General features: G+C 34.7%; 1 long non-coding RNA gene across 1 annotated transcript; it reads right to left on the bottom strand.

Annotated features, from left to right (window-relative positions):
• Positions 1 to 13423: 13423 nt before the first annotated feature.
• On the bottom strand, positions 13424 to 50098 carry LOC130683374 (uncharacterized). The gene is made up of 3 exons (XR_008997046.1): positions 50014 to 50098; positions 21179 to 21261; positions 13424 to 13654 (listed from the first exon to the last, which is right to left on the bottom strand). It is a non-coding gene; the product is annotated as an uncharacterized LOC130683374 (long non-coding RNA).
• Between the last annotated feature and the right edge of the window lie 21991 nt (positions 50099 to 72089).

The raw sequence follows: 72089 nt of genomic DNA, 5'->3' as shown, positions 1-72089 counted from the left end.
GCCAACAGGGAGCTCTCCTCCTGAAGCCACAGAATTAATTTTTTTCTATTAATTTGGAGCTATTTTCTGAGATTCTACAATTTGTTTCTGATGTATTAGGTGCTCGTAAACAGTGAGTAAACAGGTATAGCCCTTCCCTAGGGAACTGAAAGATAATAAACATGAGGGAAGTTAACCAAACCTATTGTGGGAATCATGTCACAATACATGTAAGTCAAGTCATCATCCTGTACACCTTAAACTGATACAGCGCTCTATGGAATTATTTTTCAATAAAAGTGAAGGAAAAAAGACAAAAAACAGGTGAAAATAACAAATAAACATATGACTGAAGAAAAAGACAATGAATATACATAATGACAGGCAGAGCCCTCACTTTACAGTTTCAGAATATACAAGTTTAAGTTATTGTATTTATTTTCATAAAGCCAGATCCTCTACAACATAGGTCAAATTTCAGTCACCATAGTATGTGAATAATTGCATAAAATACAGAATGGACTGCCAGCTCTTTTGTCCCCAAATTGCTGCACAAGTAAGAGAAGCACAATATGATTATTGATCATTCATGTCACTTATTTCAAAGTCTGTGATTGATCACAGCTCCTCTGTTACCAAATCATGTACATACAGTAGTGTCTTAGGTGTACTGCTTCTTTGTCTCCCAGTGGTAAATCCACATGACATTATACAAATGTGAATAACTGAAAGAAGGAATTGGACAACAAAGAAGAAGATGCAGCAAAGCACCAAAAAGTGGTAATGCTGACAGTGAAATTAAAATGAAATGTAAGTGGAGTTGTAGAAGAAATAGCTGATCATGTTGACAGTGCTGCCATTTCAGAGACTCTGGATATGCATCAGGGGAACTTAGTGAAGGTGAATTTATTGACATAAATGAGAAAAATGATTTTGACAGAAAGGACAAAGATGTCTCAGAATAAGTGACATGAGCAAAAGACTTCACATTACAGAATTCTCAAAGATATTCATGACATTGAAAGAGCATAGGATAAAATGTTGAGAATGAATTCTAACTTAGAAAGGAAGATGGCAATTTGCCAAGACATAGAAAAGGGGCTTTGGCTTTGTTACAGGATGAGAAGGAGGCAAGAACTGAGCAAAAAATTGTAATAACTTTCCTACAAATAAATAAAAGATTTTAATTGTCAATGCTTCTGATGTGGTAAATTACAATATGCTAAGTAATATGTTTAACTATATTTTTCATTTTCCTATCCATTAATAACTGATATTACAGTTTTCATGTTTGACAAATACTTTAAAAGGTCATGGAACAGTTGTAACTTTTCCCATCTATCATTAGAAAAGCTTTGCATGATTTCAGTTTGAATAGTTATTTTTAGAATTTCACACTATTGTGTAAACAAAAGTTGTCTGAACAAAAGAAAAAGTCTAGAATCTCTACTTCTCTACCAATGTCTATTTCCTTATTATTAGTCCATTGGGGAAACAATTAAAATATTATTTTTATAGTTCTTTTCCTAGATTAGCAATTGTAGATATTTTGATGTTCTGCTATAATTGAAGATAATTGTGCTTATGTTAACTCTTCTCTCCTTCCTTATCCCAATATAGTTATGCCACCGTTTTTAGTTCAGCTAAAATTAAATTAGTTTAACTTTGCACCTATACATAATACAGCCCTACTTATATTTTCTCTTTCCTAAGCTTATACAGAATAGCTTTTTACTATGCACATTGAAAAATATGATTAGGGTCCTATCCATTCTTCTGACACATCTTAACTGCCACCTCTGAAATTCTGACATTTGTACTTTTATTTTTATATCATCAAAGTTAGAGTTACTTGTGTATATGTAGTTATATATGTTATTATGGTAGGGATCTGCTGGTGAAGACTTTCATATGTCTAAAAAATTGCCTTTATCTTAATTTTCTGGAAGAGTTTTGCTAAATAAAGAATTCTAAGTTGACAGTTAAAAAAATACTTTAAATACTTTAAAGATATTGCTCCACTGTCTTTTAGCTTGCATTGTTTCTGACAGGAAATCTGCTGTAATCCTTACTTTGTCTCTGTCTTCTTTTAAGACTTTTTTTAATCCCAGATTTTAATTAATTAGTTTACTATGTGTCTCGATGTAGGTTTTTCTCCATATTTTGGGGTTTGAGCTTTGTTAACTTTTTAGCTCTGTGAGCTTATAATTTCCTCCAGTTTGGAAATGTGTTAGCCATTATTTCTTCAAATGTGTTTTGTTTCCCACTGCCTTTGATGACTCTAAGACACAGAGTTGCCCCACATTTCACTGAGGCTCTGTTAATTTTTTGTCTTATTCTGTGGTTCATTTTGGATTACTCCTATTGCTATGTCTTCAAGTCAGTAATCTGCCATGAATCCCATACAGTGCAGTTTTGTCTCAGACATTAAAGTTTTCATCTCTAGAAGTTCGTTTTGTTGTTAATATTTTTCAGGTCTTAACTTTTTGAACTTATGCAAAATAGTTATAATATCTCTTTTAATGTCATTGTCTACTAATTCTAACATCATTGTCTCTTTTGGTTTTAATTTATCAATTATTTTCCATACTATGAATAATGCTTTTCTGCTTCTTCGTATTCCTTATAATCTTTGAACACCAGTCATTGTGAATTTTACATTGTGTATATATAAATATTCTTGATCTTTGTTTAGGATATGATTGAGTTCCTCGGAGTAGGAGTTTTCCTTTCAAGTATTGTTTTCAGGTGTGACCAGTGCTGAGTTTAACCTAGGGTTAATACCCAGTTTCAATACTAAGAAAGAAAGACCTTTTTTAGTATTCTTATCAATATCTCCTGGATTGTGAGATTTTCCATACTGACTTTGGAAACAGATACTATTCCTACCCCTGTGTCACTTCTGGGCACTCTTCTTTTAACCTTTTTGAGTGTTTCTTCCATTTTAGGATAGTTGTTTCACACAGTTGTAAAGATCAGTTTTCAACTGTGTCCTTCAGAAGAATCCTCTGCACATCTTCAGAGTTCTGTCTCTATGAAGCTATCTTATCTCTGATACGCTATTCTCTAACTTCACTACTTTGTCTCCTCTAGCTCCCAGCTCTGTCTCTTCAATTAAATAAGACCACAGAGCTTGCCTCTCTTTGCACAACAGTCTGGAAACTTTCTCCAGGCAACAAGCTGGGGCATTCATAAGACTCACCTTTTTTGTTTCAAAATTTCTCAGGAATCATTGTTGTTCATTCTTGATGCTGATAACTTGAGTCCTGTTGCTCTCTGTATTTCTGTCCTGTTTTTCTGGTTGTTTCAGGGTGGTATAGAGATAACTTCTATTTCTGTTACTTCTGGTCATTATTTAAACTAGTATTTATTGAGCACTGAATATAATATTAGCAGTGAAATTCAATAGGATATTAACAAAGAGAACAGAAAACTCTTAGTATAGAAATTTTTAAATGCCTAGGGACATAAACATGTTTCAAGGCATAATTATGCAAATAGCTGGCAAAGTTTAAGACAAAGGTGTCAACTCTTCAACCTCAGTTAGTATGAAGGAGCATAATTTGAACAAAAAATATCTAATTCATTAGGATGTCCTGAAAGCCCTTATCAAAAAGGCAGTGTAGACTTTACTAGTTTGGATCATTAAATTGAAAATGGACTTGGAAAAGGTCATAGAGAATTAGAGGTTAGATAAGTCATAATCAAAGCAATTAACAATGGATTGTCTCATGAACTCCCTAGAAAAGGAAATCTTAGTTGAAATTGTTGAACCCACAATGGTATTCAATTTGCCTACCTGGAATATAATCCAACAACCAGCTACTTTGTTCAGTACATAAATACAAATAGTACTCAAACTCTCATTTATCCAAACTTACAGATTTCAAAGGATAGTAATTGATTTTCCAGTATACAAATGTTATAAAAGTCACACATTTAGATTTACAGATACCTGAAACTTTCATTTTATAGAAATTTTAACTCTAAATGCAGCTCCTTTGCTGGTTTTAATCAAACTTAGATATTTAATATTATTGGACTCTAAGAAGTATTTTGGACTTCTGAGTACAGCTCAATTAAATCATATCTAAATCTTAGCTGCCAATTTCTTTCCTTCTTTGAATTGTATTTTGATGTTTCTATCATCAGTTAACATTTTTTATTTGATTTATGTTTTAAGAATATTCTTTAAAATACTCCACCCATTCTCAGTACTCTTGGATACTGTCTCTTAAGAGCTTAGTCAGTCTCTTTAACCTTCTGAACCTCAGTTTCTATGAAATGTGGCTAAAATCTATAAAATGTGGCTGTGCAATGTAGCTAATAACACTTGTCTTTTTGACTTCCTTACAAATATGTCATGTCTTAAAGCACTAAGTGGGCATGAGGGTTTCCTGTTTTTCATCGTTGGTCTTTTAGAACATGCTGCTATTTGTGAATGTGTAAATTTGTATATACACCAAAATTTGAGGACATGAATTTTCAAAATGCTTGTCTGTTTTGTGTACAAGTACACCAGACACTTACCTATTTTATTAAGTATATAAGGATAAAGAGGCCTAATAGTGATCTAAATCTGAAAGAAAAATGAAATACTGAAGTGACATGCTCAAGATCAGTAACTAGGAAACAACATGAAATCCCAAAAGGCAGACAACAAAGAGACTTGAAAGAGATCACTTAGAAAAAGAAATAATTACAGATGAAACTATCTGAATCTAACTAGGAAAAAATAATTATAAATTGAACAGCATAGGAAATAAAAAATCAGAGCAGAATTAGATTTAAATTCATCATTATACCCAGGCTTATCAATAACATGGCATTATTTTTGTGTAAGGCAATTCTTTGCTATTTTATTTTGCTATTCTGTCATAAGATCCACCATTAATTTTTCTTTATAGCCCTAGGTGGCTATAAGGCATTAGATCTGTATGTCAGTCAGAGAAGACTTGTTGATTAAAATATTCTGGAGTCATATCGCCTGGGTTAAAACATCTGTTCATAATATTATATAATAAGGAATTATTGTTTATTTTTATAGGTGTGGTAAAGGCATTGGAGTTATGTTTTTTGAAAGGTTCCTTATCTCTTAGAGTTAGATTCTAAAATATTTACAGTTAAGCTATATGATACAGTGGTTTGCTTAGAAGTAAGCCAGAAGATGGTTGAGAGTAAGGATTTGGACAAAAGAAAACTGGTCATGAGTTGATTGTGATTGAAACCAGATGGTGAGTTCATACTATTATTCTATTTTTTAATTTCTTCGAAATTAAAGAGAAACAAAGAAAACTTATTTCATCATATAAATGTTCTATGAGTTTACACAAGTTACTTAATACTCAGTTTATCATTTGTACAAGAGAGAGAATAAGAGTTACCTGCCTTACAGGATTGTTTAGAGAACTAAATGAGTTAACTGATTTAACACACAATATTGCGTATCTCATAAAATGTGCTCTGTAAATACTGTCTTTTAAAAAATTTTCTCCACTCCAGGTCTATATTTTAAAAATTAAACCTTTTATTTTGAGATAATTGTAGATTTACATACAGTTGTAAGAAATAACAGAAAAATTTGTAACATTTACCCAGTTCCTCCCAGCCATAACATATTGCACAAATATTAATATCACAGCCAAGATATTAATATTGCTACAACAAAGATACAGAATATTTCCATGATCACAAGTTTCCTTATGTTGCCCTTTTCTAGCTATACCTTCTATTCCCCTTCTTAACCTCTGAATACCAACAATCTGTTCTCCATTACTATAATTCAATCATTTTTGAGAATGTTATATAAATGAAATCATACTGTATGTAACATTTTGAGATTGACTTTTTGTACTCAACATATTTCTCTGAAGATTCATCCAGATGTTGTAAGTATCAATAATTTATTAATCTTTGGTGATTAGTAGTGTTAGTGATATGAATATTCCAGTTTGTTTAACCATTCACTGTTTACTAAAGAATATCTGGGTTATTTCCAGAATTTGGTTACAATGAACTAAACTCTTTAAAACATTTGTGTACACATTTTTTGTGTGAATATAAGTTTTCATATCTTTGGGGTAAATGCCCAGGAGTACAAATTGTTAATCATATTATAGTTTTATATATTAGATTTTTAGATACTGCCAAAATGTTTCCAGAGTGGCTTTAACACTTGAAATTCTCATCAGCAATGGATGAGTGATCCAGTTTCTCCATGTTCTTTCCAGCAACATATGAATAGTGTTCCCATATTTTTTATTTTAGCCATTGTGGTAGGTATGTAGTGACATCTCATTGTAGATTTATTTTTGTTGGAGATTCTTCCATATGTTTATTTGCCATCCATATATTCTCTGCTGTGGAATGTCTGCCCATGTCTTTTGCCCATTTTATCATTGGATCATCTTTTAATGTGAGTTTAAAAAATATTTTATCTTTATTGTCCATTTAACATTCAACAAATATTTAATGTACAATTATTTATTGTACACTGAGTGCCAGGCCTTATTCTAGATACATCAGTGAATGAAACATTGATCTCAGCCCTTAGAAAACTTACATTAGCAGGAGAAGAATGACAATGACATACATGGAGCATGTTAGAAAGTTACAAGTAGCACAGGAAAAAATAGAGCAGGTAAGAGGGATCAGAGAAGCAGGTTGAAATTTCAAATATTTATTCATGCTTAAATATGTATGCTTATGCAGACACATTTGTCTTTTGAACAGTAGTAAGGGAAATGTAAACTCTAAGAACAAGATTATTAATGTACTACAATGTTAACCCCATTTGAAAAGGGGTTTTGTGGATATATAGCATGTATGGGAAATACGGGTACTCAAATAGCAAAGATTTATTGAATGCTAAGTACTAATCACTCTATTTTACACTATCCCTTGACTACTCACCTGAAGGGCATTTTATATCTTTAAATGTGTTTTTTAGGTTAATGTACATGTCCAAGGCCCTATAACTTCTCCCATAGAATTTGGTAATATCAAGATACTCAATTATTTATGTAATCTATTATTAATTATATATATATATATATATATATATATATATATATATATTTATCTTCTGCCACATTAGCCTTTTCCATTGCTAGATTTCAAAGAGCCTTATGACATCTTCATTAACTGCTCCCACCCTTTGCCTGGATCTCTTACCTCTTTTGGGGAGCTGGTTTCCTCCTATTCATGTCTTAGCTTAATGGAGGCATCTTCATACTTCCAGTCAATAGTCCATGCAGGCCCTCTCTATTATCCTTTTTAATTTCTTACAGAATATTTGCAGAGATTTCCTTGGTTGGTCATTGCCCTGGAACTCTCCTTGACCATGCAAGTTTAGTTCACTATGGTATCCCCAGGACTCACTTTCTGAATGAAAAATAATAGGTTATATGTCCAAAATATTAACAGTGGCTTAAATTGGTGTGGTGGCATTAAGAATACTTCATACTTGAATCACTAAAATGTCTCAATATTACTTGTTTGATCATGTTTAATTCTATTCATCAAGTTAAATCTTTTCTTAAAATACTGAAATATCTCCAACTTCTCCTTCCACTTCATTTATGATCTCTTCCTCAGCCTATACTCAGAAAAAAAGATTGACCTTGGACAATCCTTTCCCAGCTTTTCCTTTTTACCAGATGATCCATGACTTTTATTTAACATTGGTCAGACACTGTCTGCAAGAGGAAACATTTCCAGAGACCTTGCATTTGCACATTGTCTTGACTGGCCAATTCACTGCATGCCTGGCCACTAAACTACAAGCTCAGGAGTCCCAGGATCTTGTCCTGAGCTCCAGGCTGATATTCAACACCATGACATGGGTTCCATGTACCCAAAATCAAAGTATTTTCATTAAGGCATAGACACTAAAACATTTTGTGATTTGAGGGAGAGATAATAGGATTCATTTTGACCAAAGCCATGAAAATGTTGATTATCTAGACCATGACTTATCTAAATGTGGACTTGGGAACCATTTGTGCAGCTATTTAGAAAAAATATTCATGTATGAAGCCTAATTATTTAGGTTTGATTGAATGATATTGCTTTGTGCACTAAGTCCTTTTGTGTAATGTTTGACCAGTGTTATTAACACAGATTTTGGTTCATCAGTGACCTTCTTTCCCCATAAACTTGCTGAGTCACTCATTTTACTTACTCTTTTATGCTAAGCTCACCTTTTTCCTCCACCATTCAGTATGATATTCTCCATTTCTCACCTTGAGAAAATAGGACTTCAAAATTACATTTACCCCAAGATTAAATATTCTGTGATTTGATTTGTAACCAGACTATCATTTTCATGCCTGGAATTTTTTTTTTCTAGGAACTCCTGTATCTCCATCTTGCTTTATCTTCCTTAATCTAGAAATACTTAGTTTCCTGTACAAAGGCAAGGTGAGCCATACCTCTCCTTATTCTTGTCATCAGTTGCCAAATTGAATCATTTCTCCATAAAACCTTACTGAGGATTTCTTTATAGGTGGCAATATAGGTTATAAAAGTTTAGAAATTTTCTAAAATTAATCATTTGTCATACGGCAGAACATGTTTTCAACCAAAATATCTAATTCGAAACCACATGTTCTCTCCAGTTGTTACACTGCCGAGGATAATCAAAAGACAAGAGATTTGGCCAACTGCTTCTATGGGCTAATCTACAATGGGTTTAAAATATTAATTTGGTGCTAAAATAACACTGAGAACACACTAACATTGAGAAAATTTTGTTTCAAAGAGCTCCTGTCAAGGGTTGCACTGTATGTTTTTGGAAGAAACATTTGCTAAACCATTTGCAGTGCCTTCAAGAGCAGGATTGTGCAAATATGGAACTGTGGTTAAATTATTCAGGACAAGGGAGCCTGTTCCACCTCTAATCCTCCTCCACCATTTATCCCGCAATCAGAATTCAGCCACTGTTCTAGATCAATGGTAAACTAAAATTAAGGATTATCAGTTGGAAAGGATAAAAAGTGATTAGTTTATTTGGACTGACATCTATCTTAGAGCGCCCTGGACTAAGCTCTGTCCTTTGTGGCTTGTGAGAAATTCTCATCTGAAGAAATGTCTCCATGTCTTCACCCCAGCACAAAGCATTTTTTCCCACAAGGTATACATTTAAAAAAATATGTTTAAAGTTTCAAAGAAATGGGAGTCATGATATAAGTGTGCAGTTAATTTGTTAACAGACACAGAAGAAAACTTAAAGACTGTTTCTCAATCCCAAGAACAAAAGGCAAGCAGATCAAAAGTCAAAACTTCTTAGCTAAACTGAAAGGTTAAAATAAAATTGAAAACAAACAGATCACCAGTAATATGGTAGGTGATGTGTTTAATGTTCACCATGAGATGGATTCTTGTAAGCTTTGTTAAGAGTGCTATAGTGTTAAAGATCACATTTACAAGATTGGAGATTGGATGGTGGCACTGAGAGAGTGTTTCAACAACCTTCCATGTTGCTAGAGCATAAACATTAGGGTAGAACCCTCTTTGGAAGATTTATAAAAATAGTAAGAACATGATCAGACACTAAAAAAAAAAAAAATCTGCCAGGTCAGACTTTCTTCTCCAATATGTTTTCCACAAGAAATCAGGGTAGAATAAAAATGTAGTCTTCCTGCCTTGGAAGACTAGTCTGAGGAGAGAGAAAAGCAAAAATATTGCAATGCTCATTGTGGGAAAAAAAGTCAAGATTTATTTTTGGTATTAGTAATAGGTCACCCTAAACATAGACGGATGCATTTAAATTCACTGATAGATATTCAAATACAGGAATATTAAAGAAATCTCATAAGCACATTTGCAAGAGTAGAAGGAAATTCTGAGCACATATGTAACTATATATAATATAGTTAGGGGAGCTTGAATATTCTGTGAATAAGCAAAAGGCTACTTTTGAAATTTTAGCCTGAAGTCTTTTATAGGTAAAATATTGAATTTATTCACTCCTAGAAACCTGCAATGAGAACCACCACAGATCCTAACACTGCCCTATGTTCTCATTTTCTATTTTAATAATAATATTTTCAGTCACAGAAGTCAGGTTGATGCCCTGAAGTAAAATCTAGAATTGAAGTAATTGCATAGATAATTTAGACCAAAAATACCTTTCTTTATCCGAGACTTCCACATCACTGAGATTTATTTTGATTGGAATCAGGAGAATGATATCCACATTGTCAAAAAAACATAAGCATTGCTTTGCACATTTTAGTGACTACTAATAGCATCTTGAAAAGTCTGCTTTGTGTATTTATTTATTTACTTTCATATTTTAAAGGGGTCCTGAGAAAAAAGGAATTCTGGATTTCATGCTACATTACCAAAGGCATATTGTGACATGAAACTCAAAGCTAACAGTTTTGTTACACACCTCTGCCCAGTGACATTTAACCTGAAATAAGTGAAAACATCTTTATGGCGAAATCATCATGTAAATGATGATGGAAATTCTGGTAAATATGGTAATTCTATTTCTTGAGATGTGGTTTCACAATTTCACACGAGATAATAAACATAAGCATAATTAGTTGATTACTTATTTTATCAGTTAGAATTTTCCTTAGGTCCATTTCTAAAGGATTTGGGTTACTCTCACTCTGTTGCTGTGCAACTCTTCACTCTCAGCAACTTTTCCAGTTTTGTAATGAAAGTATATGGGAACTCACACTTGCCCATTCCTTGAAATCTTGCCCATTAGTTTGCTAGAACCTCATAAAAGATTAACTTGTGTTGTGTCCCGCAAGGAGACCAATAAAACACCATATGTTTGGTGACTAAACCATCAAAAAATGTCCTAGCACCTCTTCCTTAATAATCTGTGACATATAGGAATTTCAGATGTGACTGTTTTTAATGGTAAGTATGAAATATTCTTTGTTCTTATTTTACCTTCTTCATACTCTTTGAGAAACTTCCTACACATGCAAGAAAAAAAAACACTGGATTATGGTTTATCAATTTAAGAAATAAATTTGGAAAAAAATTCTGCTTCCTTCATGCCCTCACCTTATTGATCTTTTTGGTAATGAAGAGGTTATTACTATAAGCAGCCAGGGAACAAAAACAGTGTTCCATTCATCTTCAGTGACTAGTAAATAAGCGACTCTCCATAAAAGTACATAAACAAAAAAAACCATTGCATGCTAAACTAACTTTATAAGGTATAGTGTCTCTTATAAACTACATCTGGATAAGGGAAAATAGAATATTCCTTGAATAACATGAAAAACTCAAAAAATATGAGAATTGAAAGATTTAGATTTAAAACTTAAATTAATCTACTAACCAAGGCAACATTATCAAACTAAGCTGAATCCAGAGAAGGGAGGAATCTATTTATACCAAAACCAAATGAAAACAATTACAAATAACCCTAGAATTGGCAGGCAAAACTTCAGCAGTTTTCTACTTCGACTGAGTATCTTCTGTGCCAGAAATTGTTAGGACTCCTTTCCTGAGAAAGTCAAAGCAAAAGACAAAAACAGGGAAAAGATATGCCAAAATATGTGATTTTGGAATGGTAAGCAAGTTTCTAGGAAAATCTAGTCAATACCACATGGCCATTACAAACTTTCTCTCTATGAAAGCACTCAACTGCAGTTTCATTTTATAAATACAATATAATAGCAGTTTGAAACAGGTATATATCTAACTGGGCACTTTCTGATGATTAAATGAATCTAAACTTCCAGTCTCACTGAAAAGAGGAAGTTAAATACAGTAAACATTGCCATTGTCACTGGGTATGCCTGTGTGTCTGTGTTATCTTGTACCCATGTTTCAGATGGTGGGGCATAGAAAGTGTGAAGAACATAGGAGAGAGAGGAAGGAATGGGGTAGTTTTAATTTTAAAAATGCAAAGCATGTCACTTTCAAATTCCTTAGCACCTCCTGCCCCGTCATTACAGCCTCAACTCGGAAAACACATACACATTCTAGTTAGAATGTCATCCATGCTCCTCTTGCCCAGCTGCCTTGGGCAGGTAAATTTTCCAGGGCCCATTAGATCTCCTTACTTTACAGAAGAATAAAGAGAAAAACAACTAAAAATAAGCAACCACTCCTTTAAAACTCATTTCTCTGTAACAAAATATCCTTTTAACTTCACAGTGAATGTATGAATTATTTTAGGTTTAAGTATTGAGTCTTCTTTTATTCTGGTGCAGTCATCAAATCACTGTTGATGTTAATATTGAAACAATGCCTTAATTTTACTATGTGTTTGCAAACATTGAAGTCATTGGACAGGGAGTGAGACATGGGAATAAATATTTATAAAGAGCTCCGAGACCTCCTGGTGAAAACAGACATGGTTGTATAAAGTATTAATGCAGATACTGGGAAAAAGCAGTGCAAATGTCCCATTTCTGTAATAATTGACAGTTTCAGAGGCTCGATCATAACTTTTTAACCACATTCAAATCTGCAATAAAAATGAACTCCAATCTAAATGCTCTTAAATAGAATATATACAGCTGTGGTGGTAATGATGATCTTATATTTTCCTTTTTATATAATATGTGAGAGATCACATAACATACTTAATGGCATTGATTTTGGGATGAACTCAATTTCCACATATCATTCAACTGTTCAAAAGGTTACAAGAACGGTGGAAAAATAGATCAAAAGAGACAGAAAGAGGCCAATAACTTGGCATAAAATGTCATCCAACTATCCACTTAGAACATGAGCCAATGTAGTTGTGCAGTGTTTATTCTTTGGTTAGGCAAGAAAAAAGAGAAATGCCAAGTTATGAGATATCAGGGTATTCATATATTTTACAACTTTTTGTACACCTCTATGGAAATAAATATGAGTTTTCATTAAAATATGAATATTTTAATTTCAAATGTACAAATTATCTCTTTAAACAAAATGATCCTCAAATGTTGCTCTGATCCTGCTCACCAGAACATACCCTGAGTTAATTAAGAGTTCAGGGCAAAACATGTGTACTTGTCCCAACGTTAGTGGAATACAAAGAATGGGGCCCAGGCACACTGAGGTCTCCCCTGCAGACCAAAAGTTGCTTTGGCAAAGATTCATTGCTTTTGGCCCCAGCTTGTCAGAATTTCCTGTAAAAACCTGGAATACAGTAGGAAGGTAAGAAGGTAAAAGCTCATATTCCTTTATGTTATCTAAGCTGTCTTGATAGTATTTTTTTTTTTGGTCCTACTTACACTAACAGATTTGTAAGTTACACCTGTAGCAACAGTAATCACACTGCTTTTTCACTTCTGTATCATTTTGAAATTAGGTTTCAAATGAATATTCCTCAGTTCATAAGAGAATTAAATCTGAGGTGAACATAATAAATTAGTGTGCCTGTCGTGTTGATAAAATGGGGTTTTGTAGTAAGTATTAGTTTTCCATTGCTGCTATGACAAATCACCACAAATACATGACTTAACACAACACAAATTTATTATCTTCCAGTTCTGTAAGTCAGAAGTCTGACATAGCTTTTACTGAACTAAGATGCAGGTATCAGCAGAGCTGTGTTCCTTTCTGAATCCCTAGGAGAATACCTTTTTCCTTGTCTTCACCAGCTTCTAGAGACTACCTGCAGTTTTTGGCTTGTGGCCTCTTCCTCCATCTTCAAAGCCAGCAGCATCATTTCTTCTCATGCTGCCATATTTCTGGTTCTCTGCAATCAGGAAAGGGTTTTGCTTTTAGAGACTCATGTAATTAGATTGGACCTACTTGGATAATCCAGGATAATATACCCATCTCAAGTTTCTTAACTCTAATTACATTGGCAAAGTGCCTTTTGCTATGTAAAGTGACATATTTACAGGTTCCAGAAATTAATGTGCAGATATTATTCTGCCAAAAACATGGTAATATTTGAAGATTCTTTGGACATAATTTTAATCTTAAATTATCAGCAGCATCACACAGCCTAATTTTGTCCCTGACTATTTGAAAAGTTCTTTGACCACAATTATATAAAGAGCTTTCCAACATTTCCAAGCCAATTCTAGGTCTCTTAGAGGAAAGAGAACCACTATTATTTAAATAATTCAGCTTTAAGTTTTTCCAATTTCAAAAAAACAAGTGACTAAATATTATTACTTTGGAAAACAAGCCCATTATGAAGATGTATTTGAGCATTATAGGAAGAGGAGAACTGGGTTTTAGCCTGGATATGACAAGCAATGTATAATCTTGGGCATGTCTCTTAAATTCTGCAGGTGGAAGTGCCTCATACATGAAATGAGTAAATTGAATTATGTGATCCCTAAAAACTCTTGAATTATAAAATTGTGTAATTTTATCACTTCATTAATATGATTTGTTCTTAGAGTCTATGGGAACTTAAAGCAATTGCCAAATGTTTTGAAAATCATTAGTGATGAAATCTGAAATAAAGAAAAGAAATCCAGAACCAAAGAATCAATATACTATCAATTTTAGCAAAATGATTGTATACATCATCCACATATGATAAAGACTAGTTACTTGGTTACTATCAATTTTTATTAATTGTAATTAGGAACTGTTTTGAATGAAATTTAGGATTTATATCTGACATTCAGCTCTTTAAAATACGAGAATTTAGACAAGTTTTTGCCTGTTTGTTGACCAAAAGCCTAAAAGAAGTCACTTTATTTAAGAAGTACTTTCATCAAGGAATTGGTTGTAGGTGGAAAAGAAAGTTTTTAACAAACATAAATAGCTGGGTCATTCCAAGAATAGAGCACATTCGGCTGTAGCAAAATTCATATTAGATGAAATGATTAAAATTATTTTGATGTAACTAATACCTGTGACTTGACTACTTCTCCTGAAAAAATAGTCCAGTGTTAAATCTAAGATTGATAGCATTAGACTAGAATTCTATCCTACTTAGTGAAACCTCATTTTATGTCCTGAAATGAGATTCCTTTGATTTCCATTAAGCATTGCTTCTTTATTTCCTGATGTTTCCTGGGTTGCCCAGTGGCAGTTATGTTACAAACCAGGAAGAACAAACTAGGTGAGGTGATATTGTATGAGTGTATGAATTCAGGTATACTTATTCAGAATGCCTGTCATTACAAATTCCACATAGAGCCAGCTCTATTCTTAATACTTTGTAGGGCCGTGATATCTTAACGCTATCAACAAGGTGATCAGCTCTTTCTGGTGTTTCATGGCACTAATTATTCTTTTAAATTTTTCTTAGATCTTGATTGGTTTTGCCCTAAAGAACACTGGTGTAACTGTAATGTCAGTAGCCCATGTTAGTTCAGCTTAAGCCTTCAAGACTTGTACTGTTTTAACCTGTTATATATTGCCTTATATTAGTACTTAACTATTTGTAGTTGTATTATATGAGTTAAAGGTAACTTTGCTAAAGACCATAACTATGCTCTTATATGTATTGTTAGTCTTTGAACAAATGCTTTTTCATTTACTCAGTTCCCAATATGGACAGTTTAGTTAAACAAACATTTTAGTGCTATTAAAACCATAGAGTTGGAGACAGCACTTTTGGAATGTTGGAGTGAGGTCCTCCTTAAGTCCATCCCTCCATAAAAGCAACAGAAACTGGGGCAAGAAAAATTGTTAGAATCAACTTTTTAAAACTCTGGAAATTAGCCAAAGACTTGTAAAAATACAAGTAGCATTTATTCAAGAAAAACTGCTGACCTTTGTTAAGAATAGCAGGATTTTTGCCATTGTAACTTTACCCTTTCATACCCCCACACTCCAGCTCTGCAGTACTCTTGAAAACCAGTAGCCTTACAACTATATAGTAGCTAAGAAAACCAGAAGCTATGCTACTATTGGAAGAGGAAGGACAGATTTGGAACCCAAAAAGGTCCATCCCTAGATTATTATTACTATTTGACCTATTGGACAGGTTTCTGGAAAAGCACCACATGTAATGTATTGTCATTATGTGACCTCGTTGGGTACTTCTTCTATAAGAAAGACTTATCTCCAGAGTTTGTGGAAAACACTGAGTAAAAATTGTTTAACATGGCAGCAACCCAAGGCTGCAATACTGGTTCAGGTGAACAAGAGCTTGGCTAGAACTTTAAAAGAAAGGTCTGGGAAATAAGATTTCTATGGGGGCTTTGAAAAGCTCTGACATATTTCTGGGGTCCTAAAAGGCCACGTACGTATGGATACATGTCCAGGAAAAGATGGAGGCCTCATTCTCCCACCACCGGCTGATTTTGAGGCCTTCCCCAAGAAAGAAGTAAAGAATAAGTGAGACTATAAAATTCCTGAATGTTGATGTAGGCCCCAACAAATAGAACCTCTCAATAAAGGGTGAAAGACTCACTGATTCAAGACAATTAAGGAAATTTCTGACTAATCATTAGTTGATCACTGAGCTAAATAAGGAGAAACTTCAGTGGCTGCACAGTACAGGGAATACAAGCTTCAAAAATTAGTTCAAGAAAGTCATTAACTAAATAAACAACAAGGTTGAAATGAAAGATTGTGAAAAAAATATACCATGTAAACACTAACCAAAGAGAGCTGAATTGACTAAACTAATAAAAGACAAAATAGACAAAAATATTTAGTAGCAACAAAGAGGGACATATTTTAATAATAAAAGGACCAATCCATAAAAGCACTTAACAATAGTATCCCAAAATACTTGAAGTAAAAACTGACTTGAAGGGATAAACAGAAAATTCAACAATAATTCTTGGACACTCAAATAACCCACTTTCAGTAATGGATAGTACAACAAACCATTGGATTAATAAGAATGCTATACACTAACTATACGAAAAGACATCCATAGAAGAATCCACCCAAAGAAAGAACACACTCTTCTTAAATGCACACAGAGCATTCTCTAAGATTGATCATATGCAAGGCCACAAAACAAGCCTCTGTGAAGTTAAAAGGATTGAAATTATACAAAGTGTATATTCTTTAAACACATGGAACTCAAATATAAATCAAAAACAGAAGGAAATTTTGGGAATGCACATGTATGTGGAAATTAAATAACATTCCTTGAAAATAACCAATCAGTTAATGGAAAAATCACAAGAGAAATTTGAAAATGCTCTTATTTAAAAAAAACAAAAACAAAACATGTCAAAAAATATGGGTTGCTGCCACATCAGTGTTCAGAGGGAAAATTAGTGCAGTGAATGCCTACATTACAAAAGAAGAAAGATTTTAAGTTACATAAGATTCCATCTTAATAAACTGGGTGGAAAAAAGAACAAACAAAATGTAAATAAATAAGGATGAAAGAAATAATAAATATTAGAGCAAGAATTAGCACAGAGAACAGAAAAACAATAGTTAACATAGGTGAATCTAAATCATTCTTTATAGCATCAACAAATTGATAAAACTTTAATTAGAATAAGTAGAAGAATGAACATTCAAATTACTAAAATCAGAATTAAAAGGGGGGAATTCACTAATTTTCTTTTTAAAATATTTTGAAATAAATACTATGAACAATAATATGCTAACTAATTATGTAACCTACAAAATGGAGAAAATCCAAAAAACACAACCAAATGTGACTCCAGAATAAATAAGAAATCTGAATAGACTTATATCAAGTAAAGAGATTGAATAGGTAATTTAAAAACCTCTCACAAGAAAAGCCTAATCCCAGAATGCATCATTAACAAATTCTATGAAACATTTAAAGAACAATTAAACTAATCTTCCACAAACTCAGAAGATGATAAAGAAGAAGGAAAGCTGAAAGAGGCAAGGAAGCATTTCTTCCCAGAGCCTTTGGAAAGAGTGTGGCACTGCTGACACTTTAATTTTTGACTTCTGTGCTCTAGAATTATGGAATAATATATTCCTGTTGCATTAAGCCAAAGAATTTATGACAAATTGTTACAACAATCCTGGGAAAGTAATACAACTTATTAACAGACTAAAGGATAAAACCCAAATGACCATCTCAATAGACATTGAAAAAGCATTCAGCAATATGTAACAAACACCCTTCTATTATAAAAACACTCAGTAATCAAGTAAGAGAAGGGAACTTCAACCTGAGAGGAAACATCATGGAAATTTTACAACTAACATTATGCTTAATGGTGAAAGACTGAATGCTTTCTCTCTAAGTTCAGGAACAAGACAAAGATGTCTGCTCTCATCACTTCTGTTCAACAATGTATTGAGGTTCTAGTCTGGGAAATTAGAAAAAAAAAAGAGATAAAATGCATTCATATTGTAAAGGAAGAGGGAAAGTTATCTTTACTTCCAGATGACATGATAGAATGTATGAAAATATCTTAAGAAATTTATTAAAGAGCTCTTAGAACTAATAAACAAACTCAGAAAAATTGTAGGGTATAATATCATTACACAAAAATCTACTGTATTTATATATACTAGCAAAACACAGTACAAAAATGAAAGTAAGAGGACATACAATGGGGAAATGACAGTCTCTTCAACAGATGGTGCTGGCAAAACTGGACAGCTTCATGTAAGAGAATGAAACTGGATCACTGTCTAACCTCGCACACAAAAGTAAATTCGAAATGGATCAAAGACTTGAATGTAAGTCATGAAACCATAAAACTCTTAGAAAAAAACATAGGCAAAAATCTTAGACATAAACATGAGTGACTTCTTCATGAACATATCTCCCCAGGCAAGGGAAACAAAAGCAAAAATGAACAAGTGGGACTATATCAAGCTAAAAAGCTTCTGTACAGCAAAGGACACCATCAATAGAACAAAAAGGTATCCTAAAGTATAGGAGAATATATTCATAAATGACAGATCCGATAAAGGGTTGACATCCAAAATATATAAAGAGCTCACACACCTCAACAAACAAAAAGCAAATAATCCAATTAAAAAATGGGCAGAGGAGCTGAATAGACAGTTCTCTGAAGAAGAAATTCAGATGGCCAACAGACACATGAAAAGATGCTCCACATTGCTAATCATCAGAGAAATGCAAATTAAAACCACAATGAGATATCACCTCACATCAGTAAGGATCACCACCATCCAAAAGACAAACAGCAACAAATGTGGGCGAGGTTGTGGAGAAAGGGGAACCCTCTTACACTGCGGGTGGGAATGTAAATTAATTCAACTATTGTGGAAAGCTGTATGGAAGATCCTCAAAATGCTCAAAATAGAAATACCATTTGACCCAAGAATTCCACTTCTAGGAATTTACCCTAAGAATGCAGCAGCCCAGTTTGAAAAAGAGAGATGCACCTCTATGTTTATTGCTGCACTATTTACAATAGCCAAGAAATGGAAGCAACCTAAGTGTCCATCAGTAGATGAATGGATAAGAAGCTGTGGTACATATACACAATGGAATATTATTCAGCCATAAGAAGAAAACAAATCCTACCATTTGCAACAACATGGATGGAGCTAGAGGGTATTATGCTCAGTAAAATAAGCCTGGCAGAGAAAGACAAGTACCAAATGATTTCACTCATATGTGGAGTATAAGAACAAAGGAAAACTGAAGGAACAAAACAGCAGCAGAATCACAGAACCCAAGAATGGACTAATAGTTACCAAAGGGAAAGGGACTGGGGAGGATGGGAGGGAAGGGAGGGAAGGGAGGGATAAGGGCGGGGAAAAAGAAAGAGGGCATTACGATTAGCATGTGTAGTGTGTGGGAGGCAGGGGAGGGCTGTGCAACACAGAGAAGACAAGTAGTGATTCTACAACATCTTACTATGCTGATGGACAGTGACTATAATGGGATTTGTAGGGGGGATTTTCTGAAAGGGGGAGCCTAGTAAACATAATGTTCTACATGTAATTGTAGATTAACGATAACAAAATAAAAAAATAAATAAAGAGATTGAAGAGAAAAAAATTGCATTAAAAATAATAAAATACTTAGTAATTAGTTCATTGAAAGAAGTGTGAGACTTATACACTATAAACTGTAAAAACTTGTTGAAAAAAATTGGAGAAGATCTAAATAAATGGAAGGTTATTCATTGATCAGAAGATTTAATATTTAGGTGGCAATATTCCCCAAATTTATCTCCAGTTTCAACATAATTCGTATCAAAATTCCAGCTGACTTTTTTTTCTTAAGCTGATCTTAAAATTCACTTGGAAATGCAAGGAACCCAATAGAGTTAAAACATTCTTGAACAAGAACAAAATTGCTGGACTCACACTTGCTAGTTTCACAACTTACTACAAAGCTGCAATAATTAAAACAGTGTGGTATTGGCCTAGAGATATAGAGATCAATGCAATCAAATTGAGATATAGAAAAAAATTCTTCCAGTCATAGTCAACTGCTTTTTGAGGATGATGCCAAAATATTTCAATGTGAAAGAAATAGTCTTATCAACAATTGGTGCTGGGACACTTGAATTTCCACAGAATATGAAATTGGACTCCTATCTTATATCATACATAACAATAAACTCAAAATGGTTCATAGACATGTATGTAAGAGCTAAAACTATAAGTAATCTTGTAGGAAAATATAGTAAACCTTTAAAACCAAATATAATAAAGATTTTGGACTTCATCAGAATTAAATCTGTGCTTTAGAGGTTACAATAAATAAGTTAAAAAATCGACGGGATGAGAGAAAATATTTGAAAATTATATATTTAATAAGGGACATATAATAAGAATATACAAAGAACACCTAGTCAGTAATAAAAATTCAATAATAGAATCCTCAATAATAAAAAGACATATAGCCTAGTTAATAAAAGGGCAAATAGATAAATAGACATTTTTTTCAAAGAAGGTATAAAAATTGTCAGTAACCACATGAAAAAAGGGTTCAACATCATTACTCATTACTGATATGCAAATTAAAGCAATGAGGTACTGTTTCATATCCACTAGGAAGACTACCATAAAAAAAAAATGGTAGTAACAAATGTTGGTGAAAATGTGGGAAAATTGGAGGCCTAATACATTGTGTAAGATTATAAAACTGTGCAGCCACTTTGGAAAACTGTCTAGAAGTTCCTCAGAATATTAAACACAGAGTTACCATATGACCTAGAAATTCCATTCCTAGGTATATACTCAAGAGGAATGAAAGTGTTTGTCTAGACAAAAACTTGTACACAAAATTCATAGTGGCAATTCACAAGAAGCAAAAGGTAGAAATAGCCCAAATTTATATTGATGGTGAATGGATAAACGAATTGTAATATTTCCACACAATGGAATATTATTTGGTAATATAAAGGAATTAAATACTCACATATGCTATAAAAAGAGACATAAGATATGTGGTTGTCTTCTTTCACTTAGGTTGTCTTCAAGGTTCATCTATGTTGCATGACTCTAGGGAATATGCATTAAAAAGATTCACTGAATTATTCACTCTAAATAGTAAATTTTATGGTATGTGAATTAGCTAAACAAAACAAAACAAAACAAAAAAACCTTGGTGTAGCTATTCTGTCCTATGTAAGTTGAATTATTCTACACATTATCAAAGGTGGATAAGTACACCTACTGATAAACATCAGTTAAAATTGATTAGAACTTTAGTTGAAATATAAAGTACTAATTGGGGTGAGGATTTTTTTATGAGGCAAGTCCTGTGAAAAACAGACATTTTCATTAAGGATTAGTATTTCACTGGATCTTGTAAGATTCCTGTAGAATTTGTAAATTTTGATATTCAGAAAAGGAAGGTAAAAACATTCCATGAGGGTGGAGCAATAGAATGGCAAGATATTGGACATTGCTACATATAGGGATTTTTTTAAAATACAGAAGTGAGTAGTGAATGTGGAAGATATGTTGAATGTGATAGAAGTACTAACTCTTGAATGAAATATGGAAAAATATCTTGAAAACCATAGGTAGAAAGACTAGACTCAAAGAGAAAGAAATACATTTTTTAGTTCAATAAACTATATGAATACCTAAACACAAAGAGCTACAGATAATCCATTCTCTTTTAGTCCCTAAATCCTATAGAATGAGGAAATGGGGAAAGAGGAAAGCAACAAAAAATACTGGGTTTCTTTAATATTATAAATCATGGCTATCAGTTGATCGTTCAAAAGAATAGTACTTATACACTATTTGTTTTGTGAAGCATGGTTTTGTTCTATGCTGTAACAAGGTCTGAGGTCTAAATTCATCACATAATATTTGTATATACACAGTCATGTCACTTACCTTTGTAACATCGATTATTACACATGCAAAATTTCATATCAACTATTGTTCCCCCTGCCCCAAGAGGCATAAGAGTTTAACACAATTCCATGCTTTTTGTATAATTTCAAACAATTGCACACATTTCCAAATGCCCTTCATAACATCACCATTCCCAGTCACCCTACAACAAAGATCTCACACTACAACCTGCATGAGAACAATCTCAAAAAAAGAGGCTATTATCAGAAATGATTTTATCTAACTTCCCAGGATGATCGTCTCCAAAATCCCCTTTTACCTATTAAAATACTAGCAAGATTTGGAGATTCATATTACCACTACGGTGAACTTGTATCACTGTTCTGGCACATGAAATAATAAATGAGAAGGAAAAAAAATAATGTGATGATTGGAAACAAAGACACACTCCACCTACCTTTTTATGACCGATATGATTTTACTAATAAAATTTAAGAGAATCAATAGACAAATAAATTAATCTGACAAGTGAGTTTGGCAAAATTTGCAGACATAAATCAATAGCATCCCTATACTGTCAATAAATATATCACAACTGTAAGAGAAAAAATAACATTCAGAATGGCAACAGAACTTATGAGATATCTAGGAATACTTCTTAAAATAAATTTCCCTTTTTAAAATATAACATTAAGGGGAGAAATAACATCAAATCTAAATATATGAAGAGATATGTCAAGTTAGTGGATGAAAAGGTGAGATTTTCTAAAGATTTTGCATATGCTCAAGTTAGTCCATAAATTTAATACGATCCCAATCAAAATCCCTACAGCTGTTTCATTAACTTTTATAAGCCAACCTTTAGATTCAAATACCAAGAACACAAATAAAGAGTAACAAGAAAGATTTTCAATAATAATGATGTGAAGGGAATTCGTTACAAGGAGTTAAAAAAATTTAAGGCCTTGTAAATTAAGACAGTGTAGTTATTGAGTTAGATGAATAGATTGGTAGAACTTTTTTTAAAAGCCTAGAATTAAGCATTTATGAAAGCTAGATATACTGTGGAAATGTCAGAGAAGAAGCAAGCATCAACTATTTAGTAAAAGGTTCCATATCAACTGATTAACTGTATCACATACCCTAGGGGGAAAATCAATTTCATTATATTTATTTGTAAAAGTGCAAAGAAAAATTTTAAACTTTAAGAATAATCTAGAGGGATGTCTTTTTAAACTGGCAATAAAGAAAGATTTTAAAACACAACTCAGAAACGACAGCCATAAAGGAAAATACGGATACATATGACAACATTTTTTTTAAAGTACCAAGAAGTAAAGGGGTGTTAATCCATCAAAGCAAAGATGTAACCTGGGAGAAAATACTTGCAAATCACATAATAAAAAAAAAGAAATAATATTCAGAATATAGAAAGCACTTCTACAAGTCAAAAGCAAAAGATAACTGAATCAGAAAATGGTCAAAGGATTTTTTACATTGATATGGTCAATTTTTTTGTAATTAATTAGAGAAATGCAAATTTAAAAATACAAAATTGTATTAATCAGTGGAAAAGAACAAAGATTACATGGAGAGGATACAAAAAAATGACAGACTTATTCACAGGAATTAGATATAAATGGACTCAGCCATGCCAGTAAAGAGTTCAGCAATCTATAGGAAAACCATAATATACTCTTTGACTCAATACCCCCACTCTTAGAAAAATTCAGTGTAACATCCCTACAAGGAAACACAAACAATATCATTCATTACAATGTCATGTGCAAAGGCCAAAATTGGGAACAACTATTCCTCAATGGAAAACTGAATAAGTGAATTGTGGTAAATGCATTGATTGAATATCATAAAGCTATTAAACTGAACAAATTAGAACTGTGCATATTCACATAGATAAATCTTGCATGTATAAAGTTGAATAAAAATTCAATTTAATTTATAAAATAATGCATTTTGTATGACATAATTTATCTGAATTTGAGAACATGCAAATTAATAATATGCATTCTTATGGTCATAGAAATATATGTTAAAGGTGGAAACATGCACATGGGAATAGTATACACCAAACTCAGAATGATAGGCATGTTGTAAGAAGGAAGAAGGGCAAAATGAGATTGCAAAGAGATGCATGTAGTGTCCAAATATATCTATAATATTTTATCTTTTAAAAAAAAGATCTAGAAAAATATGGCAAATATAAGCTTTATTAAAATTTTATAAAGCTTAGTATTGGGACACCAATATTTAATATATTATTCCCTAAACGTTTGGGATTGTGAAGTTTTCTATAATAAAAGTAGAAAAGAAATCAGGTGCAATTTGAAACCTTGAGGTGAAGAGAAAAGCAGCAATAAGGAAATACAAAGAATTTAAAAATACCAAGAAAGGGTGCTGCAAGATCAAACACTCAAAAAGAAGGCTAAAAGAATGATAAATTGAGGTATCTTTAACTGTCCTAACAGTTATGATCTCTAGTTCTAACCCAAATTTCTCAGTTTTATTTTACTTTTTCAGAATGTGATCCAAACTCTAGCATCTTCACTGGATTCTACACTTCCACACATTTTAAAAAACAAAACAAACAAAACTGTGCAAAATCCGATTTTATAAACACCCACTGTGGCATGCCTCAAACACCTGGAATGTGGAAATAACATGCCCATTTATAGCTTATAGGGATTAATGATGTTTGAAACGTTTAAATATAGATAAAAATGTGTAATATACTTGAGGTGAACATATAAAGGATTTGCCTTTGAAAAACATTGACCCAGACAACTAGGGGAATATTTCAGTCTCTGACTAAATGAAGACATGCTAAACAAATTGGCTCAGTAGAAAAGCATCACCATAAGTGATAAGAAAAATGGTCTCTGGCACACTGAACTGGATAAGCACACATTTATGCACCTGTCACGAGTCATTTGTTTGAGACTGCTCTGTGGATGCTGTTTGGGATAAGATTTAACTCTGAAGTTTTCCAAATTAAAAAATATATATGTCTGAAATCTATGACTTGGAAGGGGAAACTATCAATTCTGATTATCTAAGCATAGTGCATAGGATGTTGTTTAAAGTGACATATTACTTGAAGAGTCAATGAATGGAGTGAATGAGGTGGAAGCCAAATTTAATAAGAAGTAAATTAAGTCCAAAGAATACAATGAGTAGTATGAGTAGTAGGAAATAGTGCTGTGTCGTCTCTAGGATGGATTAAATTCAAACGAAAAGGACAGTCAATACCAGTGACGCCAAAATCAAAATGCTAACAAGACAAGAGGCATGTGCCAGGTACAATTAGTGGCCTGTCAGAGTTCATAGAATATGCAGTGTTTAATCCCAAAGCCTTTCTGAGCTCTGTTCTCAAAAGGGATATTGGGGGAGTCAAGATTCAGAAACAACAAATACCCTAAGGTACAAAAACACAGGCATATCAACCTTGACTGCTTGTTTTGATGTAAAGGACTGGATAAAGCTATCCATGAAAGGTGATTTTCCATGTATCTCCAAAATAATCTTTAATTGTGCAGTAAAAGTGCTGGAGTGAAAGAATGTGAGTGAGAAGACTTTTCTAAGTCCCCTCTTGGATTTATGTTTTGCCACCTACTGTGAAATAAATGTAAAGCAATATAATCACTTGTAGAGGCATTATGGAGCTCTGTTTATAAGTGTATAGAAGGCTTTGAATGAATTCTCAACACAAAAGTAACAATATTTATTCATTCAGCAAACACTTTTACAGCACTTACAATGTACCAAATTCTAGTGTAAATGCTTTAAAAATATTAGCTTGTTTAATTCTTATTTTAACCTTATTAGGTGGATATTATAATCCTTCCCTTAAAGAGGGGCAACTGAGGCAAAATAAGATTAAGTAACTTGCCCAAGGTCACACAATTGAACACTAAGTCAGGTCCAAGTCTATGATCCTAACCACTACTATACATATATTCTAAATAGGAAACCTATAGCTTACGGTCAAATTCTGGCAAAGAAATTCTATAAGGGAGAATTTTGCAAAGAAATGAAATGAAAGGTGATACAGGAAATTGGTAGAGATGTACTCAAAATAAGAAGAACAAAACATGGACATCCTGGAAAAGAAAAAGAAATAAAAATCCACCTTTTTTCAGGAATTTTTGCAAATTTCTTTGTAGCACAGGAAAATAAGGCAGGAAAACAAGATACCAAATTGTCATCCCTAAAATGTTTGTATGTAAGACTGAAAAGTGAATGCAATGACTTCAAAGAAGGGAAAAGGGAAGAAAAGCTTAGCTCATTGTTGTGGTGAGTAAGGTCAATCACTTGTAATAATGGAAATTCAGTGATGCAGTAGGGCTTCACTAGATCCCATTCTTAACCATTCTTAACCACTTTGTTAATCATGTTAAAATAATTTTATTTAATAACTCATTACTATAACTGCAATCCAGAAATGCTTGAAAAGTCTGGCACATATGAAGTAAAAAAGCACTAGTATTTCCAGAATTTACACATTCTAAACAAACCAAACTATTCATAATGTACAAGATTGTTCATAGCAGTAAGAGAAAATATAAATGTCACATGAACCCCTACTAATGACACACTTACCGAATTACTCTCCACTAGATGCTGCAAGGTGACTAAGAGAGTTAACAAATGTAATTCTTGCTCAAAAAGAGTTTACAGCATTGTCAGAATTCTTGCAAGAATAAACTAGGGAACAATTCAAGAGTGAGCAACGTGTGCTTTGGTGAATATCTTATCCATCAAGGCTGAAGGAATTGGACACAACTAGAATAAATGGAATCATTTTATTCCAATGTTGAAGTATTGACTTTGAATTGGAAAGGATGAGAGTCAAGATAGAAACAACGTATATGAAGAGACAATGATTTGTAGAGCCAGCCCTAGAATTTGACTTTCTGAGTTCTGATACAATATACATAAACTTGAGCACCTAATTTAATGTCTGTTTCTCATCTTTCAAATAAGAAATAATAGTACCTGTTTCAAAAGATTTTTAAAAGAATTAAGTACATCTATTTAGAGAGCCAACAACAGTGACTGTTAAGAAGGATATTAATAAATGTTAGCTGTTATTATTATTATTATTATTATTTATAGAGAAATTAATATGGGAGAAAAAAATTATGAAACAGATTCGCAAATATCACCCCTTGATTCATTATCAGTAATTTCAGTGGTGAAAACTATATGTACTCTGGAGAAATATGTGATTTAAGCAAAGATTGATTTTTAAAAAATCAAATAAACAACAGAATGCTTAGTTCTTTCTCTCTACCCCACCTATTTTCCCATCAATTGAGAAGAGAATCTCAGCTCAAAAGTACAGAGGAAAGAAGAAAGGGGGAGGAAAGAGAGTAGTTCTAAATAGCTGGTAAACTTGAACAGTGCTGAAATAGAATATCCAAACAGCTGTCAAATGTGTAAGAAGCTCTTCTTATTAACCAGGTGCTACCAGGCCGAACAAACACAGAAGAGTATACCCAGCACGAGGCACTGCTTTGCTTTGACAGGTCTGATTTATGAAACAGATGATTTGTTATTTATTGATCAGAGACTGATTCTGCTCACCAAGTTAAGAAGAAGCTTGATAAAAGGCAATCATGCATGTCATTTGGTTATGAGCAAAAGTAGTGTCTATTGGCTTGCTGTGTCAACTTGACTTTGATGTTACAACATCCAGATGTTCAACATGTGCAAACTTCAAAAACAAAACAAAACAAAACAAATCAAAAGTGGCCTCTTCTGCCACAAAAGACAGAAAAGCATTTAAAACATGTCCCATGGAAAAAGAACTTGTCAGAAACACACAGTATAGTCTGAAATGTATTTTTTAATAGAAAATAAGATTCCCTAACTTGTTTTTTACTCTTTCATTATTTAATAACTATTTACTGAGGGCTCTCCATGTTTAAAGCATTGTGTGAAACACTGTCTAAATGCAAATGCAGAGTTCCAGGAAGTAACTAATTCAAATAAAATTTCACCATGCTCAAAGCAAGCCTGATACTTTTTCATCTTCCACAATATCAAAGCTCCCAAAAGCTAATTATCTTTCATTCTTGGTATCATAACACAGTAGCCATTTGTTCTTTCTTATTCAGGAAATTCCTTCAGCTTTGAGTTCTTCTTCCCAATCAGTCCAGCGGAAAGCTACATATAACTGGGTTTTGAGATAAGACACATGACTACTTAGTCTGGAAGCATGGAAGCTTTTATAGTCTAGTTTAGTGCATTTTAAATATGATGCTGAACTTTGCACAACACAATAGTGCTACATGATGATTTTGTATTTTTCAAAAGCTATTAATGATCAAAAAATGTTAACCCCTACTTTGTCTCTTGATGATTTATGGATTTTCTTCCCTTTCCTAAGTGTGCTCGAAAAACAGGAAAAACAGTTAGCTTATCATCTGAAGTTAGGATTTAAAATTGTTAGTTTTCAACAATTTTTCTGGAAATGACCTTATACAAGATGGAGTGGCACATGTGTGTGTATATATATATATATATATATATATATATATATACACACACATACACATAAACATTTGGAGGAGGTAATTTGGCCTCTTATTTTTTTAGATAAGTTTTTCTTTTTCTTCTTACAGTTGTCTCAAAAATAGATGGGATTGAATTATCATCCTTGGCTTTTCAGTTTTACAAAACTAGTTAACAAACATCAAATTGTGAATAATAGTCATTATCACTATTGGAACACTAACTTATAAAAGTTGACAGCAAGAAATTTACACAGTTAGTGTAAGCTGCCACATCGGCCGTACTATCACTAAGAGGGTTGTCTTCAAAAGCAAAAAACTCCCGGAGACCAGAAAGTCACCAGCTTCTTTGTCTTGATTATAAAATACGGTGTCATGTGGTACAAAGTGCATGAGCCATGAATTAGGCAAACGTACATTTGATTCTCAGTTTTGCCTTTTAAAACAGCATAGACTGACTTCTTTGAACCTTTCTGCTACTTGTCAATTTGGGATTGTGATTGCTATCCCTAAGGGTTGTTGTGCTGATATGGAGGTTTAGATACCACATTCTAACAACATAGTCCTATAACACAGCTAGCACCATGCTGGCTTCTGGTGAATATTTAGAAAGAAAAATCTTAATTTCTTTTTCCTTACTGGCCTTATACGGTTATGAAGGGCAAATGGATAATTGGGTACTTCAAAGAAAAGTCAAAGCAAGAAGAATATTTTTTAATGCCTTACTAAGCAGCATTTAGTTTACCTGGAGGAGAATACTGCCCTGCACCAGTCCACAATTTGATAGGATACAAAATCACCAAATTTCAGAATGTGGTCTTTGCATTTCTGATCATTAAGCTAACACATATCCAGTGTTTTGGGAAATTTTGTAAAGCACTATACAATATTATTTGTTTTTGTAACGAGTGAATTAATGCTGGTATAGAGCAAAAAGGGTCACTTTGTTGAAGATTGTCCTTTAGTTGTCCACAAACACTTACTCAGTTATTCATTCAACATATTTATTAAGTACATGTTGTGTGTCAGACAAAAGAAAACAACAACACTATCCTTTAAATATCATGAAATATTGCTTAACTTGGATGGCATTCTGCAACATTTTGATTGGAGTACATTCATTTTAATATTGTAGCTTGAGCACCAGGAGGAAATCGCCACCCATTATGGGTAAGTACTCTGTTTTCTTTTCCGATGTTACCTCATTTGATCTTTACAATGTCCTTATAAAGTTGGTATTACTGTCCACATTGTACAGTTAAGGAGCTGAAGTTCAGTGAAATTAAGTTTTACCTGTTTAAGATTACACAGTTAATGGCAAGGCTGAGTTTGAACTCAAGTTAAGTCACTAAAGCTGTATATTTTTTTACCAGGCCCAAGAATAGCAGGATTTCTAGTCTCGTGAGAGAGAGAATGGGAAGTGTTAATAATACATTTAGAGAACAAATGCCTGGAATTCCAGGAAATTTAACGCTGAAATAAATTGGAGAAGAATTAAAAATGTTTTGAACTAGTTGGGAATGTTAATTCAGTGAGATATATCATTCTGTGATTCATACGTTTCATTAAAGTTTCTCATAATTTATTATAGAAATAATCTCTGAACATATGGCCATTAGTAGAATACATCAGTTTAATTAGCAAAGATTCCCTGACTGCTAGTTGGACATTTAGTAATGCAAGATGCAAGTTTTGGTTGTTCGCAAATGAGCTAAAAGGACTTCATTGTACAGATGTGGAGTTTTTCTGAGTTGTGGATTATTCTTATCTGGGTGATCAACATATGGGGGTCTGTCACTGGCTAGAAAATGGGTGGCATTGTAGTCCTTCGCTTCTAGCGGCAAATATATGTTCTGGAGAATTTTTCTAATTTGGAATTGTTGAACTTATTTGGGGTCCTCCATTGCAGATGCCAAGGATGGCTGTGTGTTATATAGCGCTCATATAGATCCTACTGAGGATGCAAAAACAGTGTGAGGTGTAGGCTCTGCCTTCAGTAAACTTACCATCTAAGTAAAATATAATTTTGATGAAATAGACAAAATGCTATTTACAAAGATACATCTTTCACTTTTCAACTTAACTTTTTTTATTCTAACCTTGTCCTCTCACTTACCCTCTTCATCTAATGTAATTATTTATTACATGGCTATCTCATTGACTAGCATTTTCTCCCTTTGGGGGTAAGAGTCATAGAAAAGGAGAAGTTACAAAGTCACCCATCTTTGCATCCTCAGTCTTTGGCACAGTGTCTAGCATCCAATGAATATATGAAGAACTTTATGGTTCTTTTTTTTTTTTCCCTGTGAGAGGGCATCTCTCATATTTATTGATCATATGGTTGTTAACAACAATAAAATTCTGTAGGGGACTCAATGCACAGTCATTAATCATCTCTAAGCCTAATTCTCAACAGTCTCCAAACTTCTGAAGCATAATGAACAAGTTTTTACATGGTGAACAAGTTTTTACATAGTGAATAAGTTCTTACATGGTGCACAGTGCAAGGGCAGTCTTCACAGAAACTTTCGGTTTTGATCATGCATCATGAACTATGAACAATCAGGTCAATTATAATTATTTGTTTGATTTTTATACTTGATTTATATGTGAATTCCACATTTATCCCTTATTATTATTACTATTATTATTATTATTATTTTTAATAAAATGCTGAAGTGGTAGGTAGATGCAAGATAAAGGTAGAAAACATAGTTTAGTGCTGTAAGAGGGCAAATGTAGATGATCAGGTGTGTGCCTGTAGACTAAGTGTTAATCTAAGCTAGACAAGGGCAACAAAACATCCACGGATGCAGAAGATTTCTCTCAGAACGGGGGGTGGTGAGGTTCTAAGCCTCACCTTTGTTGATCCCCAATTTCTCACCTGATGGCCCCCCTGCGACTGTGCCTGTCTTAGGTTGTTCCTCCCTTGAGGAATCTTACCCATCTCTGGCTAACCAGTCTTCTTCCGGGGCCATACAGGGAAATGTAAAGCTGGCAAGTGAGAGAGAAGCAATATTGTTTGAAAAGGTTAGCTTTTTACTTCTTTGCAGATTTATGCCCTGTGGCTTCTATGCCCAGCATTTGTCTTGAGGTATCATTACCATTTGGAAGAATTATGATACTTGTTAATATCAATATGAGGCACGAATTCTACTTAGGGGTTGTAATTATGAAGGAAGAAGAGAAGCTATAGAAGTAGCAGACGGAAGAAAACATGGGAAGATTGATTATTTCTTTGACATATCTTCTTGTAGTGTAACATAAGCGTGTATAGGTTTTAAATTACTAATTAAATTGCATGCACACATTAACATAATAGGAATACAGCAACATAAAAAAAGCAGACCTACAATTACCAGCCATATCCAGTGAAACCAAGAAAACCAATTAGGCACCCTAGGCATTAGTGAAAACTTATCAATGATATGAAGGATATTGTCTAACTGAATTTGAATATTTTGAGAAATATCAGACAAATTAAAACAACACATTCCTGGGAACTGTTCACATCCCATATGTTCTTTTTTAACAGTAGATAGTCTACAGTCGCACGATTTTGGAGCACTGCAACTTGCACTTCTCCTAATTCTTGGTTGAGTTCCGACAGTATAGATCCAGTCAAATTTGTTGTTTTACTGTATGCACAGGCCAGCTTAGCTATCTCCTTCATCATTCCAATGGCAAGTCCAGGAACCGGTGGGATGAATGCAGCTACAACTGCAACAGCACCAGGATCTTTGTTGAAGTTTTTTGATGATCATCTTCTGGAATGACTCTTCCAGAGAATGTTGATGTTGGAAGTTCTTCTTCATATCATATCTTAATTTGTTTTCTGGGTAGCCAAATTAGGCTTTGATCCTCTGTATAAACACAAACAGACCCTTTGCTCACACTTTTATATGCCCTTTATACCATTGTGAAGAATTTATTGGAGATCAAACACAGGAACTGCTTTTTTTGTTTTTTGTTTTTTTTTAAGAGAAAGGAATATTATCAGGAAAATGTACTTCCATAGCTGATCATCTGACAACCTTTAAATGATCAAAATTAAGGATATTTAAAGCATGCATTAATCGGTGATTTGCAGTTAACTTCATCCTATCAGGGAGTAATCCAACTTTTCTTTCTTTTTCTTCTTTTTTTTTGTTATCATTAATCTACAATTACATGAAGAATATTATGTTTACTAGGCTCTCCCCTATACTAGGGCCCCCCACAAACCCCATTAGAGTCAGTGTCCATCAGCATAGCAAAATGTTGTAGAATCACTACTTGCCTTTTCTGTGTTGTACAGCCCTCCCCTTTCTCCCACCCCCCACATTATGCATGCTAATCATAATACCCCCTTTCTTCATCACCCCCCTTATCCCTCCCTACCCACCCATCCTCCCAAGTCCCTTTCCCTTTGGTACCTGTTAGTACATTCTTGGGTTCTGTGATTCTGCTGCTGCTTTGTTCCTTCAGTTTTTCCTTTGTTCTTACACTCCACAGATGAGTGAGATCATTTGGTATTTCTCTTTCTCCGCTTGGCTTATTTAACTGAACATAACACCCTCTAGCTCCATACATGTTGTTGCAAATGGTAGGATCTGTTTTTTTCTTAAGGCTGAGTAAGATTCCGTTGTGTATATGTACCACATCTTCTTTATCCATTCATCTACTGATGGACATTTAGGTTGCTTCCAATTCTTGGCTATTGTAAATATTGCTGCAATAAACATAGGGGTGCATCTGTCTTTTTCAAACTGAAGTGCTGCATTCTTAGGGTAAATTCCTAGGAGTGGAATTCCTGGGTCAAATGGTAAGTCTGTTTTGAGCGTTTTGAGGAACCTCCATACTGCTTTCCACAATGGTTGAACTAATTTACATTCCCACCAACAGTGTAGGAGGGTTCCCCTTTCTCCACCACCTCGCTAACATTTGTTGTTTGTCTTTTGGATGGTAGCCATCCTTACTGGTGTGAGGTGATACCTCATTGTGGTTTTAATTTGCATTTCTCTGATAATTAGTGATGTGGAACATCTTTTCATATGTCTATTGGCCATCTGTATTTCTTTTTTGATGAACTGTCTGTTCAGTTCCTCTGCTCATTTTTAAATTGGATTATTTGTTTTTTTTTTGTTGCGGTGGGTGAGCTCATTTATATTTTGGATGTCAAGCCTTTATCAGATCTGTCATTTACAAAGATATTCTCCCATACTGTAGGGTTCCTTTTTGTTCTATTGATGGTGTCTTTTGTTGTACAGAGCTTTTCAGCTTAATATAGTCCAACTTGTTCATTTTAGCTGTTGTTTTCCTTGCCCGGGGAGATATGTTAAAGAAGAGGTCACTCATGTTTATGTCTAAAGTTTTATGGTTTCATGACTTACATTCAGGTCTTTGATCCATTTTGAATTTACTTTTGTGTATGGGGTTACACAGTGATCCAGTTTCATTCTCTTACACGTAGCTGTCCAGTTTTGCCAGCACCATCTGTTGAAGAGACTGTCATTTCGCCATTGTATGTCCATGGCTCCTTTATCAAATATTAATTGACCATATATGTTTGGGTTAATGTCTGGAGTCTCTAATCTGTTCCACTGGTTTGTGGCTCTGTTCTTGTGCCAGTACCAAATTGTCTTGATTACTATGGCTTTGTAGTAGAGCTTGAAGTTGGGGAGTGAGATCCTCCCTATTTTATTCTTCATTCTCAGGATTGCTTTGGCTATTCGGGGTCTTTGGTGATTCCATATGAATTTTTGAACTATTTGTTCCAGTTTGTTGAAGAATGTTGCTGGTAACTTGATAGGGATTGCATCAAATCTGTATATTGCTTTGGGCAGGATGGCCATTTTGACGATATTAATTCTTCCTAGCCATGAGCATGGGATGAGTTTCCATTTGTTAGTGTCCTCTTTAATTTCTCTTAAGAGTGACTTGTAGTTTTCAGGGTATACGTCTTTCACTTCTTTGGTTAGGTTTAATCCTAGGTATTTTATTCTTTTTGATGCAATTGTGAATGGAGTTGTTTTCCTGATTTCTCTTTCTATTGGTTCATTGTTATTGTATAGGAAAGGCACAGATTTCTGTGTGTTAATTTTGTATCCTGCAACTTTGCTGTATTTCAATATCAGTTCTAGTAGTTTTGTGGTGGAGTCTTTAGGGTTTTTTATGTACAATATCATGTCATCTGCAAATACTGACAGTTTAACTTCTTCTTTACCAATCTGGATTCCTTGTATTTCTTTGTTTTGTCTGATTTCCATGGCTAGGACCTCCAGTACTATGTTAAATAACAGTGGGAAGAGTGGGCATCCCTGTCTAGTTCCCGATCTCAGAGGAAAAGCTTTCAGCTTCTCGCTGTCCAGTGTAATGTTGGCTGTGGGTTTTTAATATATGGCCTTCATTATGTTGAGGTACTTGCCCTCTATACCCATTTTGGTGAGAGTTTTTATCATGAATGGATGTTGAATTTTGTCAAATGCTTTTTCAGCATCTGTGGAGATGATCTTGTGGTTTTTGTCCTTTTTGTTGATGCGGTGGATGATGTTGATGGATTTTTGAATGTTGTACCATCCTTGAATCCTTGGGATGAATCCCACTTGGTCATGGTGTATGATCCTTTTGATATATTTTTTAATTCGTTTTGCTAATATTTTATTGAGTATTTTTGCATGTACATTCATCTGGGATATTGGTCTGTAATTTTCTTTTTTGGTGGGGGTCTTTGCCTGGTTTTGGTATTAGGGTGATGTTGGCTTCATTGAATGAGTTTGGGAGTATTCCCTCCTCTTCTATTTTTTGGAAATCTTTAAGGAGAATGGGTATTATGTCTTCCCTGTATGTCTGATAAAATTCTGAGGTAAATCCGTCACGCCCGGGGGTTTTGTTCTTGGGTAGTTTTTTGATTACCGTTTCAATTTCTTTGCTCGTAATTGGTTTGTTTAACTTTTGTGTTTCTTCCTTGGTCAGTCTTGGAAGGTTGTATTTTTCTAGGAAGTTGTCCATTTCTTCTAGGTTTTCCAGCTTGTTGGCGTAGAGATTTTCATAGTAGTCTTTAGTAATTCTTTGTATTTCTGTGGAGTCTTTCATGATTTTTCTGTTCTCATTTCTGATTCTGTTGATGTGTGTTGATTCTCTTTCTCTCTTAATAAGTTTGGCTAGAGGCTTATCTATTTTGTTTTTTTTCTCAAAGAACCAGCTCTTGGTTTCATTGATTTTTGCTATTGTTTTATTCTTCTCAATTTTGTTTATTTCTTCTCTGATCTTTATTATGTCCCTCCTTCTGCTGACTTTAGGTCTCATTTGTTCTTCTTTTTCCAGTTTCGATAATTGTGATGTTAGACTATTCTTTTGGGATTGTTCTTCCTTCTTCACGTGTGCTTGGATCACTATATACTTTCGTCTTAAGACTGCTTTCGCTGCGACCTACAGAAGTTGGGGCTGTGTGTTGTTGTTGTCATTTGTTTGCATCTATTCCTTGATCTCTGTTTTAATTTGTTCATTGATGCACTGATTATTTAGGAGCATGTTGTTAAGCCTCCATGTGTTTGTGAGCCTTTTTTCTTTCTTTGTACTATTTATTTCTAATTTTATACCTTTGTGGTCTGATAAGTTGGTTGATAGAATTTCAATCTTTTGGAATTTACTGAGTCTCTGTTTGTGGGCTAGTATGTGGTCTATTCTGGAGCATGTTCCATGTGTACTTGAGAAGAATGTATATCCTGTTGCTTTTGGATGTAGAGTTCTATAGATGTCTATTAGGTCCATCTGTTCTACTGTGTTGTTCTGGTCTCCATGTCCTTACTTATTTTCTGCCCAGTGGATCTATCCTTTGGGGTGAGTGGCGTGTTGAAGTCTCCTAATATGAGTTCATTGCAGTCTATTTCCTCCTTTAGTTCTGTTAGTATTTGTTTCACATATGCTGGTGCTCCTGTGTTGGGTGCATATATATTGAGAATGGTTATATCCTCTTGTTGGACTGAGCTCTTTATCATTATGTAATGTCCTTCTTTATATCTTTTTACTTTCTTTGTTTTGAAGTCTATTTTGTCTGATATTAGTACTGCAACCCCTGCTTTCTTCTCGCTGTTGTTTGCCTGAAATACGTTATTCCATCCCTTGACTTTTAGTCTGTGCATGTCTTTGGGTTTGAGGTGAGTTTCTTGTAAGCAGCATATAGATGGGTCTTGCTTTTTTATCCATTCCATTACTCTGTGTCTTTTGATTGGTGCATTCAGTCTATTTACATTTAGGGTGATTATTGAAAGATATGTACTTATTGCCATTGCAGGCTTTAGATTCATGGTTACCAAAGGTTCAAGGTTAGCCTCTTTAGTATCTTACTGCCTAACTTAGCTCGCTTATTGTGCTGTTTTATACACTGTCTGGAGATTCTTTTCTTCTCTCCCTTCTTATTCCTCCTCCTCTATTCTTTATATGTTTCTTGTTTTATTCTGTGCTCTTTCGTGTTTCCTTTAACTGCTTTTAGTGGGTAGTTGATTTTATTTTTTTGCCGTTAGTTAGTTTTTGGTTGGTCTGCTTTCTTTGCTATGATTTTATTTTCTCTGGTGACATCTGTTTAGTTATCGGGGTGCTCCCGTCTAGAACAGTCCCTATAAAATACCTTGTAGAAGTGGTTGTGGGAGGCAAATTCCCTCAGCTTTTGTTTGTCTGGGAATTGTTTAATCCCACCATCATATTTAAATGATAGTCGTGCTGGATACAGTATCATTGGTTCAAGGCCCTTCTGTTTCATTGTATTAAATATATCATGCCATTCTCTTCTGGCCTGTAAGGTTTCTGTCAAGAAGTCTGATGATAGCCTGATGGGTTTTCCTTTATAGGTGACCTTTTTCTCTCTAGCTGCCTTTAAAACTCTTTCCTTGTCCTTGACCTTTGCCATTTTAATTATTATGTGTCTTGGTGTTGTCCTCCTTGGGTCCTTTCTGTTGGGAGTTCTGTGTATTTCTGTGGTTTGTTCAATTATTTCCTCCCCCAGTTTGGGGAAGTTTTCAGCAATCATTTCTTCAAAGACACTTTCTATCCCTTTTTCTCTCTCTTCTTCTTCTGGTACCCCTATAATATGGATATTGTTCCTTTTGAATTGGTAACACAGTTCTCTTAATATTGTTTCTTTCCTGGAAATCCTTTTATCTCTCTCTGTGTCAGCTTCTATGCGTTCCTGTTCTCTGTTTTCTATTCCATCAATGGCATCTTTCAATTTATCCATTCTGCTTATAAATCCTTCCAGAGTCTGTTTCACTTTTGTAATCTCTTTCCAGGCACCTGTAATCTCCCTCCTGACTTCATCCCTTAGCTCTTGTATATTTCTCTGCTTCTCCGTCAGCATGTTTATGATTTTTATTTTGAATTCTTTGTCAGGAAGACTGGTTAGGTCTGTCTCCTTCTCTGGTGTCGTCTCTGTGATCTTTGTCTGCCTGTAATTTTGCCTTTTCATGGTGATAGAGATAGTTTGCAGAGCTGGCACGAGTGATGGCTGGAAGAACTTTCCTTCTTGTTAGTTTGTGGCCCTCCTCTCCTGGGAGAACAGCGACCTCTAGTGGCTTGTGCTGGGCAGCTGCGTGCAGACAGGGCTTCTTCTGATTCCTGCCCGCCTGCTATGGAGTTTATGTCTGCTGTTGCTGTGGTTGTGGCCTGCCTTGTGTCGCTGCTCCAATATTGTGGAGCCACGTTGGAGGGGGAATGGCTGGGAGGCTGTTTTTCTCCATGAAGGGCCTCCGTGCTCCCTGCTGCCCAGAGGGTTAGAGTGCCCAGAGATCCCCAGATTCCCTGCCTTTGGACTAAGTGTCCCGGGACTCTTCCGTGCATTTTTGGTGTCCCTCTCCCCTTAAGACCTCCAAAAAGCACTTGTAAAAAAAAAAAAAAAAAAGCAGCTTGCTTTTCTTTGTCCCCATGCACCGGCCTCAGGGACCTACTCACCGTTCTTGCTGCCCTATTTCCCTAGTATCCAGGACCCCACACAGGTCCCGTGTCTGCACTCTGGTGCAGATGTCTGGGGCTGGGTGTTTTCCAGTCCTGGGCTCCGTCTCCCTCCCGCTCTGACTCCTCTCCTCCCACCGGGACCTGGGGTGAGGGACACTCGGGTCCCGCGGGGCTGGGGCTTGTATCTTACCCCCTTCATGAGGCACTGGGTTCTCGCAGGTGTGGGTGTGGTCTGGATGTTGTCCTGTGTCCTCTGGTCTCTATTCTAGGAAGAGTTGTCGTTGTTATATTTTCATAAATATATGTGGTTTTGGGAGGAGATTTCCGCTGCTCTACTCACGCCACCATCTTGGCTCCTCCCTTTATGGTTCTTAAAAGGAGTAACATCTGTGTGTGTCTTCCTTTTTCCACCAGCTTATAATTTTACTGAAAATAGAGACCATACCCAAAGTCCATTGTATTTCACTCTAAATTCCAAGTTCTGGAATAGTTTACTATAGATATTAAATGTTTAATAAATTTAATCCATCAATCACAGCTACTGTGGGGGCTCATTAATGTTAGTAGACTATAAAGAACACAGAATTCCTAATCTTGCTTCCCTGGATGATCTTGAATTAGTCATCTGCTGTCAGCTTCTACATTCTAGTTTACTTTTCCCTGAAGAGTGCAAAGCGGAGAAGTATATAAACTATTATGAATTTTTAAACTTTTTCTAACTAAATAATAGTTTGACCACAACCTGGGTCTTATTTGTGTCCTCCCAGCATCTAAAAGACCCAGATTATGTGCGTAGGGAAAAATTAACCAAAAAAGACAAGCTTAGTTTTAGTTCAAATCTTGAACAGAAAGCAAATGAGTATGAAGGAGTAAAAAATGCCCAGAAAGTTCCATTTGCCATGTCACAGTGTTCTACTCCCAAAGAAAATGTCACTAAATGAAGCATAACATTTATATTCCTGAGAAAATATTACCATGCAAAAACTGATCTATTTTTTAAAGTATTTAATCAAAGGTAAAATTTGAAAATAGCTTTTCACTAAGGAAAAGGACAGATTCTGCCTCCGGTAAAAATATTCATTCTTTAAAGAACAAATTAGCAGATACAGAAGGAATAAATAACTTTTTTTGTGGCATAAATTGGCAAATCTAGGAACTATTCTATATATGACTGGTGGAAAAATCTTTCAAATTCTTAGGCTATTATTAAATATTACCTTAAGTGAGAATCAAACTAATCTAAAACATACTTTAGATGTCAAATTAAATAAAAACAATGTCATTGCAAATTCAAAACATGGCCAGAAATGCCATGGCTTAGAAAGCACAATAAACCGTCACAGGGAATTCTATACATAAGGCAGATCACCAAATCCAAAGAAATAATACAAACTACAGAGGCAACTCTCTGACAGGTTTCTTCCATTTTAATGAAACAAGATTCAGTGGAAAACTTAAAAGATTAAAATCTCACAACAAAATAACTCCCATACATTTTTCTTAGGCCTGTCTCCACAGCTCCAAGTAAAGTCGAGATTTGGCAGTTCTCCCACAACAGAGACGGTCCAGCTAGATGGGACACTAAAGAACCGGCATTTTCTAGATTAGTTGTTTAGTTGAGCAAATAAACCATATATTGGCTAAATTTCCAGTTCATGTTATACTGAGTACACACAGAGAAATCCCAACTATGTTTGGCTCTGCAGCAACAATCAATTTCCAGCAAGAACACATTCAGCTTCAGCAACTCTCTGGAAATAAATTCTGTCTTATTATATTGGAGTTATGTTATTTTTCATGGTTTAAGAAAATCTATGAAGGACATTAAGACAGTTCTTTCATACTGAAAATTATATTCTTTATTACATCCAATTCATTGATTAGTTCATTACGAAGCAGTTACACTAAAACAACTGTAGTGCATCAATATAGAAAGATGTTTTGTTATGTGAAATTGTCAATGGTAAAAAGAAACAGTAATGATATCCTTATCACTTATTTGCTCACTAAAACTCAGAAGAGAAAAAGTGAGTTTTTCAAATCTGACAACACTAAAGGCATAATTTTAAACTTTTTATTTAAAATAAGTAATTTTGCTTGTTTAAAAAGCAATCTTTTTTGTTGTTAAACTAATCATCTAAATATTTCAGAAATTCTGTTTAAAAAAATAACCCATAGCTAATTATTATTGTTGTTAAAATGTTCCAAGGATCACATAATTTTATGTTTTTATTAACAAATATTAATTTGTTATTATTATTGCTTGTTATTATTAGCTAATTATTATTGTTGTTAAAATGTTCCAAGGATCACATAATTTTATGTTTTTATTAACAAATATTAAATTGCACACTACCTAAGAGAATCAATTATTTTGTCTGTCATTCAAGGCAGAGATGTAGAAAAAAATATGAAAGTCATTTTGCTGATGTTATAGCACAGATTTGTCAAACCAGTGTTGCTGGATATAATCACATGTATTTGATTGGTCTTGGCCAATGGCAAGCAATTAGATCTCTTGCTAGTGGGGAACTAAGTTACGTCCTTGTTTGTTAATTCTATTCTTGAGCATACTTTTTTTTATTATTTCCTTTATAAATTTTGATCTCAAAGTGTCTATTACAGACATCTCTGTTAAACAGTTGGGTTAATGTGAGCCCTATTAATGTACAAGACCAAAACACTATTTTTGACTTTTTTGCTCTGACTAATTAGGTGGCAGATAGCTCATTTAATTGAATTAGGAAGGATTAGGAAATAAAGTTAGTAACATGGAATGACAGAAAGAAGCGATGGCTAAATATAAATCATGGGCTTAGGCTATGTCATAGTCTCATCTGCTCCCTAAAATAAAATTAGCTTAATCTTACATCATTTATATTATCTTCATCACATATGATTGACTGAAACCATTATGAACAAGTCATGGAAAATATCAGAGCCTCCAACTTAGACCTACTTTGAAAGGATAGTAAATATCGATGCCACCATGCTCTGTATACATGAAAAATGCAAACACATGTGTACAACATCTGCAAAGTTGTTGATGAATCTTCCCCCAAAATACTCAGGAGAATAAAGCAAATTTTGTATTACAAGATAAGGCAGGTTAAAGGGTTCAATGTAATCTCCAGTACACTGTGTCCCATTCATTAAGACATGAGACTACAATAGGGATAAACAAATATTTCTCAGTTTGTTAAAAAGATCAATTATTTGGAAACATTGTTATTTAAGTTCATTAGTAACAATTTGTTGTACATGTTGTAACTGGTATCATTTAATTTGTATGCAATGATCCTTTGGCTGAAAACTCAGGGAAAGATATTTTAGAGAGATACCACTGATATTGCTAAAATACAGTAGAATGTGAAGTAGCTGTGTTCAGGTTATTGAGGCTACTTAGGGAGACAGTTCCTTTGGCCAAAGAATTGAGGGACTGGTCATCACTGCTGTCATGAAAGAGAGGAGGGAGATTAGAAGAATGAAGTGACCTGGGAGTCAAAATAGAAGAAATATTTCAAGATATAGAAAAGAAGGGGAGGTCAACATGTCAAATCATGCAAGAAGTTTCAGTGGGATGAATATCAATAGGAATTCATTGGTTTTATTAACCAGATAGTCAAAAAATACCTATTTTAATCAATGTTACTACTCTATTGACATTAATACTTAATGCCAACAGTTTCTATAATCCATAAACCCCTTTCTTCCCCATCTTTCAATTTCAGAATTAAGCCCTTGTCTTTTGCACTCATTTTGTTTTTTCTGTTGCAGTAATTCTCAAAGCCTGCCTTGACTTATGCAAAGTCATATTTTTGTGCATGACTGTCTCTTTCAGTAAAAAGAAACTCAGAGCAAAAACATGACTTTGCCTATTCCAGACACAGGTAAAAATACAAAATGTTGTCTAGGTTGAATTCACTTTCTTCAGATTCTTTTTCAAATTCACATGCATCCATTTTTTCCAACTGGATGATAGTGGCAATGAATATAAAAGTAGAGAAAACATGTCAGGTTTGCAGAGGTAGCCACAGGGCAGTGCAGGAAGCTGTCTCACTTCGAGTACATAAATAGCTCACTATGCTTCTGTTGTGGTTTCTGAAAAGCAATACAGACATGCCAGAAATAACCATGCTGCAGTTATTCTTATGGATTCAGAATAGTTAATTTGTGTTTGGTGGTGACATTCATAATGATTCATCTGCTCAGGAACTGCAGATAGCTGAAAATACAGGAACTTAAAATTTAGGCATTAGAAAAGAGAAGGGAATAACAAATTTTCAGCATAAGAGAAACCATTTTATCAAGTAGAATGGACTACATTAAGAGAAGTGAGTTCCCTATCAATTAGTTTTGCAAAGGAAAATGGATGACCATTTTTCAGGGTTATTATAGAGAAAATTTTTGAATTTGAGATAGTGTCCTTTAAAGTCCCTTCTTGCACTAATCTACTATTAAGATACACCGTTTTGAAATTGACCATGGTACTTATATTTAGAAAATTCCAGGACAAAATTTGAGAAATTACCAGGTATTGAGAAATGTATTTTTAAGCTAATTCACCATTTATTTACTCATTCTTTCAATAACTTTATTTTAGTACCTATTTTGTGTCAGGTATTGGTTTATTCCTGGGAGGGCTCTCAGTTAAGAAAGAAAATGTACTTTGCATTTTACCAATAGTTCTTACAAGAAGTAACACTTTAGTGATTAGATAGATAGATAGATAGATAGATAGATAGATAGATAGATGATAGATAGGTCTTGATATATCAATGTTACTATCTATATATCTATATCGTTGTGCCAGGCACATAAGAGCTATGCCACTGTCTGTCTAAATATTCATTGGCTAGGTGGAAGACATATAAAAAATAACAAGACACAAATGTAAAGAGAAAACCTAGCTGAAGAATTTATAAAATGATTATTGCATTTTAAAAGAGACACAGAAATAATATGATCCAATGAAATTATCTTTCATTATTATATTTTTATACTACCAACAACCATGTGACCTATGTAGTCATTGAGATTAATTGACTTTTCTAGGTCTTATGCCTGACCAATTTTGGAGACAGAAATGTACCTCAGAATTTTTTGATTTTTTTGAGGCATAATCCACTCCACTAACTTTAAATGACTGAGGAACTTATATACATTTTTTTCCTTTTCACTGCTAAATCTACAGATTATGAAAACAAATAGGGTGAAAAAAATTACTCATCTCTATATTTATACGTTTTAAAAATATAATAAGATAATCATATATTACTTTGGTCTAGGAACTCAAAGCAGGAGGACAGATTCCACCTTGCTAGGAATAGAACCAGACGCCTAGAAAGAACTTTGAGATCTTCGAGTTCAGGATCCTTGGGGTTTACATTGATAATTTCATGTGATCTGTAAAGTCAAATTATTTTAGTTTCCAAGTGTGCAGCAGAAATTTCCAGAGACTACGTACATGTTATAGTGCCATAGACTGAATGCAGAAACAGGTATAAAAATCTGGCTGTCTTCTCTTAAGCCAGATATAAGAGAGATTTGCAAAAATGTGAAGCAATGCCACTCTTCTCACTAAATTTAAAAAATATATACATAGTATTTAAAAATTTTATGTATATTTATTATTGTTATGTTTAATTATGAGTAAATATTTTAAAATTCTTCCATTTGATTTTATAATCTAGTAAATATCAGTAGATATAACCCACATAGACAGAAGTTCTTTGGGTGCTTTAGTAATATTTGAGTTATTGAAGTGGTCCTGAGATGAGAAAAGTTGAGAACCATGGTTCTAGTAAAATTGTCTATCTGATGAATTATGAGTACCATTCTACAGACTGCTCTATTCTTCTAATGAATGGACGTCATCCCTCCTTATAGCAGGCCTATCCTTTTTTTAGGCATGATAACCAGTATTTTCTCATTTTGAATCAAAATTCATTCCTTATAGCTCTTAACCACCGATCTGATCTATCACGTGAAAGAGGGGAGAGTTTGCTAAATTAATTAATTCAAAGCAATTGAATGGATGAAACTTTTTTGGGATAGGTATATGACATTTTTCTTCCTACTGCTAGCTGTTGGACCATATTTCTTCACTTCTTTTATCCATTTTTTGCAACTGGGGTTTTGAAACAAGTAGAATTATGCATTTTATTGTCTAGAATTACTTGATTGGATAGACTCATTCTATCATGAAGCTACTAAATTTATAGTAACCCTGATTGGAACATTTCTTAAATTTCTCAATATCAATAAAAAAAATTCAAACATAATTTTTATCTAGAAATAAATTTAAAGTAGTTTGACATTCTCGAAGACTGGGGTTTGGCTCTAAGTAGCCAAAGGACAAATAATTCTCAAATGGATAAAAAAAGTGAAATCTCTTACTGTTTCTGTTCTTGTTTATGAACATAAATATTATATTTATTTCTCAGCTAAATGCACAGGTTATAAGAACAAAACATTATTTCATAGGGATGAAATGATAGGCCATCCAACCATTAAAAAAATTCTTTATTAACAAATATCATTTTCCAATTTAAATTTCAGTTATTAATTATTCATGGATTAATTAGCCAACTTCATCTGTGCCTACTATAAAAATGTTTTCCATAAGGGCAAGAGTTTTCTTAAACTGTACTATTTTCTTTTATTCTTCTGACATTAGATGTCTGCAGATATTATTATGAGCTTAAAATATATGACTTTCAGGGCTAAGTATTAGAAAAAGGATGCATAACAGGACATTACTTTCCTATTTCAGTGCAAGTTCTCTGGCAATTCAAAGTGGAAACCCACAGGGTAACCACAGGAGGTAACACCTTCCTGGATCAATATTTGTGCATCAGATGTTATAAGAATTTCTTGCAAGGTTCATAAATAAAGGGTTTTCTTTCTTTTCCCCCCAGACTCAGAAAATGAAATTAAAAGGAATTTGGCTGTCAAGGGACTTGCCTTTTTTGAAGCAAATAACCAACCAAAGGAAAGCTTTAAATTAGTCAATTAAAGTCAAATGTTAGTGAAAAAGAATGCCAGAAATATTTATTCAGTGAGGGACAGTTTCACGCCAGTCAGCTGGTGGTTTCATAAAAGTCATGCCGTATCAAACAAAATCAAATTCACAGACTTTTCTTAGTGCCAAGTTTGATTCGATTCCTTCTAACAACATTTTTTTGAATGCCTACTATTTATGCACCAGATTTATGCTAGGTTCTGGATTTAAAACCATAAATAAAACATCAGCCTGGCCCTCTAGGATCTTACAGTCTAGTGAAAGGGCCAGACAACAGCAAAACATATCTTCATAACTTGATAATCTGTGGATTTACTGGAGACGACAATGACAGGATGAATATTGCAAAATGAGGAAGGGACAGTGAAGGTGAAGGGAAGAGCATGTTAGCGAGAGGCAGTTACATAAGAAAAATACATTGCCGATGACCGGCATGATGCTCTCAGAGGACAATGAGAACTTAAACCTGGTAACAATGAGAGAAGAGACAAAAGATCAAAAGGACCAGTTTTAGGTAGCCTCATGCAGCCTGCTGAGCAGCCAGGTCCAGTGAGTGTTGTGTGCTACAGAAGAGTTCTGAGCAGGCTGTGATATGGCTAAGGTTAAGCCTCACTGATATTTAGTACGAAGATTGCCCCTGCACCCTCACCTGGTCCCTGGGTCAGATGTCAGGTATGCCACATCTGTCACATGAGGGAGAGGTGAGGGGTGCACAGTGGGGAGGGGCTGACGGTGGAACTGGGCCTTATTCACTTGCTTATTGCATATTCTAAAATAGCGCTTTGTTAAGCAGATTTCCAAATTACATTATCTTCAATAAAAGAATTATAATACTTTCTAATGAGATGGGCATTGACTTTAAAAATCTGTTGTACCTAAAAAAGGTTTTCTGGTTACCTCAGCAAAGTACTTAAAAAGAGCTATTGACTCATGACCCTGTCAAATTTATTCCAGGGGTGCACAGGTAGTTTAATATTAGGGAATCCATTAATATAATTCATCATTTAATAGAGCAAAGGAAAAAAGTATTGTCATCTCCAAAGATGCCAAAACTACATTTAACAAATTCATCATAGTAACTTCATAGTGAAAAAACCTGGCAGATACTATGTTAAACAATCAAGATTAATATCATCATTAATAAGATGTAACAACATCATATAACTCCTAATATAATTCACTGAGAATGCTATATGGCTTCTCAGGTATTTCTCACCCAAATCTATAACCTCAATCAGATCATGAGAAAGCATCAGAAAATCCAGATTGAAGGTCATTCTATAAAATATTTGACTCATTCTCTTCAAAAGTATCAAGGTCATGAAAGATAAGGAACGAATGAGGAAATATCATAGATTAGAGGAGAAAAGGAAACATGGCCACTAAATGCAATGTAGGACCTTGGAGTAGATCCTGGAACAGACCGAGGACAATACTGGAAGAATCAGAGAAATCCGAATAAAGAATATAGTTCAGTTAAGAATGTATACCAATACTAAACTTTTAGTTTTGATAAATGTAACATGGTTACTTGAGATATTAGCATTAGAGGAATCTGGATGAAGAATGTTAGAAATCTCTGTACTATCTTGAAATTCTTCTGTAAATCTAAACTTCATTTAGAATAGCATTAAAAATAACCAACTCAATATACTTACAATTGGTGAATTTAAATATATGTAAATTAAACAATTCTAAAGATATGAAGACAACTTTCACATATTTACAATTATGTAAATGATGAAGATTTTTTTTTTAAATTGTTAATTTTGTAAGGTATGATGTGTGTTGTGGTTATATGTTAAAAAATACTCATTATTAGATGTGAATCCTTAAGTATTCATAGATAAATGCCATGATATTTGGGATCTGCTTTTAAACACTCAAGTCAAAATAAAAGCAGTTATAGACGAACCAAAAATTGTTGAATATGAGTGATTGTTATAGTAGTGTTCTTTAGACTATTTTCTCCACTTGTGAAGTTTAACATTTACCACAATATAAAGTTTTAAAATAGAGTCATTGAATGTTTTTATGTTTCAAAAAGCCAAGAGCTCCAAACTGATGACTTTTATAATAATGATAAGTAGTTGTCAAGAGTATGTATCTTAGCAAATATTTCTTAAAAAAATAAATACACCAGATCATTCACTTCAAAGTAAAAATGATATTCTAACAAGTCAGAAACTGTTTTTCAAAAGAGACTCATGTTTGGAGAGAACACAGCATGTAAGAAATCTGTTTTGTGTAGAGAAGATAGGGATTTACAATGAGATTTTAAAAATAAATTTTAGAATAATTTTTGAGAGGTAATGAGAAATAATTTAATAAAAGTATATTTTTTTCCATGGACCCAGAAAAATTTAGAAGTATCCTTTTCAGCTAGGACAGCCATTTAAACTTAGTATTGAAACAAACTGGATTTATAACTAGGCTTTTAAAGCTATTGTGTCACAAAGACTTAAACGAAGATTTTAAAAAATAATTGAGCACATTCAACTACATTGCTAAAAATAGAAATGATTTTAGGGAGAGCAGAAATATTTTTGCCATGATTAATGAGCAAAACTGTTACTGCATCTTGTCTTAATTTCTCATTTGTGTTTGGTTTATAAGATTTGTAATATATTAGCCTGATAGTTCCTGCATGTAATTTTTAAACATGTATTTCTGTTTCTGCAAATATGGTGGACTAAATAATCTGAAAAGTATTTTTCTACAGAATGTCTAGAAGAAGTAGATATTATATAACAAATACCCTTTTAAGTATATATCTCTATTCCCAGGAAATAAGGAAAACACTTAAGGTAAAAAAAGAGGAGAGACCTCAAAAGAAAGGTGGAGAACAGGTAAGGAGGTTCTTTGCCAGGTCTTTGTAAGCTCATAGCTTGTAATTTCATGCATATATAAAGGCAGGAATTGAGGCCAGCATCTATGAATGTTACCTTTGAAGGGCAAACTAGGAAAAATATGACAAGCATCACAGATCTATAGTAAGGAAGCTTGTGTGTCTCAGCCTAGAAACTCTGTATAGAAAGAAAAACTTCCCTGAGAATGTCTAAGACCAATACACAGGTCTGGCTTTGTACTGACATTTTACTGCCTAGTAATCCTGGAGTCCTCCAAAGCAAGAAACCAGCATAAAAATTGCCTTTGGCCAGTTCTTCACTTAAAAATCTGGCAGAAGCAAAAGCCATGCTTTGAGAGGTATGACCTCCACTTAAATTTTACAGAATTCTACAGAAAATCTCTCCTTGGAGAGGTATATGAATATCAGTCATAAAACACATGAAAAATAAACAGTTATGACAGAAAATCAGCAGATATAAGCAGAAGGTTTAAACCACCAAAGAACTTCAGATAACAGAACAATTGGAAAAAACCTTCATAAGAAATCATTAAAATCATAATGTCATAACACTCATAAAAATGAATGAAACAAAAACAAGTGAAATACACAAGACACAATGAAAATGAAGATATGTCAAAGAATAAAAGAACTTCTAGAAATGAAAAAGATAGTATAGGGATATAATTTATGTGTAAAATATACACATAAGGGGGTATGCTGAAACATTTTTACTGTAGTGTTGCATAGTCAACATGTTTAGAATTACCTGGTTTCCAGGATTAAGCTAAATAAAATAAAGTGTAGAGTAGGTTGGTTGTGAATAAGAATTAATAAGTGGATAGTGCACTTTTTTATGTGAAAAGAACCATTGTTTATATGGTTTTTGCCAATTTTCAGCATGGGGGTATGTGGACACAATGTTACTACTGCATATTCTGATTTCTCAAAAGAAATGATAAACTCCAAATTTTTATATGAAATCTAACAATTTTTAAAGATTGTCATGATTTCAAATCCTTTTTGAACACTATATGGGCCTAAAGAAACATAGCAATGACTACCATGTTGCATTTATTTGAACAGTCGGTCAAAAAGAAAGGATTGTTAAAAGAATGAGAAAGATCAGAAGTCCAAGAACAACAGAAACTAAGACAGCAGATTTTTTTTCAGGTACGAGTGAGCAGTGTTTGGCATGGTAGGAAGAGAATAAGTTAAGGGGTGAATTTATTCCACTAGTTTCTGAAATCTAGGCTTAAACGATTTTTAGAGAAAAGTTACAGAGGAGTGTTGATAACTGAAAACATATGTCAGAAATTGAGAAATAATGATTAATCAAGAAAATAGAATTGGCATACATCATCTATGCTTGGCTCAGAAAAGAGGTACTGATTTAAGGTAGAAGAGGAATATTTGTTATTCTTTTATATATTTTTCATTAGGAAGGAAGAGATTGGAGCATGCTTATAGAGTGAAGGCAAAGATTCAGCAGAGAGAGAGAAGAGAGAGCAAGGAAGTAATTTACGAGATAGATCAGATCCAACACACTGGCCTTGAGCAGGGGAAGGATACTTTGTCCTTTAAAACTAGAGAAAAAGTTGGATACTCACAAATATCTGTAGAAGGTGAGAGTAGTATTTGAGGTAAATCCGTTTAGACCCTGATGAGCTCTGTTTTCCTGATGGACTTGGAGACGAAATCAACAGTTTATGGGAAGTTAGGGATTGGCCTTGAAGACAGTGGTGATGTTGAAACATATTTGTTGCGTTCAGTGAGCATTCTAAAGCCAAAGAATTGGAGAACATGGATACAAATGTAGATAAATCTATTGTGAACTCTGAAGTAATTAAAATGAGCAAACTGTTACAAAGTTAAAAAAAAGTCAAACAGTGGACAGTAGTAAAAATTTAAAAAATGGTACAAATACCCTCATGATACAATTCACTAATTATTTTTTAAAAAGATGTCTGCTTGCATACCCGTAGCCTCTTACCTCAAAAGGTAACCACTGAATAATTTCTTGAATCTCATTTCATTGAAATATATCTTTGCTTGTATAATGAACACATATATACTCCTTAAAAATAACTTAGAATGTCATTAAAGCAAGTAGGGTCAGTCCAAGAAGAGAGGAAGTCCAGGGTACTATAAAAAAAACACAGAAAAGATAGCTGCTAAAATATGTGGGAAAAGGAAGGACTTACTGTAAGAATTGATGACTGAGCCAAAACCCAAATGTTTAATATAATTTAGCAAATAGAGGTTTAAACAAGTTTTTCTCTAGTCAGAAGACAAAGGGCCTACAAAGTCCAGTTGATAAAAGAAAAGTATATCTTAACATGGTCAGACTCTGATATTGCTAAAATATCAGACATTGGATGTCCTCAATGACTATGTTAATGAGTCCTTTATTTATTATGTTCACAATAAATTTTTTATTGAGTACCAACTGTGTGTTAGCCTGGATGAGTAAGACTGGCATGATACCTCTCTTTACGGAAGCTGGAGTTTAATAAGGAGAAAAATAACCAATTATAATCATGCATCTTAATTTAATAGTTTCTTTATCTCTTCAACTTCAGTGACTATTTCCTCTACCTTATCTGCTCAAACTCATGACCATCCTCTTGGATCCTGAAATTGTTCTTGTCACATGTTTTAACCATTATTTTCTGATTCTTTGACATTCACCCCCTTTTTCTCATTCTGTCACGTACCCACTAACATTCTCTTAAATCCACGGAAGCAGTCAGTGCCTTGATTGCTTCATTCCCTCTCAGGTGCTCTGTTGGGTCTCGGCCCCTCCTACCTCTCTGTCTTGGACCACATGCATTATCACCTAAATCAGTCTCTCACTCACACTCTCATAATCACAAGTATTCATCTTAGGCCTAATTATCTAGCAAAAAAATGAATCCTAATTCATCCTGGACTCTGCCATCTCATGCAGAAATCTGAGAGCTGCAAGAAGAGTTCACACAACCATGAAGATTTTTGTTAGAACAAATTCATGTTCTTCAACTTGAGCTGGATTAATGCCACACTACCAACCATAACATGAAGACACTGTATATTGAGATATATTAATGTACTTTCTTAGACATTCTTTGCCATGACTTTCTCCCAAATGATGCAGAGACACTCATGAGTGCTGTGATAAGTGTTTTGCAAAGACAAACAAAAAGAGTCAATGTTTAGCCTTTTATCTTAAAATTGGGCTCTTGAAGCTTATTTAAAAATATATATATATATAGTTGTGAAAATGAAGTCATGATTTAAAAAGCAAGAATTTTTCGTGAGAACAACCACTAAAACTATTTTGAAAATGAAAAAGCATAATTCAGTAAGAGCCTGTCATATTATCAAAGATAATTAGCAGATTAAGAAAAAAACAGATGAAGAGGTGGGTGCACAATCACATGAGAGCCCAATGTGAGGAAAGCCCTGCTCTGCACTAAGGAGAAACGGTAGGATCCCGGGGCTCTGGGGAGAAGGCACACATCAGCAATTGACTGCATATCACCTCTTTAATATTTCACATACATCTGTGTTTGAAAATTTTCCTCAGCTCAACCAAATATTCCCACCCCCATCATTCTAAAACTCATGCTACCTGAAAGCATCAAGACTTAGTAAGAGGTCTTCAGATGACTAGAAAAGAAAGTGGAGTTATGGAAGGGAAAGCCTCCACCACCTGTCTGCTTAGATTAAATGGGAGTATTTTAAGATTTCCTCCCAGATTCAGGAGAACAGGGAAATCCAGATCTTCATTACTTAGTCACAGGATCTGGCACATCATAGGCACTCACCAGATTTCTATTGAATAAAGGCATGTGTAGATGAACATATGGAATTATGATGAAGATCTAATTCCAGAAATTGATATTGAGGGAATAGACAGATGGTCAGGAGATGAATAGGATGAGGAGAGATAGAGGAGCTATAGCTGGGTAGCATGACCTCAGAGGAAGAAGGTTTTATATGAAGGTGGAGAAGAGCTGCTCTGGAAATTAATAGGCTCCAGGTGTTATGCTTAGTGGGACAATATGGATACAGAATAAACAGACATAACGCCTCTACAGACATTAATGAATGTATTTATTGGACCAACAATAATGAGTAGAGAAAAGGTATGAATGAAAAAAAGGGAGGGTATGAAATCAGTATTCATTCATCAATAAACACATAATGGACACTTTATACATGACTGGCATCAAGGTAGGCTCTGAGAAATAGTGACAAACAAAACAAATGTGGTTCCAGTCCTTTTGTGATTTACCATTTATGAAGAAAACTAACATGAAACAAATTCAATTTATATTAATGCACAATATCAATTGTGAAAAATTCTGTAAAGTAGGAGAACAAAGTGTCATTTAAAAGAATTTTAAGGAGGTTGGGGAAGGCTTCTCTAGGAAAAACAATGGGCTCAGACTGAAGGAAGGGAAAGCAGTTAGTGAGACATAGAGTTCAGAACTCTTTATTTCTCTAGATCAAGGTTAAAAAGATAATGTATTAGCAAACAGAAAACAAGCTTAAGGATCCTGTATCAGTAAAAGTAAATATATATGAAAATATGCGCACATACATGTACACATTTATATATACACACTCAGAGATATATGTTGTATGTTTACATATATATATTCTTAAATACACATAGGCAGGGATTTATGACGGGAATTCATCCTTATGCAATTGTAGTAGCTGGTTGAATAGTCTACAATAAGCTGTTTATCTTTGCATCTGGTGCAAAGCAGGGAATTAGGAAGGAAAGAAAGATGTGAAGTAAGTAACAGCAAAGACAAACTGCAACCTACAAAAGTGAGCTAGAACTCATGCTTTTAGACTGTAGGTTTTGTTCTGCTCACCTCCTCCAAGTCTCCACCTATTAATGTTGGTGACTGAAGAAAAAAAATGTTGGCTCACTGTCCCACAGAGCTAAGCACACTCCTGGCCCAGAATTCAGAGAAATAGAAGGTTGATCAGGTAGGTGAGAGCTGGAGAATCTGCAGGTACAGCAGTTGGTCCGCATCAACAAAGTAAGCCCACAGATTTGTGAGGATGTGCTTTGAGCTGCACCACAATTTCATGCCCTGCACCAATCTTCCAAATATAAATAATCAAAACAGAATGGTACTAGCACAAGCACAGAGCCACAGACCAATGGAACAGAATACAGAGGCCAAATATAAACCCACACATCTATGGTCAATTAATATATGATAAAAGAGCCAGGGATATCCAATGGGGAAAAGACAGTCTTTTCAATGAATGATGTTGGGAAAACTGGACAGCTCAATGCACAAGAATGAAACTGGAATACTGTCTAACACCACATACAAAAGTAAACTTGAAATGGATTAAAGACTTAAACGTAAGACATGAAACCATAAAACTCTTTTAAGAAAACATAGGCAAAAATCTCCTGAATATAAGCCTGAGCAATTTTTTTCTGGACATGTCTCCCTGGGCAAGGGTAATAAAAGCAAAAATGAACAAGTGGGACTACATTAAACTAAAAAGTTTCTGTACAACAAAGGACACTATCAGCAGAACAAAACCACAACCAATATTATGGGAGAATATATTCATGAATGATTTATCTAGTAACTGATTAACATCCAAAGTATATGAAGAACTCATATACCTCAAAACCAAAGAAAAAATAATCCAATTAAAAAATGGGCAGAGGACCTGAACAGACATTTTTCCAAAGAAGACATACAAATGGCCAACAGGCACATGAAAAGATGTACCACATCATAAACCAACAGGGAAATGTAAATCAAAACCACAATGAGATATCACCACATACCAGTTATAATGGCCACATCCAAAAGTGTTAGCGTAGATATGCTGTTGGTGGGAATGTAAATTGCTGCAGCCAATGTGGAAAGTAGTGTGGAAGTTCCTCAAGAACTCAAAATAGAAATACCATATGATCTGGTAACTTCACTCCTAGCAATTTACCCAAAAAAAACAAAATTTCTGATTTGAAAAGGTATATGTACCCTTATGTTTATTGCTACATTATTAACAATAGCCAAGATATGGAAGAAACCAAAGTGCCCATCAATAGATGAATGAATAAAGAAGAGATGGTGCATATACACAATGGAATATTATTCGACCATTAAAAAGAAATCCTGCAATTTGTGACAACATGGGTGGACCTAGAGGGTATTATGCTAAGTGAAGTAAGCCAGATAGAGAAAGATAAATACCGTATGATTTCAGTTATATGTAGAATTTAAAAACAAAACAAAACAAAATGAACAAAATAGCAGTAGACTTATAGACACTGAGAAGCACCTGGTAGTTACCATGAGGAAGTGACTGAGATGGGTGGGTGGGGAGGGTGAGGCAGATAAAGAGGCACACCATCTCAATCATAATATCAGTTGGTCGTGGAGATAGAAGTGAAGCATGGAAACTATAGTCAATTGTTCTGTGACATCTTTCTCTGTTAACAGATAGTAACTGCACTAGTTGGCATGAGGATTTTGTAATGTGTATAACTGGTGAAGCACTGTGTTGTGTACTTGAAACCAATATAATATTGTGTATGAACTATACTTCAATAAAAATTAAAATAAATAAATAAATAAAAATAAAAATAAACGCCTCCAGCTGCTGCTTCACATTTCCCCATTCAAATCCCATGAGTTCCCACAGGTATGCTGGGAAAGGAATTCTGAGACATGTAGTTCCAGCTCAGATAAATTGACACAATTCAAATCTACTACAATACTGATGTTTATTATTTTTTAAAAATATTTCTGAAGGCCTTTCTGGGTAAGAGAGACAATTGGATGACTTTTATTGCTAGGAGCTGAAGGTAGGAGGAGAGACTTGGCCACATGCCCTGGTGTTGCCCTCAGATGTAAGACAGAAGGAGAGATATTAAAGCTTTAGGAATTTTACTCCTAGAATGGAGAACAGCTGTCTGGTCCAGGTCCTTTGGAATGGTATATTCACTTCATACAGCATTGACCAGGCTATTCTCTAGAGAAAATGAGAGAAGGGAAGTAAATACAGCCGAAATCACCAACTTAAAAGAGTTCATCTGGGGAACACCACAAAGAAATGAGTTTTACGCAGCCACATAATGTCTCCCAAAACACAACCAAAAAGTCTATTCCTTCATGAAGCATCTCCAGGTAATCCCAGCTGGTTTTCTTTGGTTTCAGCCACCCTGCCCACTTTCAACAATAGCGAATACTTACTAAATGTCTCAACAGCTGTGAGCTTCCATCTGTTAGACATTCCTGTTGCTTAAGTTTATAATTTTCTAGCCCTACCTTGTGGCTTCATGGGGCTGTAAGCAAATCAAGAGCAGCACTGGGCTTCTTGTTCCTTTTATAATACACGTCTGGATCTTGTTCTCCACATGGATCACCTAGAAAGGGATGTTGACTAACTTAGTGACGGATAAAAGGATTGTCTTGTTTGGAGGGACTGTTGATCCAGTCTGAGCAATCTAACAAGCTGTTGCTTGCAAACTGCTGAAACAATGTACTATAAGGTAGACCTTTTAAATAAAAGGTATTTAAGAGTTGTTATCTTGGAAAATTTTACAATTTCAATGTGAGAAATCCTTTGGATCCAAATGTTCTTTTTGTTGTTGTTGCTGTTTTGGCTTATCACATCAACATATCCTTATTATCATATTTTATTTTTAAAAGTTTCACCCTCTTGCCCTAAAAAGTTTCTATGAGCTTTGCAAGAGGGAAATTTCACCCAGTTTACTCTGAAGTACTCCTAGTTCTTGCTTCTGGATTATCACTGGGTTTTAAACCCACTACTACATTCTCTGTGAAATCCTTCCTCCTTCCACATCAGAAGTCACTTTCCCTTTCTGATCTTGTAGGATATTACTTATATGTATATATGCATATATAGTCTTTCACAAATATATAACATATAATATGTAATATATAAAAACATATTTCCTTATGTTTGGCATACTTGCTGATGCCTTTTTTCTCCATGGTAAACAGGCCACCATGGATGGGTGCTTGTGTCTTGGATGAAGGGATATTGTAAACCTACAATCACTGCTTATATATGCTTTATCTCTGTATACAGAGCCATGAATTTTTTTTTTTTTTGAATGGCAAGAATAAGGATAATAAACTGAACCTTAGGAAAAGAACTATTATCCAACAGATCAAACTAGTAATAAATTATATAGCCCCAAATACCTTGCAATGTCTGGGATAGACAAGAGGCACATGCATTATTACTGGCCTCCATCATATCTTGTCTCATTTTTTAATAAGTAGATTATCTTGAACACATTCATTTTCTGAGTTTCATTCTCTTTCTTTTTAGAAAAGGGATATTTATATCAAATTCATAACTATGCTATAGTAAATACTTAAGTTATCATATAAAATGCATAAAATATCACAAAGTGCTTTGGGGCTTAAAATTTATAAATGTTGATTGAGAAATCGAGAAAGGGGCAGAAGATGGCGGTGTGAGTAGAGCAGCGGAAATCTCCTCCCAAAACAACATATATCTATGAAAATATAACAAAGACAACCCTTCCCAGAATAAAGACCAGAGGACACAGGACAATATCCAGACCACATCCGCACCTGAGAGAACCCAGCGCCTCGCGAAGGGGGTAAGATACAAGCCCCGGCCCTGCGGGAGCCGAGCGCCCCTCCCCCCAGCTCCCGGAGGGAGAAGAACAGGCAGAGCGGGAGGGAGACGGAGCCCAGGACTGCCGAACACCCAGCCCCCGCCATTCGGGCCAGAGTGCAGGGCGCTCGATACTAGGAAAACAGGGCAGCAAGAACAGTGAGCAGGCACTGGAGGCTGGGCGACAGAGGGCATAAGAAAAGCGCGCGACCATTTTTTTTTTTTGCTTTTTTGCTGTTTTGTTTTGGCGAGCGCTTTTTGGGAGTTTTAAAGGGATAGGGACCCCAATACTAGGGAAACAGGGCAGAAAGACCGGTGAGCAGAGGCCTGAGGCTGGCACGGGAGAATAAAGAAAAACAAACGACCACCTTTTTTTTTTTTTTTTTAATTAAAAAAAAATTTTTTTTTTCTTTTTTTTTGGTGGGCGTTGTTTTGTTTTGGCGGGTGCTTTTTGGAAGTCTTAAAGGGGCAGGGCGGGTCACTTAATCCAGAGGTAGGGAATCCGGGATCTCTGGGCACCCTAACCCCTGGGCTGCAGGGAGCAGGGAGGCCCCTTATGGAGATAAATAGCCTCCCAGCAGCTCCTGCTCCAACGTGACTCCACCATTTTGGAGTAGCTGCCCGAGCCAGGCCACGCCCACAGCAACAGCGGAGATTAACTCCATAGCAGCCGGGCAGGAAGCAGAAACCCTGTCTGCGCGCAGCTGCACAGCACAAGCCACTAGAGGCCGCTGTTCTCCCAGGAGAGGAGGGCCACAAACCAACAAGAAAGGAAGTCCTTCCAGCCGTCACTCGTCCCAGTTCTGCAGACTATTCCTATCACCATGAAAAGGCAAAGCTACAGGCAGACAAAGATCACAGAGACAACACCAGAGAAGGAGACAGACCTAACCAGTCTCCCTGAAAAAGAATTCAAAATAAGAATCATAAACATGCTGACAGAGATGCAGAGAAATACGCAAGAGAAATGGGATGAAGTCCGGAAGGAGATCACAGATGCCAGAAAGGAGATCGCAGAAATGAAACAAACTCTGGAAGGGTTTATAAGCAGAATGGATAGAATGCAAGAGGCCATTGATGGAATTGAAATCAGAGAACAGGAACGCATAGAAGCTGACATAGAGAGAGACAAAAGGATCTCCAGGAATGAAACAATATTAAGAGAACTGTGTGACCAATCCAAAAGGAACAATATCCGTATTATAGGGGTCCCAGAAGGAGAAGAGAGAGGAAAAGAGATGGAAAGTATCTTAGAAGAAATAATTGCTGAAAACTTCCCCACACTGGGGGAGGAAGTAATCGAACATACCACGGAAATACACAGAACCCCCAACAGAAAGGATCCAAGAAGGGCAACACCAAGACACATAATAATTAAAATGGCAAAGATCAAGGACAAGGAAAGAGTGTTAAAGGCAGCTAGAGAGAAAAAGGTCACCTACAAAGGGAAACCCATCAGGCTAACGTCAGATTTCTCAACAGAAACCCTACAGGCCAGAAGAGAATGGCATGATATATTTAATACAATGAAACAGAAGGGCCTTGAACCAAGGATACTGTATCCAGCACGACTATCATTCAAATATGACGGTGGGATTAAACAATTCCCAGACAAACAAAAGCTGAGGGAATTTGCTATCCACAAACCACCTCTACAGAACATCTTACAGGGACTGCTCTAGATGGGAGCACTCCTAGAAAGAGCACAGCACAAAACACCCAACATATGAAGAATCGAGGAGGAGGAACAAGAAGGGAGAGAAGAAAAGAATCTCCAGATAGTGTATATAACAGCTCAATAAGCGAGCTAAGTTAGGCAGTAAGATACTAAAGAGGCTAACCTTGAACCTTTGGTAACCACGAATTTAAAGCCGGCAATGGCAATAAGTACATATCTTTCAATAGTCACCCTAAATGTTAATGGGTTGAATGCACCAATCAAAAGACACAGAGTAACAGAATGGATAAAAAAGCAAGACCCATCTATATGCTGCTTACAAGAAACTCACCTCAAACCCAAAGACATGTACAGACTAAAAGTCAAGGGATGGAAAAACATATTTCAAGCAAACAACAGTGAGAAGAAAGCAGGGGTTGCAGTACTAATATCAGACAAAATAGACTTCAAAACAAAGAAAGTAACAAGAGATAAAGAAGGACACTACATAATGATAAAGGGCTCAGTCAAACAAGAGGATATAACCATTCTAAATATATATGCACCCAACACAGGAGCACCAGCATATGTGAAACAAATACTAACAGAACTAAAGGGGGATATAGACTGCAATGCATTCATTCTAGGAGACTTCAACACACCACTCACCCCAAAGGATAGATCCACTGGGCAGAAAATAAGTAAGGACACGGAAGCACTGAACAACACAGTAGAGCAGATGGACCTAATAGACATCTATAGAACTCTACATCCAAAAGCAGCGGGATATACATTCTTCTCAAGTGCACATGGAACATTCTCCAGAATAGACCACATACTAGGCCACAAAAAGAGCCTCAGAAAATTCCAAAAGATTGAAATCCTACCAACCAACTTTTCAGACCACAAAGGCATAAAACTAGAAATAAACTGTACAAAGAAAGCAAAGAGGCTCACAAACACATGGAGGCTTAACAACACGCTCCTAAATAATCAATGGATCAATGACCAAATCAAAATGGAGATCCAGCAATATATGGAAACAAATGACAACAACAACACTAAGCCCCAACTTCTGTGGGACACAGCAAAAGCAGTCTTAAGAGGAAAGTATACAGCAATCCAAGCATATTTAAAAAAGGAAGAGCAATCCCAAATGAATGGTCTAATGTCACAATTATCGAAATTGGAAAAAGAAGAACAGATGAGGCCTAAGGTCAGCAGAAGGAGGGACATAATAAAGATCAGAGAAGAAATAAATAAAATTGAGAAGAATAAAACAATAGCAAAAATCAATGAAACCAAGAGCTGGTTCTTCGAGAAAATAAACAAAATCGATAAGCCTCTAGCCAGACTTATTAAGAAGAAAAGAGAGTCAACACAAATCAACAGTATCAGAAACGAGAAAGGAAAAATCACGACGGACCCCACGGAAATGCAAAGAATTATTGGAGACTACTATGAAAACCTATATACTAACAAGCTGGGAAACCTAGGAGAAAAGGACAACTTCCTAGAAAAATATAACCTTCCAAGATTGACAAAGGAAGAAACAGAAAATCTAAACAGACCAATTACCAGCAACGAAATTGAAGCGGTAATCAAAAAACTACCAAAGAACAAAACCCCCGGGCCAGATGGATTTACCTCGGAATTTTATCAGACATACAGGGAAGACATAATACCCATTCTCCTTAAAGTTTTCCAAAAAATAGAGGAGGAGGGGATAGTCCCAAACTCATTCTATGAAGCTAACATCACCCTAATACCAAAACCAGGCAAAGACCCCACCAAAAAAGAAAACTACAGACCAATATCCCTGATGAACGTAGATGCAAAAATACTCAACAAAATATTAGCAAACCGAATTCAAACATACATCAAAAGGATCATACACCATGACCAAGTGGGATTCATCCCAGGGATGCAAGGATGGTACAACATTCGAAAGTCCATCAACATCATCCACCACATCAACAAAAAGAAAGACAAAAACCACATGATCATCTCCATAGATGCTGAAAAAGCATTTGACAAAGTTCAACATCCATTCATGATAAAAACTCTCAGCAAAATGGGAATAGAGGGCAAGTACCTCAACATAATAAAGGCCATCTATGATAAACCCACAGCCAACATTATATTGAACAGCGAGAAGCTAAAAGCATTTCCGCTGAGATCGGGAACTAGACAGGGATGCCCACTCTCTCCACTGTTATTTAACATAGTACTGGAGGTCCTAGCCACGGCAATCAGACAAAATAAAGAAATACAAGGAATCCAGATTGGTAAAGAAGAAGTTAAACTGTCACTATTTGCAGATGACATGATACTGTACATAAAAAACCCTAAAGACTCCACTCCAAAACTACTAGAACTGATATCGGAATACAGCAAAGTTGCAGGATACAAAATCAACACACAGAAATCTGTGGCTTTCCTATATACTAACAACGAACCAACAGAAAGAGATATCAGGAAAACAACTCCATTCACAATTGCATCCAAAAAAATAAAATACCTAGGAATAAACCTAACCAAAGAAGTGAAAGACTTATACTCTGAAAACTACAAGTCACTCTTAAGAGAAATTAAAGGGGACACTAACAGACGGAAACTCATCCCATGCTCGTGGCTAGGAAGAATTAATATCGTTAAAATGGCCATCCTGCCCAAAGCAATATACAGATTTGATGCAATCCCTATGAAACTACCAGCAACATTCTTCAATGAACTGGAACAAATAATCAAAAATTCATATGGAAACAACAAAGACCCCGAATAGCCAAAGCAATCCTGAGAAAGAAGAATAAAGTAGGGGGGATCTCACTCCCCAACTTCAAGCTCTACTATAAAGCCATAGTAATCAAGACAATTTGGTACTGGCACAAGAGCAGAGCCACAGACCAATGGAACAGACTAGAGAATCCAGACATTAACCCAGACATATATGGTCAATTAATATTTGATAAAGGAGCCATGGACATACAATGGCGAAATGACAGTCTCTTCAACAGGTGGTGCTGGCAAAACTGGACAGCTACATGTAGGAGAATGAAACTGGACCATTGTCTAACCCCATATACAAAAGTAAACTCAAAATGGATCAAAGACCTGAATGTAAGTCATGAAACCATTAAACTCTTGGAAGAAAACATAGGCAAAAACCTCTTAGACATAAACATGAGTGACCTCTTCTTGAACATATCTCCCCGGGCAAGGAAAACAACAGCAAAAATGAGTAAGTGGGACTATATTAAGCTGAAAAGCTTCTGTACAGCAAAAGACACCATCAATAGAACAAGAAGGATCCCTACAGTATGGGAGAATATATTTGAAAATGACACATCCGATAAAGGCTTGACGTCCAGAATATATAAAGAGCTCACACGCCTCAACAAACAAAAAACAAATAACCCAATTAAAAAATGGGCAGAGGAACTGAACAGACAGTTCTCCAAAAAAGAAATACAGATGGCCAACAGACACATGAAAAGATACTCCACATCGCTAATTATCAGAGAAATGCAAATTAAAACTACAATGAGGTATCACCTCACACCAGTAAGGATGGCTGCCATCCAAAAGACAAACAACAACAAATGTTGGCGAGGCTGTGGAGAAAGGGGAACCCTCCTACACTGCTGGTGGGAATGTAAGTTAGTTCAACCATTGTGGAAAGCAGTATGGAGGTATATCAAAATGCTCAAAACAGACTTACCATTTGACCCAGGAATTGCACTCCTAGGAATTTACCCTAAGAACGCAGCAATCAAGTTTGAGAAAGACAGATGCACCCCTATGTTTATTGCAGCACTATTTACAATAGCCAAGAATTGGAAGCAACCTAAATGTCCATCGATAGATGAATGGATAAAGAAGAAGTGGTACATATACACAATGGAATACTACTCAGCCATAAGAAAACGGCAAATCCAATCATTTGCAGCAACATGGATGGAGCTGGAGGGTATTATGCTCAGTGAAACAAGCCAAGCGGAGAAAGAGAAATACCAAATGATTTCACTTATCTGTGGAATATAAGAACAAAGGAAAAACTGAAGGAACAAAACAGCAGCAGAATCACAGAACTCAAGACTGGACTAACAGGTACCAAAGGGAAAGGGACTGGGGAGGATGGGTGGGTAGGGAGGGATAAGGGGGGGAGAAGTAGGGGGGTATTAAGATTAACATACATGGGGGGGTAGGAGAAAAGGGAGGGCTGTACAACACAGAGAAGGCAAGTAGTGATTCTGTAACATTTTGCTATGCTGATGGACAGTGACTGTAAAGGGGTTTATAGGGGAGACCTGGTATAGGGGAGAGCCTAGTAAACACAATATTCGTCATGTAAATGTAGATTAGTGATACCAAAAAGAAAGCAAAAAAAAAAAAAAAGGGCAGTTCCTGTGTGGTAACCTCCAACGAGTTCTACACAAGGGTATAAAGGGCATATAAAAGTGTAGGCAAAGGGTCTGTTTGTGTTTATACAGAGGATCAAAGCCTAATTGGGCTACCCCGAAAATGAACTAAGATACGATATGAAAAAGAACTTCCAACATCTGCACTCTCTGGAAGACTCATGCCAGAAGATGATCATCAAAAAACCCCAACAAAGATCCACGCACTGCTACAGCAGTAGATGCACTCATCCCACCAGTTCCTGGACTTGCCATGGGAATGAGGAAGGAGATATCTAAGCTGGCCTGTGCATACAGTAAAACAACAAATTTGACTGGATCTATACTGTTGGAACTCAACCAAGAATTTGGAGAAGTGCAAATTGTAGCGCTCCAAACTCTTACAACTACAGACTATTTACTGTTAAAAGAACATATGGCATGTGAACAGTCCCCAGGAATGGGTTGTTTTAATTTGTCTGATTTCTCTCAGACTGTTCAAGTTCAGTTGGACAATATCCACCATGTCATAGATAAGTTTTCACAAATGCCTAAGGTGCCTAACTGGTTTTCTTGGTTTCACTGGAGATGGCTGGTAATTACAGATATGCTTTGGTTATGTAACTATACTCCTATTATGTTAATGTGTGTGCGCAATTTAAGTAGTTGCTTAAAACCTATATACGCTGAAGTTACTCTACAAGAAGATATGTCAAAGAAATAATCAATCTTCCCATGTTTTCTTCCACCTGCTACTTCTATAGCTTTTCTTCTTCCTTCCTAATTACAACCCTTAAATAGAATTCGTGCCTCATATCAAATTTACCGAGCATCATAACTCCTCCAAGTGGTAAAGATACCTCAAGACAAATGCTGGGCATAGAAGCCACAGGGCATAAATATGCAAAGAAGTAAAAAGCTAACCTTTTCAAACAATAAGGCTTCTCTCTCACTTACCAACTCTACATTTCTCTGTATGGCCCCGGAAGATGACTGGTTAGCCAGAGATGGGTAAGATTCCTCAAGGGAGGAACAACCTAAGGCAGGCACAGTCGCAGGGGGGCCATCAGGTGAGAAATTGGGGATCAACAGAGGTGAGGCTTAGAACCTCACCCCCCCTGTTCTGAGGGAAATCTTCTGCATACGTGGATGTTTTATTGCCCTGGTCTAGCTTGGATTAACACATAGTCTACAGGCACACACCTGATCATCTACATTTGCTCTCTTACAACACTAAACTATGTTTTCTACCTTTATCTTGTATCTACCTACCACTTCAGCATTTTATTAAAAATAATAATAATAAAGAGAGAAATGTGGTATCCACATATAAATCAAGTATAAAAACCAAATGAGTATTCATATTTGAACTGACTGTTTAGAGTTCATAATGCATGAGCAAAACCAAAAGTTTCTGTGATGACTGCCTTTGTACTGTTCACCATGTAACTTATTCATTATGTAAGAATTTGTTCTCCATGTAAGAACTTGTTTGTTATGCCTCAGAAGATTGGAGACTGACGAAAATTAGGCTTGGGGTGGATTAATGATTGTGCGTTGAGCATTGACTCCCCTATACAGAATTTTATTGTCGTTAACAACCATTTGATCAATAAATATGAGAGATGCCCTCACAAAAAAAAAAAAAAAAAAAAAGGACAGACTTCCAATGGTTAAATAAATAAGTAACCGGGATGTAATGTATAGCATAAGGAATATAGTCAAGATATTGTAACAGCTTGGTAGGGTGATAGCTGGAACCTCGAATTATGTATATAAATGTTCTACCACTGTGTTGTACACTTGAAACTAATGTAATGTAATACTGTGCATCAACTACCCTTCAATAAAAAATAATTATTTTAAAAAAAAAAAATTTATAAATGTTAATTCCACCTATGATGTCCCTTTATTTTTTCTGTTCCTAGAAAAATGTTGGTCATTTCTAAGAGTCCAACTCAAGTCCCATTTTTTCCTGGAAGTCATTCTCAAATATACATGATTTCTCCTTTCTTTTTATGTCTAATGTACTTGTAGTGTTTCCCCATGTGTTTCAATTCTTTTGAGTAGGATTTTTTTAATGTCAAAAGAGCAATTTTTTCCCCATATGATAATAGCTGTTTTAACAATCCAGTAATTTAAACAATGCATATTGATTTAAAAAACCTACCACTAATTAATGTCTCTGTTAGTTATAACATCATTATACATAAAGGGGAAAGTTCTTTGCATATATGTATGCCATATACTTAGTCTATTGGCATGCCTAGAGCACATGAGGATTGCTTCATTCTGTGAAAAACTGAACAATTATCCCAGCTCCATCTCTGCACCTCTACACTCCTTGCTACCTATCCCTTTCTCTTCCCCACCTAGACCCACTCATGCTTATGTTATTGAGCCCACAGTTTGTTCTTAGAACAAATGGAACCTATGTGTAAATACATGTGTAGGTATAAACTAGTGGGAATATATTGTCCAGTTACTAACACAGAACACTGAACATGTATTTCATGAGGGCACTGAATTTATAAGGTTTACTTTCCTATCTATTCACTATCAGCCACGTGTTATAGTGGTGTTCAATAAATATTGAAAGCATGAATTGATGAATGGTTGGATGGGTGGACAGATGAGTACCCAGCATGTTTTATACTAAATGTAGGAAACACAAGGTTGTATTAGCTATAATTGTCAGCATCGAGTTTGGAAGTAGTAGGATGGGAGCTTTAAGAGCTTAATTATTAATTCAGATCTTTCAATAAGCAAAGGCCATAATGGGATTGGTTGTGCCAGGATTATTTTCGGGGAAAGGTTTATGAGAGGAAACAGGGAAGGAACCACAAAGAACTGGAAGAGATGTCAAGCTGGCAGTAGGTTAACTTCAAATGAAAGAGCAAGAAAAGGATGTTGGGAGGAAGCACCCTAGGCTGCCATACAGCATAAGGAAGGTTGAACAAGGCCAGGAGCATGCTGCTCAAGCCCAAGTCAGAGAGCAAAGGAGACCCTCGTCTCTCAGGAGGAGACCCGCTTTAGCATGCAGGACCCAGCCTTCACTGACTGTGATCAGCTCAAAGGAAGCATGGCCCCCAAGCAGTGTGGCAGTAGGCTTCTGAGTGCAGCCTCTGAGTCCGTATGCAAAGTGTAGTCCTGTATATGTCACAGGTGGTTTATAGATGAGCACATACTCAGCAAATGAGGCAAAATTTCAGGTTACCATACGGGTGGTTTACAAACATTTCCTTTGCACTGCCATTGGCTAACATATGCCCATAGGACCTGTCACTGTGCAGTCATAGAAACACATTTTTTGTTTGTGTTTCCAACTCTTTCCAACACACACTTTTACTTTGTTTTGACTCAGCATAACTTATATCAGCCATAATTTATGAATGCCAGACTATTCCGCTGGTGCTTTCAACAACCACATTTTCTCTGAGCCTTACTTCCTCCAGGTAGAAAATTATGGATAAGTCTGGCTGATCTTTAAAATTCCTTCTCACTTCTAATGAAGTAAGGGACTAACATTTTGAGTACCTACTATATATCAGGTTTTATACCATGAAATTTCAAATACATTAACTCATTTGATTCTTCAAAAAAAAATCATTCAAGTAGATATTACCAGTATTAGCATCTTCTTTTGCACAGATAAGGATTCAGACCAGCTTGTCTGAGGTCACATAGTTAGTGGTGGATCTGGGATTCTGATCAAATCTGAATGAGTTCTTTCATGCTTTCTGAGTCAAAAAGAAAAAAAGACTTAAGTTCCAGATTCCACCCATTAATTAAGGATAATCACAGCTATTATCAACAGTGGTTCTCAAATTTTAAATCACAAAAGAACATCCAGCGAGCTTATTAAAAGTGTATATTAATGGGACTACCCCCCTCTCACAGTGAATGTTGAATGAACCTTGAAATTTGCATGTGAAGAAGTACTTAAGGAGATTATGATGCAGGTGGTCAAATGGACCATGTCTTAGAAAAATACGGGCACAGTGTACATTGCTGCTGAGTAAAGAAAAAAACAAAAACAAACAAAAAAGACAGTCATTGCCTCAGGATAATAAAGAGCATAACTGATAAGGACTATGTAGGTACTGCAAGGCTGCAATACACACCTTTACCCATCCCCTATGCATATGATTTCAGCCTTTCCACCTTACAACTGCTTCCAGATATCTATCCTAGAGAAATAGAAAGTGATTCATGGCAAAATGTTTGCATGAAAACTTTATTATTATTGTGACAGGATATATTACATTCATTTTATATTATTGCAATCGTATATGGTGTCTGAACTCATTTCAACACTATATTTCATGTAGTAAAAAGATTGGAAGAGAATACATCAACTTTTTAAGGATGGTTACTTATGAGTGATTCATTATAGGGGCTTTTATTTACTCTGTAAGCTCTTATGATTTCCAAATTCCCCATATTTATACATATGATTGCTTTTCTATTAATAAAATTGTCCTTTAAAAAGTTGCTAAAATTTCTTTGACAATTTCTCTGTGTACTTGAAATGTATCTTCCTAAAACATCAGAGCAGCATACTTGATAGAAAGTTTCACTGGCACACATATATTCAGACAAAGGAATTATTCCAATCTATAGAGATAATCAAACAGTGACATTGGTTTCTACAGTGTTGTTGAAAATAAATTCAGTATTCTTATACAGTGTGCTCTGATTTAATGAATATTTAACTATGTGTACTGTTGGATTCTTCCAGAGGAGGAGGCCGCCCCAAATCACTCACGGAAGGCGTCTCTTGATGCAACAAGCAAGAGGAATTTATTCAGAGGCCAGCTAGCTGGGGTCCATGCGTTAGCCCGATGCAGCGGGTCTCAACAAGGACCCCGAACTCACAAAGTCAGAAGTTTTTATAGCATTTTCAAAGGGGCAGTATTTTCTACAGTCACAATACAGTGGTTTTTTTTTTTTCATAGACACATAAATTTTCGGCTGACGCCTCATCCTGGGGGTCTGGTTAGATAAAATCACTTTCAGAATGTTTAGGGTGGTTCTAGCAAGATAAGCTTAACTGATTGAGGTTGGCTAACTAAAGGTCACTACAATTAACACTGGCTGACTAACTTGTTTTTCAAAGTTCTAGTAATTTTTCTCCTTCTAGGTTAGAAAATGGTGTTTGAGCCTTTAAGATGGCTGTGCTTATGCTAACTTTTGATTCTTCAGGTTCTACAGTACCAAATACAGCTAATTACAATAGTTTTCCTATAAGGTTATTAAAATACTAACTGGAGTGTCTTGGGAGAATTCTCAATATCCATTTCTACATGAAATACCTTTTTCAATCATTGTTTTCCTAAAAGCTTGGCCTGTTTTTGAGATCTAGTAAAGAATTTTCTTAGTAGAGAAAAAATGGCAGATTTCATTATTCTGATGTTCCCTTTTTAATTTGCATCCTTAAAGAAGTGTTAGTTCATTCCAATTCATGAATTTACTCGTTTGCATTAAGTTCAACGTGTCTAGGATTTCATGACAGTGTATTTAAACTATTCAGTCACATCTACCTCTTCTGGGAAATTGTGACATCTTTCTGTAGTATGCTTGTAAAAAATTTGTGCTTTTCCCTTTCATATTCAGTAATAGATCAAGCCTTTGAATATGGTAGCTCTGGCAGTTGTCAAAGCAAAAAGCCAAATATGTTTCCAAATATAACTGTTCATCCAGTGAAATGAAAGCTTCTATTTAATGAAGAGTAAATTAATCAAACTATTTTTCTGTGTTTCAGAGGAGTAAATTACTACAATTAAATTATTCATGAACATTAGGTTTAAGCAGAAACAGCTATAGTATTCAGAAGTATATTAAGGAAATTGTTCGAACTTAAATCCTAGAAACATAAGTGAGAATCATCTTCCCAGGAGAAAACACACTAAATGAGATTAGAGTACTTCTAAATTTTGGAGTTTCTGATAATTATTTCTCCAACTAAATATTTCTAAAGTGAGTTACTTTTTAAATTTCTGTTGTTATATAGTATATTCCTTCATTATTTAACATTTATTAAATACTCAAACTAAGTTGGCCCTCTGTTAATTATACATATAACCTTTTTGAAGTTCCTAAGAATTAGTCAAAAAAATCCAGATATCATGTAAATATAAACTGGTAACATTGTATCACTTTTTAATAGCTGCATATCTTTATATCCTTCTCTTTTTGTTTTACTTTTAGGTAAAAAAAAGAACGCTTTCCCATTTTTAAAAAGAGAGCTTGGAGCCCAAAAACTGTTTCTTTTCATTAAATATGTATATGTAGAATAGTTATTTAATTGAGTCCCAATTTCCTTATATTAAAAGACAATACTATGTACTTATTTACTGAGTTGAGAAGATTAAATAAAAATATATGTAAAGTACTCATGCAAAACGCATATGCACAGAACATTTAATGTACCATTTCTTTGTATTAGCGAAAATCATAACAACCCAAATGTCCATGAGTAGTATAATACTATGAAATATTATGCAGCCATGAAAAAGAAAGAACAAGCTCTCTATGTATTGGTATGAAATGATCTCTAATATAAAAAGTCTGTGGGTGAATGTTGAAACCACAATGTTGCACACATGAAACCTTCATAAGATTGTGTATCAATGATAACTTAACTAAAAAAAAGTCTGAAAAAATGGATCAGAAGAGTGTATAATATTCTAAAGGGAATAGTTTATTCAATAATTTTGCCCTATATGCATTTTTTATATGTAAAATTTACATTATATTAAAAAATTATTCATTTCTGAAGGCTTTTAAGATCATTTTTAAAAATTAGAAATGATTAGAAGCATACTTTGCATTAGAATACTGATTTATCATTAATACTACTTATGGTCTTTCACAATCATTTCAGTATAATGTCTTAATATTCTGCAAATGTATGTCTGGTATATGTTAAGTTAAATTGGAATTGTGAATTTAAGAATGTATAAAATATAATTCTAACTACTTATTTTTGGACTTCTATAAATTCTTTACTTGACAAAGTGGAGCAATTCTTACTTATAATGAAAAATCAATCATGAGAACCTTTTGAAAGCATATGTTAAGAAGAACGGCTATTTCAGAGGTAGTCATGAGAATTATGCATATTAATCATCCACACTAAGTAAGAATAAAAAACCCTTAAACAATTTGTATTGATTAAATAATTAGCCAGGCTAAATGAATTTCTAGTTTTCCAGATGCCAACCTATGCCATATGTGGAGTCAATTATAGAGGATCATTTCACATAAGAAAAATGCATGAACAGGGCTGGAAAAACTATGGAGTTCAGGGATTGTTCCTAATTTGGGAGCGTGGGGTCATTTCTCAAAAGTAATTTAACATTTAACATAAAAATTATTAACTAAAACCTGCAGATTTTCAAACATATATTTACTTCCTCTTTAAAAATTTAAATATTTCTGATTTTAAACCAAACCAGAATTTCCAACTTCTTTACCATATTCTAAACAAAAGGAAAATATGTTTTCTAAAGTTTTATTTTATCTATTTTTTTACCATATGTCAGCCTTTCAGGAAGCTCAGTAAGTTAAATTTCTTCTGGAAAAAATCCTGAAACAAATCTGAACATTTTCAAAAGAGTAGCACTTTTGCTAAGTGAAATTAATTTGACCATTTTTTTAAACATGGAGATGCTTTGCCTTAAGAATGTGCTAGACATAAAATGCCAATGGCCCAAAGAGATTATTCACAATATTACTTATTCAAGACACAGAGGATTTAGTATCATAAAGTATGTTCATCATAAAATGACCATAAATATTGAATATCTACTATATCTATAAAACAAAATTTATTATGCAAAGCCTTGGTTTATATAGTTCTCTGTATTAAATACATGTATAAATGACCAAGACATTTATTTTAAGGAGGGAAATTTGTTACCCACAAATTAATGAATTCTATATTCATATAATATATATTATGTACATACATATACATTATATATGAATTTGAATTTGAATTTCAAGCATATGTGGAAATTTGAGATGCCTGTATTTTTAGTTATAAAAACAAGTACTGACTTATATGCCAACCTAAAAAAATCATCCAAATCAAATGAAAATAATTTGATGACTTAATGAGCAACTTAATCGTTTGTCTTTCCTTTCTGTTTAATGTATGTTTGTGTGTGTGTACATTTCTAAAGTGTATGATTGTAGGAAAAAGTCTGATTAGACTCCATTTTTATACATGTATTAAAATGAGAATTAAATAAATTTTCAGGTAATTCATTTGGAAAGTTTCTTACTTTTTCAAACAAAAATAGTTCTATTTTACTATCTCTGTAACATTCTCAACTGTTTTATTCATTTGATGCGAAAGAGCTTTGGAGAAAGACATATTCCCTTAAGGAAAGCCAGTTTAAACGAAAAATGTCCAAATGTGTTCATTGAGCTAACAAATAAAGCTAGGACAAAAATAAAACAATGATTTAAAAATGGGTATTGGTAATTAGGGAATTAAATTTGTGTAATTATTGAGAAAAGTGTAAAACTCTTAGAGGCCAACTGATATTTTAAGAGAATCCAAAAAACTAAACAAATACCTCTTTCATATATTAAAATTATGTAACTTATATAGAGCTATGCACTATCATTTAGCTCACTTCAGGTTACCTCCCCTTAAAAGTATAGGATGATTGATTAGTAATGCATGTTCAATTTAATATTATTCTAAGCAAAACATAATGGAAATAACACACTAGATTTTGGGTTAGCTACAAGTCTACTGCAGACAACAGAACATTTATGCCACAGAACATAATATTGTGTTGTCTCAGAGTGATAGAACTATCAGTAGCTCTCTTAATTGAGGTAACCAAGTGATTTCCTGGAGGAATTGTTAATTGTAGAGGATCTAGAGACAGGAAGGTGTATTATACAAACTCATCCTTAGAGAACTTCAGTGGTGTCTTACAATATAATTGATTGTAAT

Source organism: Manis pentadactyla, chromosome 4 (assembly GCF_030020395.1).
Source record: "Manis pentadactyla isolate mManPen7 chromosome 4, mManPen7.hap1, whole genome shotgun sequence".
Taxonomy (NCBI): domain Eukaryota; kingdom Metazoa; phylum Chordata; class Mammalia; order Pholidota; family Manidae; genus Manis; species Manis pentadactyla.
Note: the sequence above shows the minus strand (reverse complement) of the source record. Positions and strands in the feature narration are given on the sequence as shown.